At 37.5% G+C, this 72089-nt stretch overlaps 3 protein-coding genes and 1 pseudogene across 5 annotated transcripts; all 4 read right to left on the bottom strand.

Moving 5' to 3' along the window:
- Or8g54-ps1 (olfactory receptor family 8 subfamily G member 54, pseudogene 1) lies at positions 6223 to 6609 on the bottom strand (annotated as a pseudogene).
- Or8g37c (olfactory receptor family 8 subfamily G member 37C) lies at positions 34481 to 40017 on the bottom strand. Of its 2 annotated transcripts, XM_063265082.1 has the most exons (3): positions 39817 to 40017; positions 37602 to 37691; positions 34481 to 35890 (listed from the first exon to the last, which is right to left on the bottom strand). In XM_063265082.1, exon 3 carries the CDS (start codon positions 35873 to 35875, stop codon positions 34940 to 34942), a length of 936 nt encoding a protein of 311 aa, XP_063121152.1. In that variant the 5' UTR covers positions 35876 to 35890; positions 37602 to 37691; positions 39817 to 40017; the 3' UTR covers positions 34481 to 34939. The 2 variants fall into 2 exon arrangements, with proteins under 2 accessions (XP_063121152.1, NP_001000472.1); NM_001000472.1 differs by lacking the exons at positions 37602 to 37691; positions 39817 to 40017 and having other exon boundaries at positions 34940 to 35875.
- Positions 40018 to 49436: 9419 nt separating this feature from the next.
- On the bottom strand, positions 49437 to 50806 carry Or8g37 (olfactory receptor family 8 subfamily G member 37). Its single transcript, XM_006243144.4, has one exon. It carries the CDS (start codon positions 50801 to 50803, stop codon positions 49868 to 49870), a length of 936 nt encoding a protein of 311 aa, XP_006243206.2. The 5' UTR covers positions 50804 to 50806; the 3' UTR covers positions 49437 to 49867.
- Positions 50807 to 65779: 14973 nt separating this feature from the next.
- On the bottom strand, positions 65780 to 66872 carry Or8g4 (olfactory receptor family 8 subfamily G member 4). Of its 2 annotated transcripts, XM_017595804.1 has the most exons (2): positions 66840 to 66872; positions 65780 to 66715 (listed from the first exon to the last, which is right to left on the bottom strand). In XM_017595804.1, exon 2 carries the CDS (start codon positions 66710 to 66712, stop codon positions 65780 to 65782), a length of 933 nt encoding a protein of 310 aa, XP_017451293.1. In that variant the 5' UTR covers positions 66713 to 66715; positions 66840 to 66872. The 2 variants fall into 2 exon arrangements, with proteins under 2 accessions (XP_017451293.1, NP_001000792.1); NM_001000792.1 differs by lacking the exon at positions 66840 to 66872 and having other exon boundaries at positions 65780 to 66712.
- Positions 66873 to 72089: the final 5217 nt, after the last annotated feature.

Here is a 72089-nt window from a genome sequence, read left to right as displayed (position 1 = left end):
TGGTGCAGGTTGTGGAACAAACTTTTGGAGTTAGATCCTTGCATGAAGAAGAAAGCATACGAACATTAGTTGGCTTTTAGAGCTTACAGCCTGGCCACACTTTCCGTTTCCATTCTCTGGGCTCCATTCACTCTTTCATCAAGCTTCTGCCTGCTTCCATGCTTTCTTCCATGATGGACTCTTTATCATTATTAATTATTTATTGGATATTTTTATTTACATTTCAGATGTTATTCCCTTTCCTGGTTTCCGGGACATAAGCCCTCTATCCCATCCCCCTCCTCTTCATGTATAAGGGTGTTTCCCTCTCCAACCACTCTCCCTCCCCATCCCCAACCCCCAACATTCCCCTACAGTGGGTGGTCCAGCCTTGGCAAGACCAAGGGCTTCTCCTCCCATTGGTGCCCAACAAGGCCATCCTTTGCTACATAAGCAGCTGGAGCCATGGGATTGTTGATGTGTACTCTTTGGGAAGTGGTTCGGTCCCTGGCAGCTCTGGTTGGTTGGCATTGTTGTTCTTATGGGCTCTTATTCCTCTGGAACCCCAAGCTAACACAAACACTTTCAGAAATTGCTTTTTGTATCAGTGTTTTTTAATCACCACAACAGAAGTGTAGTCTATACAGAGTCTATTTCCTTTTTCATAATTCTTAGTTTGGGTTAACCCTCCCTATCAACATTTTCACTCCACCACCCGCCTTCCTATATTCTTGCTCAAAATGTTAACTGCCAAATTTCTCTGTTTTCATATCACCTATGTTGTTTGTCCCTCCTTGTTTTAATCAATGTCCCTCTTCTTGTTTATTTATTTGGGTACTCTGGCTTATGATTTGAAGCCAGGATCTGCATATGAAAAAGAACCTTATAGTGCTTATTCTTTTGAGTCTTGGTGACCTTGCTCAGAATAAATTCCCTCCTTTTCCCAGGGAGAGTTTTAATGAGAGAAGAAGAGTAGAAAAGGGGAGAAACAAAGGAGGCAGGCCATGAACATGTGGAGGGAGGGAGATGGGGAGAGAAGCGACAGGGACAGAGGGGAAGAGAGCAGAGAAGAATAAAGAGCATTTTTTAAAATTTTTAACTAAATTTCTAAAGTTTAACTTATTTATCCAAAAATTTTATTTGTCTGCAGATACTAATATAATTACCATTGCACATAGGTACCATATTTTCACTTTCAGTTAAGGCAATAAGCATTTGGATTGATTCCACATTCTATCTATTGAGGATAACATCAGTGAGCATGAGTTAAGAAGTATATGTCGTAGGACACAGAGTTCTTTGGGTATACATCCTGGTGATCTTAGGAACGATAATCTATGAATTCAGTGCAACCCCAATAACAGGTTTGAGGTGATTCTTGACAGACATAGAAAAATATGTCTTTTAATTTATGTAGAATCACAAGAGGTAAAGAGTTGAATAAATAATTCTTATGAAATGACTACTGTGGTATTTATTATCATACCAATTTCAAGTTATATATAGCTATAGCAATATCAATTAAGAGAGTGTAGTACTTGTACAAAACAGACACATAGGTTAATTATAAGATCCATATATAAGTCTACAGTTCTTCTTGTGTTTTGACAAAGATGTCAATGATATAAACTGTAGAGAAAACAGCATTTTCAACTAATGGTGCTGGAAATAGTAGATATTATCATAAGGAAGAATGAAAGTAAACTCATATTCCTCTCTCTCTCCCTACATAAAACTTTACTTTAAATAAGTTAAAACTATATACTATGAAACTGCTAAAGGAACATGTAGGAAAGTACATGTCAAAATATTGGCACCAGAAAAGCTTTCTGACTTTGTAGTAAAAATGTCAGACCAACATCACTTCCCTCCACTAATCCCCCTACCTTCAGCGTCCTCTGAGGCACACCCAGCTGCCCTGAGTGGCCTACTACCCCCACTGCTCCATTGTTAGGCCACCTCTTAGCCACCTTCAATAGCCCTGGTAAAACAGAAACATAGATAGGTTAGATCCCTCACTTCTTGCCAATGTCTACTATGTCAGGAATATCCAGGGAGAACCAGATGGCTAAAGACCAGCATAAGAGTCATTCAGGAAATCTGAAATAGTATGAACAAACCTAAGATAAATAGGAATAGAAGCATATGAAGAGTCCCAGTTTGAAGGCCCAGAAAATATTTTTAACAAAAGTATAGAAGGAAACTTTTCCAATCTAAGGAAAGAGATTGCTGTGAACATATAAGAAGACTACAGAATGTAGGGTTGGGGGTTCAGTGTTTGCTCTGCCACAGGGCACAGCTGCTTGGGGAGGCAGAACGTGGGGAGTTTGATTGTACTTACCCCACACAGATGGGGTAGGTGTGGGCTGCAGGGGAGCAACCAAGGCACGCTTTAGGGGTGAGAGTGCAATCTGAGACTGGAGCTAGTTCAGGGGCGGCGGACCTGCGATGAGGAATGAGGCAGGGGCTGTGGGATTCTCAGGCTCTTGGACATCCAGGAGCTGAGAACAGAGTAGGGGTCTGAGGGCTGCATTTAGCCTGAGGGGTGGAGGGAAAGGGGAGCTATGGCTTGATGATTGTCCTTGGCTTGAAGGTGGAGGAAGACTTGGTGTTGGTTGTGTCTGGGAGTACAGGAGATTAGACAGCGTCTCTGTAGGCAAATGCCTTCCCCATGGTGGATCTTGATAAAAAAAGACAGTCTGTGGTTCCAAACTATTTGTCATGGTGGACAGTTGAAGCGTAAAACCATATGATGCTTAAAACCGTACCTTACTTTTAGGGGTGGGCCTGAGATTAAATACTCTTTGCCATAAAGAAAGTCCAGGAAGGGAATTTTATTGGCAATGCCCTCCAAACAAACTTCTCTGTACCTCATTAGCATGGAAATCTCTGTTTTGAGCCTACCTGACCTGTTGTTACATAGCTTTTTCTATTGTCTTGTTCTCAGATTTTAGGGATGCCTCATCTATGTGTGGAAGGGCTTGGGGTGTTGCCCTTACATGATTGATGGCTGCAAATCTACTGGGGCAGGAACGTGGCTATGTGACAGGGGCCTGGTACTGGGAGCAGATGAAGCTCCTACCATCCCTTCAGGGTCTCTGAGGCTTCAAACCATTAGCTCGACCAAGAATTAGGCTCATGGTCCATGGCCCCACAACAGAACAGCAATTAGATTGGACCAGAAAAGAAAATTCTCCCCACACATAATAATCAAAACACAAAATCTACAGAAGAAAGAATTTAAAAGTAACAAGGGAAAATGGGTGTGTAACACACAAAGGCAGACTTATCAGAGTTACACCTGACTTGTCAATGGAGATTCTAAATGCTTGAAGGGCCTGGACAGAGAGATGTCTTACAGTCTCTGAAAGACCAAAGATGCCAATCTAGACTACTCTACCCTGCAAAACCTTCAATTACCCTAGATGGAGAAAACAAGTTATTGCAAGACAAAGCAAAATTTAAACATCTTTACACAAATCCAGCCCTACAGAAAATAGAAAGACAACTCATGCTCAAGAAGGTTAACTAAATGAAAGAAAACACAAAAACTAAGTAAAACTATTCCGTCCAAAACAAAATAAAGGACAGGACTCTCATTCTCTCTCTCTCTCTCTCTCTCTCTCTCTCTCTCTCTCTCTCTCTCTCTCTCTCTCTCTCACACACACACACACACACACACACCCCAGAAGCAGCAGCACACAACTAAAATGAATTAATAATCATTGGTCATTAATATCTCTAAACATCAGTGGACGCAATTTTCCAACAAAAGATAGGATAAATAGGATACATCATTCTGTTGCATGCAAGAAACATACCTTGACATTATCTCAGAGTAAAGGATTGGAAAAATATGTTCCAAGCAAACAGTAGCCATTCTACTATCTAATAAAATAGACTCTCATCCAAGGAAATATCCAACCCATGACTGTCCCTACTTGAGACCCATTCCATCAGAGAGAGCAAGCCCCTGACACAATTATTGATATTCTGCTATGCTTGCAGACAGGGATCTAGAATAACTGTCTCCTGGGAGGTTACATCCAGCAGCAGAAGGAAGCAGGTGCAGAGATCCATAGCCAAATATCTGTCAGAGCTCAGACAGTCTTGTGGGAGAATGGAAGAGAGAAAGACCTAGCCAGAGGAGTCAAAGACATCACAGGAAGACTAACAGAGACAACTAATATAGGACCATGAGTATTCACACAAAATGAACCACCAACCAAACAGCATACAAGGGAGGAACTTAGCACCCATACACATGTAGAGCAATTGTGCAGCTTGGCCTTCATGTGGGATCCCCTAACAAGTAGAGAGGGGGCTGTCTTGGACTTTGTTGCCTGACACTGTATCCCCTTGACCTATGTGGACTGATAAATTAGGGATCAGCAGGTGAGGATGTATCTAGTCCTACTGGAACTAGATGTCCAAGGGTGGTACCCAAGGGAGGCTCCCCCTTCTCTGAGGAGAATGTGAGGGGTAATGGAGGGAGGGATTTGTCAGCATTTATCATTAATACCTTTCAAAGCTTTGAAGATTAAGGAATCAGAAGCAACACAATCATCACCTATGACCTGGAAGCAGCTCTGATAAGGAAGCAGCTTCTCTGGAGATGCTTTATGAGGAGACAAAATGATTCCACAGATCCTGCTACATCCAGGAGGGAATCATATTTTGAGGCTACTTAGAGCAACTGAGATGACCTGGGATGCACGATTACCTTCCAGAAACATAAACTCAGTTTAATAATTGCAGTTTCAAAGAAAATAAATGTAATTTAATTAGAAAAGGGAAATAATGGGGATTATATTTTTTAGCAAATCTCCTTCTCTATTCCTAATACAATCTTTTCTTTTGAGGATAGCCTTTTTTAAAATATGAGAATATTTAACAACTCTGACTAAGATGGCAATAATCAGAAAATAACTCTTATGACTTTTGTTTTCTAGTTAGGAATAAATAGTAAAATAATGCACTTCTGAATTTGCTGTGGTCAATTATGTGCTGGCCACAAACCTACAAATATTAGAAACACAGACTCATAGAAGAATTTTTGTTCTTACTTCCACTCTGTTTTAGAGAATTGTGCATATGCGTGCACTCTTGGGTAGAGATGTGATGTGTGTCTCATCCACTGTAGTTCTTTCTTTGGGTGTGTGTGTGGGGTAAGAGCTATGTTACCACTCATATCACTCCACGCCTTTTAACACAGTTTCCCACACTAAACAAAAGTTAGGCATTATATTTTGCATATTTTATTTTAATAAAATTAATATTTTTGGAGATTACAACATCAGAAATCTTTAGAAATATATATCATTACAAATGTTGATTATATAGAATATTGTGATTATCAAGAATTTGGGCCATATGTATTTACTCTCTGCTATAAGATAAATATGTCTCACATAAAAGGAGCATTTTTTTCTACTTACATAAAATGGAATCACTGACAAGAAGGCTTTTGGGCATTTGACAAATTGACTACTGTGATGCATGTTATGATAAGCAGATGGTTCCCAGACAGATGCTGTTCTTCATAAGTCCCATTGACTAAAACTGTCCTGCCCTTGGAGACTTTCAAAATAAACTGTGATGGTAGTAATTTCGTATCATGTGACTACACTTAGCCATTTCAATTGTTTGCTAGCCCTCTAAACATGAATGTTAGTAAAGAAATATCAGTTGTATTCACAAGAAAAACTTTCTTTCAAGGAACTTATTTAGAGCAACTTTGACATCCTTATTTCTCAGGCTGTAGATCAAGGGGTTCAGCATGGGCACAACAATGGTATAAAATACAGAAGACACTTTCCCTTGGTCCATGGAGCTGACTGATGATGGCTGCAGGTACATAAATGCCAGGGAACCAAAGAAGATAGCAACAGCTGATATGTGTGAGCTGCAGGTGCTGAAAGCTTTGGACCTGCCTTCAGTGGATTTAATCCGGAGGATGCTGGCAATTATGAAGACGTAAGAGCTTAGGATCGTCAGAGTTGGAATAAAGATATTGAAAACACTGAAACATAAAACTACTACTTCATTAATAAAAGTATCAGAACAAGGGAGTTCCAGGAGTGGAAAAAGGTCACAGAAGTAATGATTTATTACATTGGCCTTGCAGAAATGCACTTTTAGCATGCAGACTGTGTGAGTTGTGGCGCCGATGAAAGCCATACAGTATACTCCAAATATCATCCAGGAACAGACTTGATAGGACATCACAACATTGTAAAGCAAGGGGTTACAGATGGCAACATAGCGGTCATATGCCATCACAGCCAACATGTGACACTCTGCAATAGCAAAAATAATGAAAAAGTAGAGCTGAGTCATGCATTCAGGGTAGGAGATGGTGTTCTTCACTGCCAAAAAGTTTACCAGCATTTTGGGGATAATGACAGTCGATTGGCAGAGGTCAATGAAGGACAGACTACTGAGGAAATAATACATGGGTGTGTGTAGTTGAGAACTGAATAGTATCAGGGTGATCATGCCCAGGTTCCCCACCACTGTGAGCACATAGATTCCTAGGAAGAGGAGGAAGAGGGGCAGCTGCAGCTCTGGTTTGTCTGTTAACCCAGCGAGGATGAACTCAGTCACGTCAGAAACATTTCCTTTAAACATTTTCTTCTGCTAGTTCTACATAGAAAGAGACAAAATGAAATAACTATCTAGTAATTTACCATCTTCTGAGGCGTGTAACAGAATTCAAGCTTTCACTTTGCTAGGTAGCTTTAGTTTTCTGACAGATGATCATAAATTTTAGAATCTAAGGCCTTAGACTGCTTAGCACATGACAGTTAGAGTTAAAGGTAAGTCATTTCTGTCTCTGAGTATAGTTTTTGCTATGAGAATAATAGGACTTAATGCATGGACAATGAAAGTGTGATCAGATACACTCAGTGGAGTCTGCTAAGGAGTGTTCATGACTTACTTGTCCTTCTCCCAATCACTCTACAGGGATATACATTTTTCTATGTTATAAGAGCAGCATTCACACAAAGGCAGGAGACAACCACAGACATCCACAACTCTTAATGGTGGCAACCGAAAACCTCTCCCCATAAGGTCATTAATAGTGTAGGCTATAATTTAATCAACACCATAACAGAATCTTAAGTTAGGACAATCAAAACTTAAAGTTAAAAGGGATCTGAATTTGAAAGTAAATAATAATAGTACCTGTATATGTATATGGATTAATTTTTATACATATAATTCCAAGATATCCTTAAGAAAATAACGTAGTAATTTCTTTAAAAGACCATCCCATACTGAGAACAAAGATCATTAAGAAAACTCAGAAATCATAAGTATTCACTTGAAATATCATGAAAAATGTTAAAATATTTAGGAATAAATTAAATAAATATAAAACATTATACTTGAAATTATCGACTCTTTTGAACAAATAAATCATTGCATACACGGAAAATCAACCCATCTTCATGAACTACCAGATTTAACTTTGTGAAATGGCAATACTTCCCAAACCGATCTAAAAGCTCAGTGTAATCCTAGTGAAAATTCAACATACTTTCATTAGCAATAACAATGTTTGGTCATATAATATCTATAGAAATAATAATAATGATAGGGCTGGGAAGGATCAAAACTAACCTGAAGGAGAAGTATATCATTGGAAGTTTCAAGTTTTTCCCATTTGAAAATTTACTGAATCTTATAATATCCTCATAATACAGGTATACCATGAAATATAAGTAAATTGTCAATCTGCAAAAATAATCCCTACATCTATATGTTGTTGAAGTTATACATTTCTTAAAAATTCAATGGAGGAAATCTATTTTTCCAACCAATGGGCAAATGGATGAAGGTACATAATCAAGTAAATTTTTACTCTTTATATTATGAGACAGGGATTCTATCACTAAATATAATAGCTAAATATAACACCATTTGAAAAATACAACAGCAGATCTTTCTGCCCATAAAATTTGTGGTAGTTTTTTGGATAATTTGGCCCAATCAGAGGTTATGACCAAAAAAACAAGAATTAATTGGGCATAATTAAAGTTAAAAATAATTTGTGCCTTAAAGGACATCATAGATATATGAAAACACACTCAATGGGAAACACATCTCATAATTAAAGAACTTTTATAGCTTAATGTTTAAGAAAAGAAATAATCCAGTTAAAAATAACCAGATAATTTGAATAATGACCCTCCTATTTGAGATAGATATATCACCAACAATACCTGAAAATATATGTACAATCAGTAATTATTAGAAACATTTAAATAAAATCCAACGTTAAACAAAATGTCACATTGATTGGAGGGTTTATGACAGAATGATAACTGCTGGGAAAGATGTGATGAATTGACAATATCATATTACTTTTGGGGTTTTAAAATATGCAAAATTTGGGGCTGGAGAGTTGGCTCAGCGGTTAAGAGCACTGACTGCTCTTCCAAAGGTCCTGAGTTCAATTCCCAGCAACCACATGGTGGCTCACAACCATCTATAATGAGATCTGGGGTCATCTTCTGGCCTGCAGGCACACATGCAGACAGAAAGCTGTATGGATGTACATAATAAATAAATAAATAAATATTTAAAAAAAATATGCAAAATTTTCAGAAAATTGATGAAGATCTCCTGAAAATGTAAAGCATACAGTTATCACAAGTCCAAGGAATTCGATACTTGAGACACACCTGCAAGAATAGAAAATTCACCGACACAAAAAAACCATATAAAAGAATCTGGAATAGCACTGCTTACAGCATGCAATGCTGGATGGAAGGGTGTTACTGCATTGTAGTTTTTTTCTTCTAACTCTCCAACTAGCTATCTCCTGTACCAGAAAAAGCATTTTCATTCTGGACAAATTAGGTACTTTTGTAGAAAAGCTTAAAAATGCCTAGGGAACAGTATTGTTAAAGTCAAAGTCAGAGGTGGTAGTATATCAGTCTCTTTAAAATATGTTTCATTTATTTTAGCAAATCTCCTAATTTTGTCTCTATTAAAGGTAAGGACAGGTGCTTGACCATGAATTGAATAAGGAAAACAAAATTGGTCATGATATCCTGGACAGAGGAAAGCTTTAAGCTTCACCTCTACACAAAGAACCATGACAGGAAACAAAGAAATGCTGAGAATGGGAGAAATAGTTTTCCCTAGAGAACAGCACACAAAAAGATATAATGGTATAAGTATAAATTTTATAGTATAAAATGGTATTATTATGAGACATAAATATATTATACTTTTAAAATTATAAAAATATAAATGGATTATTTTATAATCTTGGTAGATAAAAGAATTCTTTTAAAGGTAATGAGCTTCATGTTCATATAGTTCTGTGTCTCTTAAAACACATGTTTGAAATGTGTTCCTCAGAGAAGAGTACACTCAACATCAAATGGTCAGCCCTGAAAATATAGTTACAAGTAACATCACACAGAGTATCTAGATTGTGTTTAGGAATATACATTTATATAGATAGACATAATACAGCAATCAATGGCAAAAGAAGCCATGGATTTGAGAGATAGTAATGAAAAGTTTGTTGGAGGACTTGGAGGGAGGAAAGGAAGGGGGAAAAGATAATTATATTATAATGTCAGGAAATAAAGAAGCAAGAAAAATTAATGAGCATTCAAAAATTCCTTGTCTTCCAGAATTCATATATTGAAAAATGTATTCATCAAAAAAAAGTTGTTGAGATGTTGGTTCTTTAAAGGACAATAGGAATAGGCCCATCAATTATATAGTTATGTAAGTGAGTTCACTATTTGTTCTCATTTGCTTTTCTGTTTCAGTGATAAAATACTATTTCAGCTTATGTTTTTTTAGGTCATAGCCATGACTGAGGAAAGTTAGGGCAGCAACTGAAGAGGAACTGAAGGAGAACAGTGGAAGGATACTGTTTATTGGCTTGTGCACTGATGAATATTTCACCAGCTTTCTATAGAACCCAGAGCTACTGTCCAGAGAAGGTCTTCTCCAAGGCGAGCTAGGCCTTCACATGCTTATCGTCTGGTGAACAAACCACTCACAGACCTCGCTACAGGTCAATTTTTCCAAGGTCAATTTTCTCACACAACTGAATTTTATTCTTCCCAGATGACTCTAGAATATGTTAAATTGGTAATAGGAATCATCTAGACTCTTCATCCTGTATAAACTGAACACATAGATATACCACTATTGAAGCACAACCTTTCCATTCTTTGTCCTCCAAGTCAGGTTAATAGCATAATTCCAAATATCACATAAATTTTAAATTATCCCAGTCTTTAACAAATTAACACATTAAAATCCAAGGTCTCTTTAAATGTTCAAATTTTCCTAACTAGGCTCCTGAAAACTTAAAATTAATAAGTGATTTCTTATTTTAAAGGTGAAAAACTGTGGCATACAAAAATTATGCTTAAAGAAACCCACACTCCATGAGTATGAAACTTCTGGCTCAGTGTTCAACATGTGCAACCGACTCATGCTTTTCAGGGCAACAGAAGCTTCAGTCATCTGAGCTCTCCAGCAGTGCATCAGCATAATACACAGCCTTAAGGAAAATCAATCCAGGAACTCAAGAAGGAACCTAAAGGAGACCTCTAAATCAGTCGTTACAGAATCCCCCTTTAAAAACTCAGTCTATTTATTTTAAAATTATTTCATTTATTTTTTAAGATTATGTATAATATATATCAGGATAATAGCCACAATATATGTGTCTCATGGGATAATCGTGAAGGTCTTGTGACATTCTGATGTTAAGAAATTTCAGGAGAAATGAAAGTTAGGTCCTTACCTTTGCCCTACATAAAGACTTCCATCCCACTATGCATGAGTTCTAGTCAAGTACTTCTTAAATGAAATATATCTTCATGCTGTTGAAGTGAGTAATCCAAAAGAAAATCTTCTGACTCATTTTTATTTTGGGGAATCAGAACAGAAATTTTATGTTCTGATCAGTTTACATTACTATTATAAGTCCAAGATCATGACTCCCCTCAAATCGTCCAAAGAAACTTACAAGGCTAATATTATTTTCACAGAGACATTTGAAATATAAGAGGCATCATTTCATGTATACAAGGAAACTCTCCAAGGATATTTTTCACTGGGGATGAGAGGCTCACAGGAAAAAGCAATTAAGATTTCTGTTATTGTGCTTTGGTTGATTCTTTGTTTTGCTTCCCCTGAGCATAACTCCTTGTGTTTGGAAATAGTATCAATTACTGCATTTGGGGCCAGAAACTGAAGTCTGATGCATGATTGAAGGATGACTCCATAACTTCCCATCTGAAGATAATCGCTGTTTTCTATGGTGTCATTTTCACTGCTTGCCCTCTGCCCCTATTTAATTAATGCCTGGGAAATAAATAATAATTTGTAATCATTATAAAAAGTTGTCTCTTATATGTTCTTATGTCATTTCAAGCATAATATGTGTTTCATGGAAGGGACTCTAAATGAACATATTGACCTTAGTAAATTTTACAATAGGTATTGATTATAGAAGTATAAACAAAATAAATATAGCAGTTGCTTCATTTAATATATTTGTTGATGAAAAAATTTCCATAAAAGTATAGGGGGAGAATTCTGTTTCTACTATAACAAAGAGAAAATATAGACCAGTTAATATATAGGTAATGGATGATGGTGACACCTTACTTTTTCTTTCTTTCTTTCTTTCTTTTTAAAAAAATTCTCCATTTTTTATTAACTTGAGTATTTCTTATTTACATTTCGAGTGTTATTCCCTTTCCCGGTTTCTGGGCCAACATCCCCCTTGCCCCACTCCCTCCTCTTCTTCATGGGTGTTCCCCTCCCCATCCTCCCCCCATTGCCGCCCTCCCACCAACAATCATGATCACTGGGGGTTCAGTCTTAGCAGGACCCAGGGCTTCCCCTTCCACTGGTGATCTTACTAGGATATTCATTGCTACCTATGAGGTCAGAGTCCATGGCCAGTCCATGTATAGTCTTTAGGTAGTGGCTTAGTCCCTGGAAGCTCTGGTTGCTTGGCATTGTTGTACTTTTGGGGTCTCGAGCCCCTTCAAGCTCTTCCAGTTCTTTCTCTGATTCCTTCAATAGGGGACCTATTCTCGGTTCAGTGGTTTGCTGCTGGCATTCGCCTCTGTATTTGCTGTATTCTGGCTGTGTCTCTCAGGAGCGATCTACATCCGGCTCCTGTCGGCCTGCACTTCTTTGTTTGATCCATCTTGTCTATACGGGTGGCTGTATATGTATGGGCCACATGTGGGGCAGGCTCTGAATGGGTGTTCCTTCTGTCTCTGTTTTAATCTTTGCCTCCCTATTCCCTGCCAAGGGTATTCTTGTTCCCCTTTTAAAGAAGGAGTGAAGCATTCACATTTTGATCATCTGTCTTGAGTTTCATGTTCTTGTTTTTTTTTTTTTTTTTTTTAATGTGGACGTTATAGACCAGCAATGGAACATTATAAATTAACTCATTCAGTACTAATCAAGAATTATCTTTATCTTAGTTTTTAAAGATTTCAATGAACAAAATTAACATATGACTAATTGTTTAGTGTGCTCAGCGAATATACTCAAAGACACCAACGTAGTAATGAGTATCCAGCTTCCATGACTATACTGTTTTAAATACTGTTTTCAATAAAAATATCCAGAGCCAATAATTGAAACAGTTAATATTATTTCTGGGAGTAACTTTTATTTAAAACATTTTCAGTTCCAGGAAACAATGGAGTGTTAAATTTCTGGGAGTACATCTGATACTAAACAAAAAATGCCTTAGGTTACAGGGAAATATAAATGAAAGTAGAAATTAATGGCTGTGAGCCTACAAATGGAGTTGAGACACAAATTTGTAATACACAATTCTGAATTGAATTTTCCTTTCAGATAAACAAATTACAATCTCTCCTTCCTGAGAATGGGTTGCTTTCCATTGTTTGGATATGCTAATATGACAACTGTACCTTGCTTCTGCATGTTTCTGGGGCCTTCTCATAACAGACAGAAATCAAACATACATCCTCACTCAAAACACATGGCTAAATACAACTGCCTGCTCCACAGTGATATTCTACAAAATACCCAGTTACTATCCTTAACTGTCCACATCCTCAGAACTAGAAAGCCAGTTTTAGAATTGTGAGCTCCAGAGGTGACCAAGATGTCATTGAAACTATCACCAAGTTGAGACCTTAAAAGTATTCTTGAGAACAGACAGGAGACATCAGGTAAAATGCTAAGAACATCTAAGTAAACCATGGAGTATAGATATCAGTGAGGTAACAATCTTAGCTATTTCATTATAAATGAGTTATTGTGGTGATAACTGGAGAGAAGTCAGAGCATAAAGGATATAGGATATAGGCATCTCTGTAATAGTTTTGTAAAAACTTCTATGTGTGTAAAAGTATTCTGAAATTAAAGCCCAGTTTTAAAAATGTCTATTTTGATCTCAAAAGAGAAAGAAAGAAAGAGAGAATGAAAGAAAGAGAGAAAGAAAGAAAGGAAGAAAGAAAGAAAGAATCGACCATAACAATAGTGAAAAAAGACAGAAAGCAAGAAGGGGACAAGCTCACTGCCTTTGCACTTCATACTCTGTGTTTTATATGAACATTTTATTTCATGGCTCCCTTCTCCTATTTCTAACCGCATCAGAATAGCAGTTGCAAATCTCCAGCACCTCTCACTTATAAGACACAATTAAATGCTGATTAATCAATAATCCGAGCTCAGTAGATGAGGATGAGAGGAGTCTGTTATTCACAGAATGGCTATCAGGCATTTTAACAAATTTTATTTTATTAACATTGGTTAGAGCCTGGGCCAAAGCAGCCCTAATAAGCCAAGCTCAGGCAATTATACTTATCAAGCCAAATTGTCCTTAGCAAGCCAAATAAAATACCAGGAAACTGTGGATAAGTACAAATGAATATTCAGTCAATGTGACCATGTTGGGAAGAAGAATACAGAGATCAAGTGAGTCCATCTTTGGGGCACTAACATGGAGTTTAGGTCTCAATGTAAGGCAGGAAGTATGCCTAGCTCAGTTGATCTGACACACGTTGTGTAGTATCTTATTCCAAATGAAACATTCTGTTCTGGTGGGAGGGTTAGTGGGATTCAGGAAATATGCAATTCACAAGTCAGAGGAAGTTACACAAATTCATCATATTTCAAATACTCCTTTGTCCCCAAGGTTATGTAATATAGACAGTGAGAATTGTAAGGGGAAGGAGAGTCATTCCTTCCAAGCTAACTGCAAGTCCTCCAGGGAACTCCAGGAATGTGACGTTCATGAATGAATACCAGTGATAAGAGACTTTGTATGGATCCAGCTGCTTTTGAATCATTCATGAGCCTGTAAATAACATTTCCCCCATATTCCTGTAAGCAAACCCAAGAGTCTTGCTGGTTTATTAAACCGGATTTGGGTTGAATACACTCATCACTCTCTACTTGGAGAGTCTGGTCTCATAGCCCAAGGAAAAGTCACCCACATAACATATTAGGGTTCAAACAGGGACCAATGGAATCAAAGATGATTTGTTGCAGGGCCCTTGCAGAAACAGATGCTGAGATATGCAGTGAGGTTTATCTGTGTGAAACAGGAATGTCTGAGAGGGCAATTTTGATGATATGGCTACCTTTTCTTTTGTGAGGTAGGACTGTGTGCCTCCTCACTGTGTGAGCATTTATATGCCCCCTGCAATGAGTGATAACAGATGAAATCAAGAATTTGTTAATGGAGTATATTGAGGTAGAATCCTTGCATACCCATTTCTTTCAATTTGGTATTTGGTGGCATCTCTCTTTGATGAATGGTGAGATCTACTGTGAGTGGAGTATTGTCCCCCCAGTCAAGTGACAAAATAAGTAACATCCGCTAAAAAGTGACATTTGGTACGGGATCATAAGTAGGCTGTAGTATGAGTTGCATGGTTTTTTGGTAGGTGATTATGGTGTCCCATACTGGTAGAACTTGTCCTGACTAGGGGCAATAAAGAAATTTTCCTCACTTGATTCGTGCAATCTTACACAAGCTAGAATAATATGAGAGGAAGAAACCATGATTGATAAGATGCCTTCATAAAATCAGGTTGCATGCAAGGCTATATGTCATTTTCTTAATAAGTGATTTTACGGAAAAGCCCTGTCCATTGTGGATGGAGGTTTCCCTAGGCTGACCTTGCTGGGTTCTGTAAGAAAATACGTCAGAATGACTAAGATCAAAATCTCAAATGTCAGGACATCCTGGTGAGTATATGGAGAAATTTGAAATAGCCTTACAATAGAAACAACCTAGATGTCTCTCAATAGAACATGAATAAAGACAATGGAGTTCTATTACACGATATAATACTATTAAGCTATAAAAGCAAGGACAACATGACCTTTGGAGGCAAATGGATGGAACTAGAAAATATCATCCCAAGTGAAGTAACCCTACATCCCAAAGTACTCACATGTAAGTGCATATTAGCCACAAAGTACATGATACCCATGCAACACTCCACCGACCCAAAGAAGCTAAACGAAAAGGAAGACCATAGAGAAGATGCTCAAATCCCAACTAGAGTAATAAAATAGTCCTAGGAGGCAGTTGAGGGTAAGGAACTTCTTGGGAGGGGAACTCGGAAGGGAATGGGGCTGTTAGGATTAGGTGTTGAGGGAGACATGGGAGAGTTCCAGAGGACCAGGAGAATGAATGAATGGTAATCTGTAGGTAACAAGGGCTGTAGGTTGTGGGTGAGTGGGTTGGAATCTCTAGGAGTTGCCAGGGACCTTGGATGGGAGAGGTTCCTAGGAGTCAATGGTTGACCTTAACTGAGATCCATAGCATAGTGGGAACATGGAACCAGAAGTAGCCAACTCTGTAGCCCAGCAGCATTGCATTTTTTCTTGAGAATTCTTTGTTTAAGTTCAAGTCAACCCAAAAGGATAACTACACCCAAGAAAACACAGAAAATAAGTAATTCCATACCAGCAAAAACAAAAAGTGTGTGCGTGTGCTCACACACACACATACACACACACACACACACACACACACACACACACACACTCGCACCAATACCAACAACATCAAAATAACAGAAATTAATAATCATTGCTTGTTGTAGTAAAATTAAAAATGATTTCTTTTATCCTGCACTAGATCTGGCACCATAGTGCCATGTGACTTCTATTAGATATTTTCATCTCAGTCAGGAAAGCATCTCACCTGCTTAGCTCCAACACATATCACACGGCTGATGGCTATTCTCTGAGCCTAGCAACAATCTCTCTACCCATCCAGTTCTCAAGGTAGGCTGCCACCATGCCAGACATACACATCTCAATTCCGTGATGGCCCAGTGTGTTCAGCCACCACACTCTCTCTTGAACTCGTATAAATTGCCACATAAAAGAACACACAACATAATAACTTCTGATCTAATTGATAAGATATAATTTGCTCATCTAGACATGCAAAACCCTGTACACATCCAGCCTTTAAGAATATTCATAACAACCTGTAATGTGCAGAGGGGAACATTAACACCCCCTTCCATGTTCTCTCTGCTGCTCCTCCTCCTTCTCTATTGCTTTATTCTCCTCCTCCTTAGCACCAAAGATAGACATTACCTCAGAGTAAAGGGTTGGGAAAATTTTCCAAGGAAATGGATCCAAGTATCAAGCTGCAGTAGCCATTCTAATATCTAATATTCTAATAAAATAGACTTTTAACCAAAAGTTGATTATGAAATATACTTCCCCATCATTAGGACAAAATGGTAGCTTAGAGACTAGGAAATGATTTTCACCAACCCTACAACTCACCAAGGACATATATAAAGAACATATATAAAGAACTCAAGAAATTGTACATACAGAAACTGAGTAGGGCATTTGAAAAAATTTGGTACAGATCTAAACAGAGAATTCTCAACAGAGGAATTTTGAATGGCCAAGAAACACTTAGGGAAATCTTTGACTTTCTTAGTCATCAGGAAAATGCAAATCAAAATGACTTTGAGGATACATCCTACACTCATCAAAATGGCTAAGATTAAAAACTAAAGGGACAGGACATGTTGGTGAGGATGTTGATCTAGGGGGAACATTCCTCCATTGCTGGAGGGAGTACAAGCTTGTCCAACTACTGTGAAAATAGTTTTAGCAATTTCTCTGAAAATTGCTTAATTTTAATATTTTTAACCCACAAATTACCTATACCACTCTTGGTCATATGTCTGAAAGATGCTCCACTATACCACAGGGACACTGGCTCAAATATATTCATATCCGCTTTATCCATAATAGTTAGAAACTGGAAACAACCTAGATGTGCCTCAACTGAATAATGGATAAGATAATGTGGTATATTGACACAATGGAATACTATTTAGTTATTAAAAGTAAATACATCATGAAATATATAGGCAAATGGATGGAACTTGAGAATATCACCATTAATTAGTAAGGTAACCTAGACTTAGAAAGACACATGGGGTATACACTCTGTTAGGGATTTGATTTTGTGCTTACATGGGAATTCGCACATCTGCTGCAAGTCCCTGGCAACAGTTGGTTTATGGATTGGTCAATAAGGAGCCAGTGACCAGTGGGTAGTCAGAGGGATAGAGGTGGAACTTTTAGGATTCAAGGGCAAGAAACAAAAAGCCAAGAAGTGGGATTTTGCCATTCTGATGGTGTAGGAGGCAGATCATGAAGGAGGGAGAGCCTGCCATATGTAAGAATCTGGGAAAGTGGACCCAGATGCTGCTCCTCCATTTAGGTCTAGGGTAGCAGAGATGAAACATAGATTTAGCAAGTGTTAATTCTGGAACATCAGAGGAAGTATGTTAACTACAGGAAGGTTTAGAAGTTTTCACCATTGAACTAGTTAAGGTTATGAAATATAAGGTGTGTTTGTGCGTGTGAATCCAGAGCTCTTGAGGAGGCGCAGAGCTGCAATGGACCCACTGAAAGCACGGAGTAGACTTTTAAATATTCACCACTACAGATGGTGCCCAACGCACTATTACAAATTAATTAGGTTCTCGAATGGAATAGACACACACTGTGATGTAAGTTTAGGAGATGGAGAGAACTGGTTTCTTAGCAGAGTGGAGCCGAATCACGTGGTTTCGTCCCAAGTTGTGCAAGCCTCAGAACTAGAACAAAGGCATGCAGAGGAGATTTACCCTGTGCCCTTAGCAAAGACCTCTGGGTGCCACAAAGAGTTTGGGCTCAAAGGTGCTGGGCGTCCGTGTTATGGAAAGAGACAGGCTGCTCAAAAGTTAGAGACAAAGAATAGAATGTAACTGCCTCTAACAATCAGATAAATAAGGTATATTTGATTTAAATGTCTTTAAGGATAGAAGGGAGTGTAACGATAATTGTTTAAATGTTTTTAAGTATGCATGAAACAAAAAAATCCAGGCCTTTGATCTCAAATGTAGGAAACAGAGACAGAGATAGAAGGTCTAAAGAATGAGGAAAATGCTTTAAAGAAAATTTGAAAAGGTCTATACAAGAGCAAATATTCATATTCTTTGAACATGGCCTACATGGGAATTCTGGGACTGTTTAGCCTGGTGTGACAAATTAATAGGCTAAAATAAGGCTCATATAGTAAATAGAAGGGAATTTATTTGAAGTTATATACATATATGAATAAATAAATTGAGGCTTTTCATCTTAAATTGTAGATCAGGAGCAGAGGATAAGGAGAAAACTGTATCTCAGACAGATAGTAGAAACCTATGCTAATTCAAGATATATAAAGAGAAAGGAGGCATATGTATTCACAGAGATATTGATCTCCAAAAATGGGAGGATTTAAGTATACGATAGATGAATAAATAATTGAGATTTTGATCTTAAATTGTCAGTCAAAGAGCAGGGTATAAATTAAAAAAAACTTAGGCAGATAGTAGAAACTTAGGTTAATTCAAGTTGTATAAAGTGAAAGGGGACAAATGTACCCACGAACATATTAATCTTCATAGGAGGGAGGATTTAAGTATACAGATGAATGAATAACTCAGGCCTTGATCTCATGTAGGTGTGGCAGAACATGGTGGGGGAGTTCTATCTCAAGAAATAATAATATTCATTTAGATTGTTTTAATTGCTTTGAATTGTTTTAGTTATCAAAATTCACATGGTTATGAATTTGGTGGTTATATTAAAATTCCATGGGTTGAATCAATCCCCTCTGATTTCAGGTAACTGGATCGAGAACATGCTATTTTGAGAGAGACACTGTGTGTGTGTGTGAACAGGAAACAAGAAGAGGCTTTGACCCCTTCAAGAATGATATGGGTCAGATATGGCAGGGGAAGACCCTCTGAAGATTTGGCTACAGAAAAGAAAAAATTGAGACCATCAAACAGGACAGGTAACTTGTTTTGCTGATTTCTACCTAATGGAACAGCCATGTAACTGGTTTAAATATAAAAATATCAATATTTGCAGATGACATGATAGTATATTTAAGTTATCCCAAAAGTTCCACCAGAGAACTACTAAAGCTGATAAACAACTTCAGCAATGTGGCTGGGTATAAAATTAACTCAAATAAATCAGTTGCCTTCCTCTATACAAAAGAGAAACAAGCCGAGAAAGAAATTAGGGAAACGACACCCTTCATAATAGACCCAAATAATATAAAGTACCTCGGTGTGACTTTAACCAAGCAAGTAAAAGATCTGTACAATAAGAACTTCAAGACACTGAGGAAAGAAATTGAAGAAGACCTCAGAAGATGGAAAGATCTCCCATGCTCATGGATTGGCAGGATTAATATAGTAAAAATGGCCATTTTACCAAAAGCAATCTACAGATTCAATGCAATCCCCATCAAAATACCAATCCAATTCTTCAAAGAGTTAGACAGAACAATTTGCAAATTCATCTGGAATAACAAAAAACCCAGGATAGCTAAAGCTATCCTCAACAATAAAAGGACTTCAGGGGGAATCACTATCCCTGAACTCAAGCAGTATTACAGAGCAATAGTGATAAAAACTGCATGGTATTGGTACAGAGACAGACAGATAGACCAATGGAATAGAATTGAAGACCCAGAAATGAACCCACACACCTATGGTCACTTGATTTTTGACAAAGGAGCCAAAACCATCCAATGGAAAAAAGATAGCATTTTCAGCAAACGGTGCTGGTTCAACTGGAGGGCAACATGTAGAAGAATGCAGATCGATCCATGCTTATCACCCTGTACAAAGCTTAAGTCCAAGTGGATCAAGGACCTCCACATCAAACCGGACACACTCAAACTAATAGAAGAAAAACTAGGGAAGCATCTGGAACACATAGGCACTGGAAAAAATTTCCTGAACAAAACATCAATGGCTTATGCTCTAAGATCAAGAATCGACAAATGGGATCTCATAAAACTGCAAAGCTTCTGTAAGGCAAAGGACACTGTGGTTAGGACAAAACGGCAACCAACAGATTGGGAAAAGATCTTTACCAATCCTACAACAGATAGAGGCCTTATATCCAAAATATACAAAGAACTCAAGAAGTTAGACTGCAGGGAAACAAATAACCCTATTAAAAAATGGGGTTCAGAGCTAAACAAAGAATTCACAGCTGAGGAATGCCGAATGGCTGAGAAACACCTAAAGAAATGTTCAACATCTTTAGTCATAAGGGAAATGCAAATCAAAACAACCCTGAGATTTCACCTCACACCAGTGAGAATGGCTAAGATCAAAAACTCAGGTGACAGCAGATGCTGGCGAGGATGTGGAGAAAGAGGAACACTCCTCCATTGTTGGTGGGATTGCAGACTGGTAAAACCATTCTGGAAATCAGTCTGGAGTTTCCTCAGAAAATTGGACATTGAACTGCCTGAGGATCCAGCTATACCTCTCTTGGGCATATACCCAAAAGATGCCTCAACATATAAAAGAGACACGTGCTCCACTATGTTCATCGCAGCCTTATTTATAATAGCCAGAAGCTGGAAAGAACCCAGATGCCCTTCAACAGAGGAATGGATACAGAAAATGTGGTACATCTACACAATGGAATATTACTCAGCTATCAAAAACAACGAGTTTATGAAATTCGTAGGCAAATGGTTGGAACTGGAAAATATCATCCTGAGTGAGCTAACCCAATCACAGAAAGACATACATGGTATGTACTCATTGATAAGTGGCTATTAGCCCAAATGCTTGAATTACCCTAGATCCCTAGAACAAACGAAACTCAAGACGGATGATCAAAATGTGAATGCTTCACTCCTTCTTTAAACGAGGAAAAAGAATACCCTTGGCAGGGAAGGGAGAAGCAAAGATTAAAACAGAGACTGAAGGAACACCATTCAGAGCCTGCCCCACATGTGGCCCATACATATACAGCCACCCAATTAGACAAGATGGATGAAGCAAAGAAGTGCAGACCGACAGGAGCCGGATGTAGATGGCTCCTGAGAGACACAGCCAGAATACAGCAAATACAGAGGCGAATGCCAGCAGCAAACTACTGAACTGAGAATAGGTCCCCTGTTGAAGGAATCAGAGAAAGAACTGGAAGAGCTTGAAGGGGCTCGAGACCCCAAAAGTACAACAATGCCAAGCAACCAGAGCTTCCAGGGACTAAGCCACTACCTAAAGACTATACATGGACTGACCCTGGACTCTGACCCCATAGGTAGCAATGAATATCCTAGTAAGAGCACCAGTGGAAGGGGAATCCCTGGGTTCTGCTAAGACTGAACCCCCAGTGAACTAGTCTATGGGGGGAGGGCGGCAATGGGGGAGGGTTGGGAGGGGAACACCCATAAGGAAGGGGAGGGGGGAGGGGGATGTTTGCCCGGAAACCGGGAAAGGGAATAACACTCGAAATGTATATAAGAAATACTCAAGTTAATAAAAAAAATAAAAAAATGTCTCTTCTAAAACCTCATCTAAATTAGATAATAAATATTGTTGGTTATGGAATCCTTAAGATTCTTCATGACATCCTTCATATGGCATGAAATGAAGGTTTATCACAAGTGGTTATTGATCAAATTCACTCATAAAAAGAAGAGTTGTCTTTTACTTCCTCAAACAAGGAGCAAAAATCATCCTTAAACAATCTGTTTATCTTGCACAATCCACAGGAATATCTTTATAGCACTAAAATTTTGATCGCGAGATTCATATTTTAGAGAATATACAGCTCTGACAAGATTCATCCATTGGGATGGTGAAATGACTTGCTGTTTCAGTCCCCTTCCTCCTGAAGCTGTTTCCAGAGCATTTATTTCAAAATAGATTCAGAAATAGCTGGTAATTGCAGATGACTTGGCTTCATCCAACCTTTCAGATGGACCTAGTCAAAACTTGAGTCAAACTCTGAACCTTCTAAGCATGCAGTCTGGATGACAGATATCAAAGCTAGCTTTCTTAAGTCTAATCAATTTTTTCTAATTTTCTTACTCCTCCTCAGACCATAAAAATTCTTTCATTGCCCCTATTCAGCAGGAAGAAGTTGTGGAGAGTCGTCATCCTGAACCCTTGAATTTGGGTGTCTCGTTATGGTTATTTTATGAATTATAGATAAGTTGTCATTTTAAAGAATAATTTGGAAATGGTCATAACTTTGAACATGGAGGAAATTGATGGAATGGATTACTAAATTTATTCTTGAATGAAGCATTGTGTAACCATTCTCTTACATTGGTAGAAACCTTTATATTGATGCAAAACTGAATCTTAATTTTTTACATTAGTACAGGTTTTCATTGCTATAAACTTAGTATATTGATACAAAATTTGAAATTAATATTATTACTATTAGCATTTTACCTAGGCAACTCATTTAAGAATAAAACATCTTGACCCAGTCCTTCTATAGCTGATAATATAAACTGTTTAGGATAATTAAGGAACCCAATTTAAGGGCCAGATAGTAAACTCATGGTTGTATTAGATTCTGATTTAATTATAATAAATAGACTTCAATATTATTCAGATAGAAAGAGCTAAGTGTAGTTAAGATTTAACAGTTCAATTATACTTTACATAGTCTTCAAAAACATCAGATCCCCAGAATATGGCATTTAATATTAATTCATTATTAAAGATTATTTGACTAGTGATATGTCTCCTCCTGAGAGTACCCACTTCATGGTTCAAAAAAGATATTAGGCATAATAACCTACATATGGAGTTGCTCTAATTTGGCAAAGTAGACACTGTACCAAAAAATCCCCATCTACAGACAAAAATACACTATAGAGGAAAGGACATATGATGTGAAATAGTTGACAGCTTAGCTTTGCTAAGACAGAGTGATCTAGTCCTTCATAGTTTCTGCTTCATTTAAGGTCTGTCCAATGATCCTGGGAAAGAAGCCTGAAGACAGATGTTCCAATGTTTTGAAGAATAGGGGACTGTCGAGGTAGTCAACTGTTTCTACAATTAGATTAAGTTTTGTAAGCTATGATTTTGTGTTTCTTATATGTCTAGGTAATACTTAATTTTTCTCAGATTTCTTTTTTTTTTCCCTTGGGGAACCTGTGAGTTTATTGGTCTTACTTACAGAGCATGAACGAGGAGTTACTTTTAGGATCAAGGGAAACCCAAATGCATCGTTATCCCAGCCTGGGTAATTGTTTCTTCACATATGCTTAGATGGACTCCTCCTTCCAGGTAACTTTCCATAGTCTTTTTTTTTTCTTTTTTTTTTTTTTTATTAACTTGAGTGTTTCTTATTTACATTTCGAGTGTTATTCCCTTTCCCGGTTTCCAGGCAAACATCCCCCTAATCCCTTCCCCTCCCCTTCTTAATGGGTGTTCCCCTCCCCAAGCTCCCCCCATTACTGCCCTCCCCCCAACAATCACGTTCACTAGGGGTTCAGTCTTAGCAGGACCAAAGGCTTCCCCTTCCACTGGTGATCTTACTAGAATATTCATTGCTACCTATGAGGTCAGAGTCCAGGGTGAGTCCATGTATAGTCTTTAGGTAGTGGCTTAGTCCCTGGAAGCTCTGGTTGATTGGCATTGTTGTTCATAAGGGGTATCGAGCCCCTTCAAGCTCTTCGAGTTCTTTCTCTGATTCCTTCAACAGGGGTCCCGTTCTCAGTTCAGTGGTTTGCTGCTGGCATTCGCCCCTGTATTTGCTGTATTCTGGCTGTGTCTCTCAGGAGCGATATACATCCGGCTCCTGTCGGCCTGCACTTCTTTGCTGCATTCATCTTGTCTAATCGGATGGCTGTATATGTATGGGCCACATGTGGGGCAGGCTCTGAATGGTGTTCCTTCTGTGTCTGTTTTAATCTTTGCCTCTCTATTCCCTGCCAAGGGTATTCTTGTTCCCCTTTTAAAGAAGGAGTGAAGCATTCACATTTTGATCATCTGTCTTGAGTTTCATTTGTTCTAGGCATCTAGGGTAATTCAAGCATTTGGGCTAATAGCCACTTATCAGTGAGTGCATATCATGTATGTCTTTCTGCGTTTGGGTTAGCTCCCTCAGGATGATATTTTCCAGTTCCAACCATTTGCCTACGAATTTCATAAAGTCGTTGTTTTTGATAGCTGAGTAATATTCCATTGTGTAGATGTACCACATTTTCTGTATCCATTCCTCTGTTGAAGGGCATCTGGGTTCTTTCCAGCTTCTGGCTATTATAAATAAGGCTGCAATGAACATAGTGGAGCACGTGTCTTTTTTATATGTTGGGGCATCTTTTGGGTATATGCCCAAGAGAGGTATAGCTGGATCCTCAGGCAGTTCAATGTCTAATTTTCTGAGGATCCTCCAGACTGATTTCCAGAATGGTTGTACCAGTTTGCAATCCCACCAACAATGGAGGAGTGTTCCTCTTTCTCCACATCCTTGCCAGCATCTGTTGTCCCCTGAGTTTTTGATCTTAGCTATTCTCACTGGTGTGAGGTGAAATCTCAGGGTTGTTTTGATTTGCATTTCCCTTATGACTAAAGATGTTGAACATTTCTTTAGGTGTTTCTCCGCCATTCGGCATTCCTCAGCTGTGAATTCTTTGTTTAGCTCTGAGCCCCAATTTTTAATGGGGTTATTTGTTTCCCTGCGGTCTAACTTCTTGAGTTCTTTGTATATTTTGGATATAAGGCCTCTATCTGTTGTAGGATTGGTAAAGATCTTTTCCCAATCTGTTGGTTGCCGTTTTGTCCTAACCACAGTGTCCTTTGCCTTACAGAAGCTTTGCAGTTTTATGAGATCCCATTTGTCGATTCTTGATCTTAGAGAGTAAGCCATTGGTGTTTTGTTCAGGAAATTTTTTCCAGTGCCCATGTGTTCCAGATGCTTCCCTAGTTTTTCTTCTATTAGTTTGAGTGTGTCTGGTTTGATGTGGAGGTCCTTGATCCACTTGGACTTAAGCTTTGTACAGGGTGATAAGCATGGATCGATCTGCATTCTTCTACATGTTGCCCTCCAGTTGAACCAGCACCATTTGCTGAAAATGCTATCTTTTTTCCATTGGATGGTTTTGGCTCCTTTGTCAAAAATCAAGTGACCATAGGTGTGTGGGTTCATTTCTGGGTCTTCAATTCTATTCCATTGGTTTATCTGTCTGTCTCTGTACCAATACCATGCAGTTTTTATCACTATTGCTCTGTAATACTGCTTGAGTTCAGGGATAGTGATTCCCCCTGAAGTCCTTTTATTGTTGAGGATAGCTTTAGCTATCCTGGGTTTTTTGTTATTCCAGATGAATTTGCAAATTGTTCTGTCTAACTCTTTGAAGAATTGGATTGGTATTTTGATGGGGATTGCATTGAATCTGTAGATCGCTTTTGGTAAAATGGCCATTTTTACTATATTAATCCTGCCAATCCATGAGCATGGGAGATCTTTCCATCTTCTGAGGTCTTCTTCAATTTCCTTCTTCAGTGTCTTGAAGTTCTTATTGTACAGATCTTTTACTTGCTTTGTTAAAGTCACTCCGAGGTACTTTACATTATTTGGGTCTATTATGAAGGGTGTCGTTTCCCTAATTTCTTTCTCGGCTTGTTTCTCTTTTGTATAGAGGAAGGCAACTGATTTATTTGAGTTAATTTTATACCCAGCCACATTGCTGAAGTTGTTTATCAGCTTTAGTAGTTCTCTGGTGGAACTTTTGGGATCACTTAAATATACTATCATATCATCTGCAAATAGTGATATTTTGACTTCTTCTTTTCCGATTTGTATCCCCTTGACCTCCTTTTGTTGTCTGACTGCTCTGGCTAGAACTTCAAGAACTATATTGAATAAGTAGGGAGATAGTGGGCAGCCTTGTCTAGTCCCTGATTTTAGTGGGATTGCTTCAAGTTTCTCTCCATTTAGTTTAATGTTAGCAACTGGTTTGCTGTATATGGCTTTTACTATGTTTAGGTATGGGCCTTGAATTCCTATTCTTTCCAGGACTTTTATCATGAAGGGGTGTTGAATTTTGTCAAATGCTTTCTCAGTGTCTAATGAAATGATCATGTGGTTTTGTTCTTTCAGTTTGTTTATATAATGGATCACGTTGATGGTTTTCCGTATATTAAACCATCCCTGCATGCCTGGGATGAAGCCTACTTGGTCATGATGGATGATTGTTTTGATGTGCTCTTGGATTCGGTTTGCCAGAATTTTGTTGAGTATTTTTGCGTCGATATTCATAAGGGAAATTGGTCTGAAGTTCTCTTTCTTTGTTGTGTCTTTGTGTGGTTTAGGTATAAGAGTAATTGTGGCTTCGTAGAAGGTATTCGGTAGTGATCCATCTGTTTCAATTTTGTGGAATAGTTTGGATAATATTGGTATGAGGTCTTCTATGAAGGTTTGATAGAATTCTGCACTAAACCCGACTGGACCTGGGCTCTTTTTGGTTGGGAGACCTTTAATGACTGCTTCTATTTCCTTAGGAGTTATGGGGTTGTTTAACTGGTTTATCTGTTCCTGATTTAACCTCGATACCTGGTATCTGTCTAGGAAATTGTCCATTTCCTGAAGATTTTCAAATTTTGTTGAATATAGGTTTTTATAGTAAGATCTGATGATTTTTTGAATTTCCTCTGAATCTGTTGTTATGTCTCCCTTTTCATTTCTGATTTTGTTAATTTGGACGCACTCTCTGTGTCCTCTCGTTAGTCTGGCCAAGGGTTTATCTATCTTGTTGATTTTCTCAAAGAACCAACTTTTGGTTCTGTTGATTCTTTCTATGGTCCTTTTTGTTTCTACTTGGTTGATTTCAGCTCTGAGTTTGATTATTTCCTGCCTTCTACTCCTCCTGGGTGTATTTGCTTCTTTTTGTTCTAGAGCTTTTAGGTGTGCTGTCAGGCTGCTGACATATGCTCTTTCCTGTTTCTTTCTGCAGGCACTCAGTGCTATGAGTTTTCCTCTTAGCACAGCTTTCATTGTGTCCCATAAGTTTGGGTATGTTGTACCTTCATTTTCATTAAATTCTAAAAAGTTTTTAATTTCTTTCTTTATTTCTTCCTTGACCAGGTTATCATTGAGTAGAGCGTTGTTCAATTTCCAAGTATATGTGGACATTCTTCCTTGATTGTTATTGAAGACCAGATTTAGGCCGTGGTGGTCCGATAGCACGCATGGGATTATTTCTATCTTTCTGTACCTGTTGAGGCCCGTTTTTTGACCAATTATATGGTCAATTTTGGAGAAAGTACCAGGAGGAGCTGAGAAGAAGGTATATCCTTTTGTTTTAGCATAGAATGTTCTATAAATATCCGTTAGGTCCATTTGGCTCATGACTTCTCTTAGTCTGTCTACATCTCTGTTTAATTTCTGTTTCCATGATCTGTCCATTGAAGAGAGTGGGGTGTTGAAATCTCCCACTATTATTGTGTGAGGTGCAATGTGTGTTTTGAGCTTTAGTAAGGTTTCTTTTACATATGTAGGTGCCCTTGTATTTGGGGCATAGATATTTAGGATTGAGAGTTCATCTTGGTGGATTTTTCCTTTGATGAATATGAAGTATCCTTCCTTATCTTTTTTGATGACTTTTAGTTGAAAATTGATTTTATTTGATATTAGAATGGCTACTCCAGCTTGCTTCTTCTGACCATTTGCTTGGAAAGTTGTTTTCCAGCCTTTCACTCTGAGGTAGTGTCTGTCTTTGTCTCTGAGGTGTGTTTCCTGTAGGCAGCAGAATGCAGGGTCCTCGTTGCCTATCCAGTTTGTTAATCTATTTCTTTTTATTGGGGAGTTGAGCCCATTGATGTTGAGAGATATTAAGGAACAGTGATTATTGCTTCCCGTTTTATTCATATTTGGATGTGAGGTTATGTTTGTGTGCTTTCTTTCTCTTTGTTTTGTTGCCAAGACGATTAGTTTCTTGCTTCTTCTAGGGTATAGCTTGCCTCCTTATGTTGGGCTTTACCATTTATTATCCTTTGTAGTGCTGGATTTGTAGAAAGATATTGTGTAAATTTGGTTTTGTCATGGAATATCTTGGTTTCTCCATCTATGTTAATTGAGAGTTTTGCAGGATACAGTAACCTGGGCTGGCATTTGTGTTCTCTTAGGGTCTGTATGACATCAGTCCAGGATCTTCTGTCCTTCATAGTTTCTGGCGAGAAGTCTGGTGTGATTCTGATAGGTCTGCCTTTATATGTTACTTGACCTTTTTCCCTTACTGCTTTTAATATTCTTTCTTTATTTTGTGCATTTGGTGTTTTGACTATTATGTGACGGGAGGTGTTTCTTTTCTGGTCCAATCTATTTGGAGTTCTGTAGGCATCTTGTATACCTATGGGTATCCTTTTTTTTAGGTTAGGGAAGTTTTCTTCTATGATTTTATTGAAGATATTTACTGGTCCTTTGAGCTGGGAGTCTTCACTCTCTTCTATACCTATTATCCTTAGGTTTGATCTTCTCATTGAGTCCTGGATTTCCTGTATGTTTTGGACCAGTAGCTTTTTCCGCTTTACATTATCTTTGACAGTTGTGTCAATGATTTCTATGGAATCTTCTGCTCCTGAGATTCTCTCTTCCATCTCTTGAATTCTGTTGGTGAGGCTTGTATCTACAGCTCCTTGTCTCTTCTTTTGGTTTTCTATATCCAGGGTTGTTTCCATGTGTTCTTTCTTGATTGCTTCTATTTCCATTTTTAATTCCTTCAATTGTTTGATTGTGTTTTCCTGGAATTCTTTCAGGGATTTCTGAATTTCTTTCAGGGATTTTTGCGATTCCTCTCTGAAGGCTTCTACTTGTTTATTAATGTTTTCCTGTGTTTTCCTAAGGGAGTTCTTCATGTCTTTCTTGAAGTCCTCCAGCATCATGATAAAATATGATTTTGAAACTAGATCTTGCTTTTCTGGTGTGTTTGGATATTCCATGTCTGTTTTGGTGGGAGAATTGGTCTCCGATGATGCCATGTAGTCTTGGTTTCTGTTGCTTGGGTTCCTGCACTTGCCTCGCGCCATCAGATTATCTCTAGTGTTACTTTGTTCTGCTATTTCTAACAGTGGCTAGACTGTCCTATAAGCCTGTGTGTCAGGAGTGCTGTAGACCTGTTTTCCTCTCTTTCAGTCAGTTATGGGGACAGAGTGTTCTGCTTTCGGGCGTGTAGTTTTTCCTCTCTACAGGTCTTCAGCTGTTCCTGTGGGCCTGTGTCTTGAGTTCACCAGGCAGCTTTCTTGCAGCAGAAAAGTTGGTCTTACCTGTGGTCCCGAGGCTCAAGTTCGCTCGTGGGGTGCTGCCCACAGGCTCTCTGCAGCGGCAGCAACCAGGAAGACCTGTGCCGCCCCTTCCGGGAGCTTCAGTGCACCAGGGTTCCAGGTGGTCTTTGGCTTTTTCCTCTGGCGTCCGAGATGTGTGTGCAGAGAGCAGTCTCTTCTGGTTTCCCAGGCTTGTCTGCCTCTCTGAAGGTTTAGCTCTCCCTCCCACGGGATTTGGGTGCAGAGAACTGTTTATCTGGTCTGTTTCCTTCAGGTTCCGGTGGTGTCTCAGGCAGGGGTCCTGCCGCCTCTGGGCCCTCCCCCATGGGAGCCCAGAGGCCTTATACAGTTTCCTCTTGGGCCAGGGATGTGGGCAGGGATGGGCAGTGTTGGTGGTCTCTTCCGCTCTGCAGCCTCAGGAGTGCCCACCTGATCAGGCGGTGAGGTCTCTTTCCCACAGGGTCTTGGAGCAGAGAGCTGCTGCGGGCCGGGATCCGCGGGCGTGGGACCTCCAGCAAACACAGGACGTGCCCGGTCCTAGATGAACTCTGCCTCTGTGTGTCCCGATCTCACCAGGCAGCTCTCTCTTGCAGCAGACAAGTTGGTCTTACCTGTGGTCCCGAGGCTCAAGTTTGCTCACGGGGTGCTGCCCACGGGCTCTCTGCAGCGGCAGCAACCAGGAAGACCTGTGCCGCCCCTTCCTTTTCTCAGATTTCTGATGGGGTTGATATAGTCTCATAATCAAACTTACGTGGTTTAGCATTAAGGAAGATGATTTGGATCTGAAAGGAAGTTTTCAGATGGTAATACAAGCTAAAATCAGAACGTGATTCAGGCATAGAATTTTAAACTCTTTAATTCAGAATAGATTGTAGAGTACTTTATCTAAATTGACAAATACTATGGACTGGATATTAATTGTATACTATACTTTATAATTTACATAATTGTTATGGTTGTTCTCAATATATGTTTGAGAAAAAGGGGCCTTTTTGTTGGACAAAAAGTGTCAGATGTTAGGGATATGATTTGTGTTTACATAGAAGTTTGCACATCCTCTGCTGGTCCCTGCTAACAGTTGGTTTTTTTGACTTGTCTATAAAGAGCCAGTGAGTAATGGTGAGACAAAGGGATAGAGGCAGAATTTTTAGGATTTCCAGGCAAGAAACACAGAGATAAGAAAGGGATTCTGCCATTAGGAGTGAATAGGAGAAGTACCAGGCAGGGAAATGGTTGAGGGCTGCTCCCTTATTGGGTCTGAGATAGCAGAGATGAAATCTTAATTTAGCAAGTATCAACACAGGACTATTGGAGAGGAATGTGTTAGAGATTAAAAGTGTCTAACCATTGGCCTACTTAAGACAATTAAAAATAAAGATTGCATATACATGTTTTTCATTTGTAAATCAAGAGCTCTTGAGCAGATGCAGAGCTGTACATGCTCCTGCTGGTAGCATAGAGTGGACTTTGAAATATTCAGTGCCCCAATGCTCACTTATGATTGGAACTAGCCATAAAATGCAGGATAACTATTGTACAATCCACTGTCCAAAAGAAACTAAGTAATAAGGAGGGCACAAGGGGCGATGTGTGAATCTTACCCAGAAGGGAAAACAAAATAGTCACAAGAGGTCCATGGAGAAAGGGAACTGTGTGGGAGAGGGGATAAGTAGGGGAACTGTGATGAGGATGGATCAGGTGTAGGGCCGTGAGGACCAGTGAGAATGGTAATTGCTGGAGTGTATCTCCTAAACTAGCTGGAGGCCTGGAATGAAGGAAAATTCAGGGAGCCTATGGGAGTGATCCTAGAGGAGACTGCTATCAATTTGGGACTATAGAGACTGAAATGTCCGCCTCTGTTGGCAGACAGGATTTCCAGTGGATGGAGGATGACTTCAACCCACAAAAAGTCAACCCAAAAATTCTCCTGTCTATTAGATACCCAGGAATAAAGATGGAGCAGAGACCGAAGAGACTATCCCAACTTGAGATACTGCCATGGGAGAGAGTCAATATCTGACACTATTAAAGATATTCTGCTATGCTTGTCGAAAATAACCTAGCAACTGACCAGAACAGATACACAGACCCACAGTCAAATATCAGTCAGACTCAGGAGGTTTTGTGGAAGAATTGGGGAGAGAAATGAGCAAGCCAGATGGGTCAAGGACACCACATGAAGACTAACAGAATCATGACGCCTGGGACCATGGTGACTCACAAAGATTGAACCACTAAGTAAAGAGCATGCAGGGTTGCACCTAGTTCCTTGACATATTAGTAGCGAATATGCAGCTTCTTCTTTAGTTGGATTCCTATAGGGAGAGTGGCTTCCTTGGACACTGTTGCCTAACATTGTATCCCCTTCCTCTATCTACCTCCCTACAAGATTGGACCTCAGCAGGTGAGGTATCTTGTTCTGCTGGGACAAGATGTTCCAAGGTAGTGCCCAAGTCGGGGGCTTACCCCTTCTTTGAGGAAAATGTGAGGGGTAATAAGACCTGTAAGGGCTTGACTGGGAAGAGAGGAGGGAGATGGGGCTGCAACTGGAATCTAAAGTAAATAAAATTAAATTATTATACAAAGCACAGTATTTTGAGGTAAAATGAAGAGAAATAAAATTGCAAAATGAGAACCAAACAAGAAAAATGATTGAATGATAATATCCCGTGGAAGTAGAAATCTTTACAGCAAAAAAACTACAGTTGCAGTAAGCAGTGGCTGAAAAAAATGGGAAAAATCTTCTCAAGATGTCTTCTCTGAAAGACAATTATGATCTAGATTACATAAAGAACTAAAGTAAAAATCATCCTAAAAAAAACACCCAAATTAAAAGTAGTCTATAGAACTGAACCAAGAGATCTCAAAAGAGAAAATGAAAGCAGGGAAGAAATAGTTAACAAATGGTTCAGTATCCAAAAGCATCAGGAACATGCCAAACAAATATTTGAGATTTCATTTTACTCCAGTCATAATCACAACGTTTAGGAGAATAATTGAGAGCAAAAGCTGACAAGGAAGAACAAGAGAGAATTTTTTTCATACCTGTGATGGTAGTGAAAATTATTTCAACCACTATGCAAATCATAGTGGAAGACCCTTAAGAGGCATGGAATTGCCCCAATATGTGACCCAGCTATACCATTACTAGGCATATGTCCAATCTGTGTCCTAGGAGAGATAGAACTAATTTGTCTTTGAGGTATTGTCTCTGGTAGATGTATCATGGCATTGTGTAGAGCTCTACACGATTCTATATATAGACAGCAAAACTGTAACTCAATGGGCCATGGGAAGATTTTCCAAGGAGGCATAAAATTTGGGATAGATGATGGGGGTAGGGGGAGATACTGGAGTATTTCAGAGGAGTGGGTGTTGAGTATGATCAAAATATATTGTATGCATCTACAAAATTTTCAAAGAATTGATAAAAAATTTTCATTAAAATTAAATGACAACAAATACTGTTTAGGATATAGAGAAAGAGACTTATTCACTGCTGGCTGGAATGTGAAGTGGTTCAGCAAACATTGAAACCGATGTGACATTCGTACAATGGTAGAAGTAGACACGGCATTTGATCCACCTAATCCTGGGTAGGAATTCTTGGCATATATATTGTATTTTATGCTGTATATTGTACAATATGAAGTTAATATATTTTATTAAATGTATCTTTAGTGATTTCATCAATGAATGTGATGCACCTTGATTACTCTTATCCCCACTTCTTTTCTCCTCACGTTTTTCCTTCAAACAGCAGCTACCCCATCATCCTGCACTTCCTACAAGACCTCTTTCCATGAACATGTCTTTTTGTTGTATTTTGTAACCAAGAGATTCTAAACATAGTCATCTAGAGCATCCTAGGTGAGAATTATATTTATTAAAAGTTTTCAAAGCTTTGAAGCTTTAAGGAATCAGAAACAGCAGAATTGTCATCTATGACCTGCAAATAGCTCTAGAGAATAAGGAAGCATCATTTTTGGAGACACTTTAAGAGGAGACAAGAATGACTCTATGGATGCTGCTATATCCAGGATCGCACCATAAGGACCTGATGTATATTTGGAGGCTTCTTAGAGCTACGGAATAGCCTGATATGCACAGGTACCTCCCAGAAGCATAAAATCGTCCTTATGATTGCAGTTTCAAAAGAAGCAATGGGATTTAATTACGTAGGGGAAATAATAGGGACTATTTTTTTCCTCAAGTCTGTGTATCTCTCTCTAATTCGGTGTTTTTCTTTTGAGGATAGTCTTTACAAAAATATGAGAATTTTTCATAATTCTGACAATATGGAATTAATCAGAAAACAATTTTTATGAGTTCTGCTTTCTAGGTATGAATAAATATTACATGCATATGCGATACTAAAAGAATGTACTTCTGAATCTGCTGTGGTCAGCTCCATGTTGAACACAGACCTACGAATACTAGAAAACACAGAGCCACATAAGAAATTTTGTTCTTACTTCCACTCTGCTTTAGAAAATTGTGCATATGTGTGCATTCCTGTTTTGTGATGTGATGTGTGTCTCATCTACACACATCAAGGTTTGTCATTTCGTTTGTTTTTTTGTTGTGAGAATCTGTATTACCCCTCATCATATCATTCAATGTCCTTACTACAATTCCACAAAATTAACAAAAATTCAGTATTTTCTTTTATCTGGACTGACTTGTTAGGCCTCAGTGGGAAAGAAAGTACCTAGAACCATAGAGAATTGATGTGTCAGGGCAGGAGGATACCCAGAGGTGGCCTCCACCATCTTAGAAGGGGAAGCGGATGGGACTGCTAGAGGAAAGAGTGTGGGAGGTGATGGCCTGGAGAGGGCAGCCACCAGGATATAAAGTGAGTAAAAATAAAAAGAAAGAAACATATTTGTATATTTTACTTTTTAACAAAATTATTATTTCTGGATATTACAATGTCTGAAATCTTTACAAATGTATCTAATTAGAGAGGCTAATTACATAGAATATTGAGATGACCAAGAATTCAGGGCACATGTATTTACTCTTCACTGTAGGATAAATATGTCTTGCATAAAAGGAACATAGTTCACATACATAAATCAGTCATTCACAAGAAGGCTCTTGAGTGTTTGACAAACTGAATAGTGTGACACATGTTATGATAAGCAGATGGCTTTTCTGAATCCCAGGCAGATGCTGTCCTTCATATGTCCCACTGGGTAAAACTTGTCCTGCCTTTGGTAACTTCAAAAATAAATGGTGATAGCACTAATCTCACACTATGTGACCATACTTAGACATATGAACTGTTTGCTATATTCATATAAACATGAATGTTAGTAAAGAAATTTCCGTTTTGTTCACAAGAAAAACTTTCTTTCAAGGAACTTATTTAGAGCAACTTGGACATCTTTGTTTCTCAGGCTGTAGATAAAGGGGTTCAGCATGGGCACAACAATGGTATAAAATACAGAGGACACTTTCCCTTGGTCCATGGAGCTGACCGATGATGGCTGCAGATACATAAATGCAAGGGAACCAAAGAAGATTGTAACAGCAGATATGTGTGAACTGCAGGTACTGAAGGCTTTGGACCTGCCTTCAGTGGATTTAATCCGGAGGATGCTGGCAATGATGAAGATATAAGAGCTTAGGATCGTCAGAGTTGGAACAAAGATATTAAAAACACCAAAACATAAAACTACTACTTCAGTAATAAAAGTGTCAGAACAAGAGAGTTCTAGGAGTGGATAAAGATCACAGAAGTAATGATTTATTGTATCAGCCTCACAGAAATGCATTTTTAGTATGCAGACTGTGTGAATTGTGGTACCAATCAAAGCCAGACTATATACTCCAAATACCATCCAAGACCACACTTGATAGGACATTACAGTATTGTAAAGCAAGGGGTTACAGATGGCAACATAGCGGTCATACGCCATTACAGCTAGCGTGTGACACTCTGCAATAGCAAAAATAATGAAAAAGTAGAGCTGAGTCATGCATTCAGGGTAGGAGATGATGTTCTTCACTGCCAAAAAGTTCACCAGCATTTTGGGAATAATGACAGTCGATTGGCAGAGGTCAATGAAGGACAGACTGCTGAGGAAATAATACATGGGTGTGTGTAGTTGAGAACTGAATAGTATCAGGGTGATCATGCCCAGGTTCCCCACCACTGTGAGCACATAGATTCCTAGGAAGAGGAGGAAGAGGGGCAGCTGCAGCTCTGGTTTGTCTGTCAACCCAGCGAGGATGAACTCAGTCACATCAGAAACATTTCCTTTAAACATTTTCTTCTGCTAGTTCTACATAGAAAGAGACAAAATGAAATAACTATCTAGTAATGTACTATCTACTTAGGCATGTAACAGAATTCAAGCTTTCATTTTAGTAGGCAGGTTTTCTGACAGATGACCTTAAATTTTATAATCTAAGGCCTTAGAGTGTTTAGTGCAGGGCAGTTAGAGTTAAATGTAAGTTATTTCTGTCTGTGATTATAGTTTTTGCTATGAGCATATCAGGACTTAATGCATGGGCAATGAAAGCGTTATCAGATACACTCAGTGGAATCTGGTAAGGAGCATTCGTGACTTACTTGTCCGTCTCCCAGTCACTCTACAGGGAAATACATTTTTTCTATGTTATAAGAGCAGCATCCACAGAAAGGCAAGAGACTACCACAGACATCCACAACTCTTAATGGTGGTAACCTGAAACATTTCCCCATAAGGCAATGAACAGTGTAAGCTATAATTTAATTAACATTATAACAGAATCTTAAGTTAGGACAATCATATCTTGAAGCAAAAAGGGATCTGAATTTGAAAGTAAATCATAATAGTGCCTTCACATGTATATGGATTAATTTTTTATACATACAATTCCAAGAAATCTTTAAGAAAATAGCATAATAATTTCTTTAAAAGAGTATTCCATACTGAGAACAAAGATCATTATGAAAACTCAGAAATCATAAATGTTTACTTGAAATATCATGAAAAATGTTAAAATATTTAGAAATAAATTAAAGAAATATAAAACATTACACTTAATATCATCAACACTTTTGAACAAATAAATCATTGCATACATGGAAAATCATCCCATCTTCATTAACTACCAGATTTAACTTTGTGAAATTGCAATACTTCCCAAAGTGATCTAAAAGTTCAGTATAATCCTAGTGAAAATTCAAGATACTTTCATTACCAATAACAATGTTTGATCATATAATCTTTATAGAAATAATAATAACGATAGGGCTGGGAAGGATCAAAACAAACCTGAAGGAGAAGAATATCATTGGAAGTTTCAAGTTTTCCCCATTTGAAAACTTACTAAATCTTACAATATTCTCATAATACAACTATACCATTAAATATAAGTAAATTGCCAAACTGCAAAAATAATTCCTACATCTAGATGTTGTTGAAATTATACATTTCACAAAAATTCAATGGAGGAAGACTATTTTTCCAACCAATGGGCAAATGGATGAAGTTACATATTCAAGTAAATGTTTATTCTTTATATTATGAATCAGGGATGATTTCACTAAATATAATAGCTAAATATAACAACATCTGAAAAAAATTCAAGAGCAGATCTTTCTGCCCATAAAATTTGTGGTAGTTTTTTGGATAATTTGGCCCAATCAGAGGTTATGACCAAAAAAAAAAAGAATTAATTGGGCATAATTAAAGTTAAAAATAATTTGTGCCTTAAAGGACATCATAAATATATGAAAACACACTCAATGATAATCGCATCTCAGTATTGTGTCTTAGGGAGAACTATTAATAGAATTAAAGAGCATTGATAGCTTAATGCTTAAGAAAAGAAATAATCCATTTAAAAATAGCCAGATAATTTGAATAATGACCCTCCTATTTGAGATAGATATATCACCAACAATACCTGAAAATATATGTACAATCAATAATTATTAGAAACATTTAAATAAAATCCAACAGTAAACAAAATGTCACGTTAATTAGAGGGGTTATGATAGAATACCTGCTGGCAAAGTTGCGATTAATTGACAATCTCATATTACTGGTGGGCTTTCAAAATAGTCAACATTTTCAGAAAATAGTTGGAGATATCCTGACAATATAAAGCATACAGTTATCACAAGTCCAAGGAATTCAATACTTGAGACATACCTGCAAGAATAGAGAATTCACTGACACAAAAAGTCATACAAAAGAGTCTAGAGTACTACTGCTTTCAACATGCAATGCTGGATGGAAGGGTCTTACTGTACCATACCAGTACCAAAAAAAGCATTTTCATTCTGGTCAAATTACATACTTTTGTAGAAAAGCTTAAGAGTTCCTAGAGATCAGTAAAACTGAGTTAAAGTCAAAGTCAGAGGTGGTACTATGTCAGTCTCTTTAAAATATGTTTCATTTATTTTAGCAAATCTCCTAATTTTGTCTCTATTAAAGGTAAGGACAGGTACTTGACCATGAATTGAATAAGGAAAACAAAATTGGTCATGATATCCTGGACAGAGGAAAGCTTTAAGCTTCACCTCTACACAAAGAACCATGACAGGAAACAAAGAAATGCTGAGAATGGGAGAAATAGTTTTCCCTAGAGAACAGCACACAAAAAGATATAATGGTATAAGTATAAATTTTATAGTATAAAATGGTATTATTATGAGACATAAATATATTATACTTTTAAAATTATAAAAATATAAATGGATTATTTTATAATCTTGGTAGATAAAAGAATTCTTTTAAAGGTAATGAGCTTCATGTTCATATAGTTCTGTGTCTCTTAAAACACATGTTTGAAATGTGTTCCTCAGAGAAGAGTACACTCAACATCAAATGGTCAGCCCTGAAAATATAGTTACAAGTAACATCACACAGAGTATCTAGATTGTGTTTAGGAATATACATTTATATAGATAGACATAATATAGCAATCAATGGCAAAAGAAGCCATGGATTTGAGAGACAGTAATGAGAAATTTATTGGAGGACTTGGAGGGAGGAAAGGAAGGGGCAAAAGATATAATTATATTATAATGTCAGAAAATAAAGAAGCAAAAAATGAGCATTCATATATTCTTTGTCTTCTAGAATTCATATATTGAAAAAGTGTTCATCAAAAAAAATTGTTGAGATGTTGGTTCTTTAAAGGACAATAATAATAGGCCCATCAATTATATAGTTATGTAAGTGAGTTCAGTATTTGTTCTTGTTTGCTTTTCTGTTGCAGTGATAAAATACTATTTCAGCTTATGTTTTTTTAGGTCATAGCCATGACTGAGGAAAGTTAGGGCAGCAACTGAAGCAGGAACTGAAGGAGAACAGTGGAAGGATACTGTTTATTGGCTTGTGCACTGATGAATATTTCACCAGCTTTCTATAGAACCCAGAGCTACTGTCCAGAGAAGGTCTTCTCCAAGGCGAGCTAGGCCTTCACACGCTTATCGTTTGGTGAACAACCACTTACAGACCTCGCTACAGGTCGATTTTTCCATGGTCAATTTTCTCACTCAACTGAATTTTATTCTTCCCAGATGACTCTAGGATGTGTTAAATTGGTAATAGGAATCATCTAGACTCTCCATCCTGTATAAACTGAACACATAGATATACCACTATTGAAGCACAACCTTTCCATTCTTTGTCCTCAAAGTCAGGTTAATAGCATAATTCCAAATGTCACATAAATTTTAAATTCTCCCAGTTTTTAAAAAATTAACACATTAAAATCCAAGGTCTCTTTAAACGTTCAAATTTTCCGAACTAGGCTCCTGAAAAATTAAAAATGAATGAGTGATTTCTTATTTTAAAGGTAAAAAACTGTGGCATGCAAAAATCATTCTTAAACAAACCCACACTCCATGAATATAAAACTTCTGGCTCAGTGTTCAACATGTGCAACCCACTCATGCTTTTTGGGGCAGCAAAAGCTTCAGTCATCTGAGCTCTCCAGCAGTGCATCAGCATAATACACAGCCTTAAGGAAAATCAATCCAGGAACTCAAGAACGAACCTAAAGCAGACCCCTAAATCAGTCGTTACAGAATCCCCCTCTAAAAACTCAGTCTATTTATTTTAAAATTATTTCATTTACTTTTTAAGATTATGTATAATATATATCAGGATAATATCTCATATTATGTGTATGACATGAGATTTTCATGAAGGTCGTGTGACATTCTGATGTTAAGAAATTTCAGGAGAAATGAAAGTTAGGTCCTTACCTTTGCCCTACATAGAGACTTCCATCCCTTTATGCGTGAGTTCTACTTAAGTACTCCTTAAATGAAATATATCTTTATGCTGTTGAAGTGAGTAGTCTAAAACAAAATCTTCTGACTCATTTTTATTTTGGGGGATCAGAACAGAAATTTTATGTTCTGATCAGTTTACATTACTATTATAAGTCCAAGATCATGACTCCCCTCAAATCTTCCAAAGGAACTTGCAAAGCTAATATCATTTTCACAAAGACTTTTGAAATATAAGAGCCATGATAAACATGTAGACAAGGAAACTCTCCAAGGATATTTTTCACTGGGGATGAGAGGCTCACAGGAAAAAGCAATTAAGATTTCTGTTATTGTGCTTTGGTTCTTTGTTTTGCTTCCCCTGAGCATAACTCCTTGTGTTTGGAAATAGTATCAATTACTGCATTTGGGGCCAGAAACTGAAGTAATCAATACTTATTGTCAAATTTACTAAGGTCAATATGTTCATTTCCAGTCCTTTCCCTGAAACCCATATTATCCTTGAAATAACATAGGAACATATAAGAGAAAACTATTTATAGTGATTACAAATTATTATTTATTTCCCAAGCATTAATTAAATAGGGGCAGAGGGCAAGCAGTAAAAAATGACCCCATAGAAATCAGCGATTTTATTTAGATGGGAAGTTGTCATGAAGTCATCCTTCAATCGTGCCATAAAACTTGTTTCTTCCCATAAACAATATTAACCATTTCAATTATTGGCTCTGGATATCTTTATTGAATAACAGTATTTAAAACAGTATATTCATGGAAGATGGATACTCATCGTTACTTTGGTGTCATTGAGTCTATTTACAGAAAACACTAAACAATTATTCATGAGTTAATTTTGTTCATTGAAATCTTTAAAAAATAAGATAAAGATAATGCTTTCTAAACTGGATTAGTACCGGATGGGTTAATTTATAATGTTTCATTGCTGATCTTCAACTTCCACATGTATACATAAAAAGAAGTTTTATGGCACGATTGAAGGATGACTTCATGACAACTTCCCATCTGAATAAAATCGCTGATTTCTATGGGGTCATTTTTCACTGCTTGCCCTCTGCCCCTATTTAATTAATGCCTGGGAAATAAATAATAATTTGTAATCACTATAAATAGTTTTCTCTTATATGTTCCTATGTTATTTCATGGATAATATGGGTTTCAGGGAAAGGACTGGAAATGAACATATTGACCTTAGTAAATTTGACAATAAGTATTGATTACAGAAGTATAAACAAAATAAATTAATATATTTGTTGATGAAAAATTTTCCATAAAAGCATAGGGGGAAAATTCTGGTTCTATTATATCATAGAGACAAAATAGACCAGTTAATACATAGGTAATGGATGATGGTGACACCTTACTGTTTCTTTCTTTTTAAAAAAAATACTGCTGTTTGTAACTGCATCAGAATAGCAGTTGCAAATCTCCAGCACTTCTCAGGTATAAGACATAATTAAATGCTGATTAATCAGTAATCCAAGCTCAGTAGATGAGAATGAGAGGAGTTATTCACAGAATGGCTATCAGGCATTTTAACAAACCTTATTTTATTAAAATTGGTTAGAGCCTGGGCCAAAGCAGCCTAATAAGCCAAGTTCAGGCAATTATATTTATCAAGCCTAATTATCCTTAGCAAGCCAGGAAAATGTGAATAAGTACAAATGAACATCCAGTCAATGTGAACATGTTGGGAAGAAGAATAAAGATATCAAGTGAGTCCATCTTTGGGGTACTAACATGGAGTTTAGGTCTCAATGTAAGGCAGGAAGTATACCTAACTCAGTTGATCTGACACATGCTGTGTACTATTTTATTCCAAATAAAACATTCGATTCTGGAGGAAGGGTCAGTGGGATTCAGGAAATATGCAATTCACAAGTCAGAGGAAGTTACACAAATTTATAATATTTCAAATGTCCCTTTGTCCCCAAGGTTATGTAATATAGACAGTGAGAACTGTCAGGGGAAGGAGATTCATTCCTAATAAGCTAACAAGTCCTCCAGGGAACTCAAGGAATGTGACTTTTATGAATGATGACCAATGATAGTAGGCTTTGTAGTGATCCAGCTGCCTTTGAATCATTCATGAGCCTGTAAATAACATTTCACCCATATTCCTGTAAGCAAACCCGAGTCTTGCTGGTTTATTAAACTGGATGTGGGTTGAATGCACTCATTACTCTCTACTTGGCGAGTCTGGTCTCATAGCCCAAGGAAAAGTCACCCACATAACATATTAGGGTCCAAACAGGGACCAATGGAATCAAAGATGATTTGTTGCAGGGCCCCTGTAGATATGCAGTGAGGCTTATCTGTGTGAAACAGGATTGTCTGAGTGGAAAATCATGTTACTGCTACCTTTTCCTCTCTGAGGTAGGACTGTGTGCCTCCTCTCTGTGTGAGCATTTACATGTCCCCTGCAATGAGTGATAACAGATGAAACCAAGGTCAAGAATTTGTGAATGGAGTATATTGAGGTAGAATTCTTGCATACCCATTCTTTTTCAGTTTGGTATTTGATGGCATCCCTCTTTGATGAATGGTGTGATCTACTGTGAGTGGAGTATTGTCCCCCAATTGAGTGACAAAATAAATAACTTATTGCCATGAAAAGTGACGTTTGGGATGGGATCATAAGTAGACTGTTGTGTCTGTTGCTTGCTTTTTGTGGTAGGTTACTATGGTGTCCCATACTGGTGGAACTTTTTCTGACTAGGGGCAATAAAGAAATTTTCCTCACTTGATTTGTGTCAATCTTATATACGTTAAAATAATATGAGAGGAAGAAACCATGACTGAGAAAATGCCTTCATAATATCAGGCTGCATGAAAGCTTATATGTCATTTTCTTAATAAGTGACGTTGTGGGAAAGTCCAGTCCATTGTGGATGATGGTTTCCCTAGGCTGATGTTACTGTGTTCTGTAAGAAAACACATCAGAATCGCTAAGACCAAAATCTCAAGTGAAAGGACATGTTGCTGAGTATGTGGAGAAATTTCTAATAGCCAGAATATAGAAACAACCTAGATGTCTCTCCACAGAAAAATGAATACAGAAAATGTAGTTATATTACACAATATAATACTATTAAGCTATTAAAAACAAGGACATCATGACTTTTGGAGGCAAAGGGATGGAACTAGAAAATATCATCCCAAGTGAAGTAACCTAGATCCCAAAGTACATGCATGATATATACATGATATATACTTTGTGGATATTAGCCACAAAGTACAGGATACCCATGCTACACTCCACAGGCTCAAAGAAGCTAAACAAGGAGGAAGACCCTAGAGAGGACGCTCGAATCCCAATTCGAGGAATAAAATAGTACTAAGAGACAGTTGAGGGAAAGGAACTTCTTGGTAGGGGAACTCGGAAGGGAATGGGGCTGTCAGGATTAGGTATGGGGAGAGTCATGGGAGAGTTCCAGAGGACCAGGAGAATGAATGGAAATCTGTAGGTAACAAGGGTTATAGGTTATGAGTCTGTGGGTTGGGATCTCTAGGAGTTGCCAGGGACCTTGGATGGGGGAGGTCCCTAGGAGTCAATAATTGACCTTAGCTGAGATGCATAGCATAGTGGGAATATGGAACCAGAAGTAGACAACTCCTATAGCCAGTTTTATTTCTTCTTGAGAATTCTCTGTTTAATTTCAAGTCAACCCAAAAAATGATAACTATACCCAAGAAAACACAGAAAATTAGTAATTCCATACCAGCAAGAACAAAAGAAACACACACACACACACACATACACAGAAACACACACACACACGCCCAAGCCCATTCACAAACACACACACACACACACACACACACACAGAAACACACACACACATGCCCAAGCCCATGCACAAACACACACACACACACACACAGAAACACACACACACATGCCCAAGCCCATGCACAAACACACACACACACACACACACACACACACACACACACACGCACTCGCACTAATACCATTAACATCAAAATAACAGAAATTAATAATCATGGCTTTTTGCAGTAAAATTAAAAATGATTTCTTTTATCCTGCACTAGATCTGGCACCATAGTGTCACATGACTTCTATTAGATATTTTCATTTCAGTCAGCAAAGCACCTCATCTGCTTAGCTCCAACCCATATCACACTGCTGATGGCTATTCTCTGAGCCTGGCAACAATCTCTCTACCAGTCTAGTTCTCAAGACAGGCTGCCACCATGCCAAACATACAGGTCCCAATTCCGTGGTGGCCCAGTGTGTTCAGCCACCACACTCTCTCTTGAACTCAATTAAATTACCCTATAAAAGAACACACAATACAATACCTCTGACCTAATTCATAAGATATAATTTGCTCATCTAGACATACAAAACCCCATAAACATCCAGCCATTAAGAATATTCATAACAACCTGTAAATGTGCGGAGAGGAATCCTAACATACACTTCCATGCTCTCTCAGCTGCTCCTCCTCCTTTTCCCTCGCTCCAGTCTCCTAGTCTCCTCCTTTTCTCTAAATCTTTTCTCCTGCCCTTCCTTTCTTCTTGTCCAGTGACAGACCTTATTCTATCCTGTGCCTGCCTTCACCTGCATAATGACATCATCCTACAATGGGTCCTTATCTCTCAACTATAGACTCAATTCTCTAATAACAAGATGCAGACTAACAGAATGAAAGCAAAAACAGAATTCTTCATTCTGCTACATACAAGAAACACACATTAGCAACAAAGACAGATATTACCTCAGAGTAAAGGGTTACAAAAATTTTCCAAGCAAATGGATCCAAGAAGCAAGCTGCAGTAGCCATTCTAATATCTAATATTCTAATAAAATAGACTTTCAACCAGAAGTTGATTATGAAATGTACTTCCATATCATTAGGACAAAATGGCAGCTTAGAGGATAGGAAATGATTTTTACCAACCCTACAACTCATCAAGGACTAATATCCAACATATATAAAGAACTCAAGAAATTGTACATCCAGAAACCAAGTAGCCCAATTGAAAAAAATTTGGTACAGATCTAAACAGAGAATTCTCAACAGAGGAATCTTGAATGGCCAAGAAACATTTAGGTAAATCTATGACATCCTTAGTCATCAGGGAAATGCAAATCAAAATGACTTTGAGGATACATCCTACACTCATCAGAATGGCTAAGATTAAAAACTAAAGGGACAGGACATGTTGGTGAGGATGTTGGTCTAGGGGGAACATTCCTCCTTTGCTGGAGGGAGTACAAGCTTGTCCAACTACTGTGGAAATAGCTTTGGCAATTTCTCCAAAAACTTGGAATATTTCTACCCCAGAAATCACCTATACCATTCTTGGCCTTATATCTAAAAGATGCCCCATTATAACACAGGGACACTTGCTCAAATACATTCATAGCAGCTTTATTTGTAATATCTAGAAACTGGAAACAACCTAGATGTGCCTCAACTGAATAATGGATAAGATAATGTGACATATTGACACAGTGGATTACTATTTAGTTATTAAAAGTAAATACATCATGAAATATACAGGCAAATGGATGGAACTTGAGAATATCCTCATTAATTAGTAAGGTAACCTAGGCTTAGAAAGACACATAGGGTATACACTCTGTTTGGAGATTTGATTTGGTGCTTTCATGGGAATTCACACATCTGTTGCAAGTCCCTGCCAACAGTTGTTTTTTGGACTGGTTAGTAAGCAGCCAGTGGCCAGTGGCTAGTCAGGGGAATAGATAAAGATGTGGGACTTCTAGGATTCCAGGGCAAGAAACAAAAGGCCAAGAAGAGGGATTCTGCCTTTAGGACGGTGAAGGAGATGGAACTTGAAGGAGGGAGAGACCACCACATGTAAGAATCTGGGAAAGTGGTGCCAGAGGTTGCTTCCCCAGTTGGGTCTAAGGTAGCAGATATGAAACAGATTTACTAAGTGTTAACTCCGTAATATCAGAAGTATGTTAACTGCAGAAAGGTTTAGAAGTTTCCAACCTTTTAGCTAGTTAAGGCTATTAAATATAAAGGCTGTGTGTGTGTGTGTGTGTGTGTGTGTGTGTGTGTGTGTGTGTGAATTCAGGGCCCTTGAGCTGGTGCAGAGCTGCACATGGACCCACTTGGAGCATGGAGTAGACTTTTAAATATTCACCACTACAGATGGTGCCCAACGCACTATTACAAATTAATTAGGTTCTCGAATGGAATAGACACACACTGTGATATAAGTTTAGGAGATGGAGAGGACTGGTTTCTCATCAGAGCAGAGCTGAATCATGTGGTTTTGTCCCAAGTCCTGCAAGCCGCAGAACTAGAACAAAGGCATGCAGAGGAGATTTACCCTGTGCCCTTAGCAAAGCCCTGTGGCTGCCTCAAAGAGTTTGGGCTCAAAGGTGCTGGGCATCCATGTTATGGAAAGAGACAGGCTGCTCAAAAGTTAGAGACAAACAGTAGAAGGTAACTGCCTCTAACAACCAGATAAATAAAGAATAGGGACAAATGAAATTTGATTTAAATGTCTTTAAGGGTAGAATGGAGTATAATGATAATTGTTTAAATGTTTTTAAGTATGCATGAAATAAAGAAATCCAGGCATTTGATCTCAATTCTACAGAGACAGAGATAGAAAGTAGAAAGAATGAGAAAAATGCTTTAAAGAAAAGTTGAAAAGGTCTATACAAGGGCAAATACTCATTCTATGAACATGGTCTACATGGGATTTCTAGATTGTTTAGCCTGACATGACAAATTAATATCCTAAGATAAGGCTCATACAGTAAATAGAAGAGAATTTATTTGAAGTTACATACATATGTGAATAAATAAATTGAGGCTTTTGATCTTAAATTGTAGATCAGGAGCAGAGGATTAGGAAAAAACCTTATCTCAGACAGTAGAAACTTATACTGATTTAAGATATATAAAGAGAAAGGGGACATATGTACTACAGTGATATTGATCTCCATAGATGGGAGGATTTAAGTGTACATAGATGAGTAAAGAATTGAGGCTTCTGATCTTAAATTTTCCATTAAAGAACAGGGTATAAATTGCCCCCATTTAGCAGGAAGAAGTTGTGGAGAGTTACCATACTGAACCCTTGAATTTGGGTGTCTGGTTATGGTTAGTTTATAAATTGCCATTTTAAGGAATAATTTGGAAATGGTCATGATTTTCAACATGGAGGAAATCGATGGGGTGGATTGCTAATTTTATTCTTGAATGAAGCATTGTGTAGCCATTCTCTTACATTGGTAGAAACCTTTATATTGATGAAAATTGAAGTGTTAATGTCTTATATTGGTACAGGTTTAAGGTTTTCATTCCTATATATCTTCATATATTGATACAAAATCTGAAATTAATATTACTACTCTTAGGCATTGTACCTTGGCAACTCATTTAAGAATACAAGGTCTTCTATAGCTGCTATTACAAAACTGTTTAGGATGATTTAGTAACCCAATTTAAGGGCCAGATAGTAAACTCATTGTTTTATTAGATTCTGATTTAATTACAATTAATGGACTTCAATATTATTTAAATAGAAATGGCTAAGTGTAGTTACGTTTTAACAGATCAAATGTACTTTACATAGTCTTCAAAAGCATCAGAAATCCAAAAAATATGGCATTAAATATTAATTCATTATTAAAGTATATTTCACTAGTGACATGTATTTTCCTGACGTTAAACCTTCATGGTTCAGAAAAGATACTGGATAGAATAACTTACAGGATTTTTTCACACCTGTGATGGTTGTGTAAATTATTTCAACCACTATGCACATCATAGTGGAGGGTCCTTAAGGCTCATGGAATTGCCCAACATGTAACCCAGCTACACCATTACTAGGCATATGTCCAATCAGTATCCTAGGAGAGATAGAACTAATTTGTCTTTGAGGTATTGTCTGTGGTAGGTGTATCATGATCCTGTGTATAGCTTTACTTCAATCTTTATATAGAGAGCAAAACTTTAACTCAATGGGCCATGAGAAGATTTTCCAAGGAGGCATAAAGTTTGGGATAGAAAATGGGCATAGGGCGAAGATACTGGAGTATTTCAGAGGAGTGGGTGTTGAGTATGATCAAAATACATTGTATGCATCTACAAAATTTTCAAAGAATTGATAAAAATTTTCATTAAAATTAAATGACAACAAGTACTGTTTAGGATATAGAGGAAGAGACTTATTCACTGCTGGCTGGAATGTGAAGTGGCTCAGCAGCCACTGAAACCGATGTGACATTCGTACAATGGTAGAAGTAGACACGGCATTTGACCCACCTAATCCTGGGTAGGAATTCTTGGCATATATATTGTATTTTCAGTTTCATATTGTACAATATGAAGTTAAGATATTTTATTAAATGTATTCCTTAGTGATTTCATCGATGAATTTAATGCATCTTGATTACTCTTATCCCCACTTCTTTTCTCCTCACATTTTTCCTTCAAACAGCAGCTACCCCATCATCCTGCACTTTCTACAAGACCTCTTTCCGTGAACATGCCATTTTGTTGTATTTTGTAACCAAGAGATTCTAAACATGGTTATCTAGAGCATCCTAGGTGAGAATTATATTTATTAAAAGTTTTCAAAGCTTTGAAGCTTTAAGGAATCAGAAACACCAGAATTGTCATCTATGACCTGCAAATAGCTCTAGAGAATAAGGAAGCATCATTTTTGGAGACACTTTAAGAGGAGACAAGAATGACTCTATGGATGCTGCTATATCCAGGATCGCACCATAAGGACCTGATGTATTTTTGGAGGCTACTTAGAGCTACGGAATAGCCTGATATGCACAGTTACCTCCCAGAAGCATAAAATCGTCTTTATGATTGCAGTTTCAAAAGGAGCAGTGGGATTTAATTAGGTAAGGGGAAATAATAGGGACTAATTTTTTCCCACAAATCTGTGTATCTGTCTCTAATTCAGTCTTTTCTCTTGAAGATAGTCTTTATAAAATTATGAGAATGTTTAATAATTCTGAAAATATGAAATTAATCAGAGAACAATTTTATGAGTTCTGCTTTCTAGGTATGAATAAATATTACATGCATATGTGATACTAAAAGAATATACTTCTGAATCTGCTGTGGTCAGCTCCATGCTGAACACATACCTACAAATAGTAGAAAACACAGAGCCACATAAGAAATTTTGTTCTTAATTCCACTCTGCTTTAGAGCATTGTGCATATGTTGCATTCTTGTTTCATGATGTGATGTGTGTCTCATCTTCACAATATCTTGGTTTGTTTGTTTGTTTTGTGTTTTTGTTTTGGTAGAAGCTATATAACCCCTGTATATGTCATTCACTATCCTTGCTACAGTTCCACAAAATTAACAAAAATTATTTTCTTTTATCTGGACTCACTTGTTTGGCCCTGTGTGAGAGAAAGTGCCTAGAGCCACAGAGAATTGATGTGTCAGGGCAGGAGGATACCCAGGGGTGGCCTCCACCATCTTAGAAGGGGAAGGGGATGGGATTGTTAGGGGAAAGATTGTGGGAGCAGATGACCTGGAGAGGGCAGCCAACAGGATGTAAAGTGAATAAAAAAGAAAGGAAAATATTTTTTATATTTTATTTTTTAACAAAATTATTATTTCTGGATATTACAATGTCTGAAATCTTTTCAAATATATTTAATTACAGAGGCTAATTACATAGAATATTGAGATGACCAAGAATTTTGGCCATATTTATTTACTTTCACTGTAGGATAAATTTGTCTTGCATTAAAGGAGCAGAATTCAGAAGAAGGCTTTTGAGAGTTTGAAGAACTGAATAGTGTGATGCATGCTACGATAAGCAGATGGCTTTTCTGAATCCCAGGCAGATGCTGTCCTTCATATGTCCCACTGGGTAAAACTTGTTCTGCTTTGGGTTTCTTGAAAAATAAATGGTGATAGCACTAATCTCACACTATGTGACCATACTTAGACATCTGAACTGTTTGCTAGCCCTCTACACATGAATGTTAGTAAAGAAATATTGCTTTTGTTCACAAGAAAAACTTTCTTTCAAGGAACTTATTTAGAGCAAATTTGACATCCTTATTTCTCAGGCTGTAGATCAAAGGGTTCAGCATGGGCACCACAATGGTATAAAATACAGAGGACACTTTCCCTTGGTCCATGGAGCTGACTGATGATGGCTGCAGGTACATAAATGCAAGGGAACCAAAGAAGATAGCAACAGCTGATATGTGTGAGCTGCAGGTGCTGAAAGCTTTGGACCTGCCCTCAGTGGATTTAATCCGGAGGATGCTGGCAATGATGAAGACGTAAGAGCTTAGGATCGTCAGAGTTGGAACAAAGATATTAAAAACACTGAAACATAAAACTACTACTTCATTTATAAATGTATCAGAACAAGAAAGTTCTAGGAGTGGATAAAGATCACAGAAGTAATGATTTATTGTATCAGCCTCACAGAAATGCACTCTTAACATGCAGACTGTGTGAGTTGTGGTACCAATCAAAGCCAGACTAAATACTCCCAAAACCATCCAGGAACAGACTTGATAAGACATTGTAGCATTGTAAAGCAAGGGGTTACAGATGGCAACATAGCGGTCATACGCCATTACAGCCAACATGTGACACTCTGCAATAGCAAAAACAAGGAAAGCGTAAAGCTGAGTCATGCATTCAGGGTAGGAGATGGTGTTCTTCACTGCCAAAAAGTTCACCAGCATTTTGGGAGTAATGACCGTGGAATGGCAGAGGTCAATGAAGGACAAACTGCTGAGAAAAAAGTACATGGGTGTGTGTAGTTGAGAACTGAATAGTATCAGGGTGATCATGCCCAGGTTCCCCACCACAGTGACCACATAGATTCCTAGGAAGAGGAGGAAGAGGGGCAGCTGCAGCTCTGGTTTGTCTGTTAACCCAGCGAGGATGAACTCAGTCACTTCAGAAAGATTTCCTTTTAACATTTTCTTCTGGGAGTACTGTGTAGGAGGAGACAAAATGAAATAACTATCTAGTATTTTACCATCTACTGAAGTGTGAGACAGAATTCAAGCTTTCATTTTGCCAGGGATCTTCAATTTTCTGACAGATAATCTTATATCTTATATTTTAGACGTCTAATACATTAGACTGCTTAACACATGGCAGTCATTTTTAAAGATAAGTTATATCTGTCCCTGAGTTTGATTTTTGTTACGAGTATGTTAGTACTCAATCCATGGGCAATCAATGAGAGTGCAGATATGTTCAGTGAGGTCTACTAAGGACTTTTCATGACTTATTTGTCTACCCAATCAGCCTACAGAGAAAAGCAATTTTTGTATGTTAAAAGAGCTACATCCACACTAAGACCAAGCACTTCCTTACACATATGCAACCCTTGCTATACTTAATGATGGTAAATAAATTCTTTCTTCATAAGGCAATGGACAGTGTAAGCTACACTTTTATCATTTTAATATTGTAACAGAACTTTAAGTTAGGGCAATCAGGTGAGTACATGAAATCAAAAGGGATCTGAATTTGAAAGTAAACAATTATAGTACCTTTACATGTTTATCATTTCATTTGTATACATAAAACTCCAAGAAATCTTCGAGCATTGTAATTTATTTAAAAGGCCATTATAGGAAAAAGAACCAAGATCATTAAGAAAACTCACCAATCATAAAAGTCCACCTGAAATATCATGAAAAATGTTAAAATACTTAGGGATAAATTAAGGAAACAAATGACATTACCTTTGAAACTACCAATATTGTTGAAAAATAAATCATTGCTTACATGGAAAGACATCCCATCTTTCATGAACCACAAGATTTAACATTTGGGAAGCAATACTTCCCAAACTGGTCCAGAAGTTCAGTCTAATCCTAATGAAAGCTCATGATATTTTCATTACCAATAATCTCATGTTGGTCATAAAATATCCATACAAATGTAATGGGACTATGAATGATCAGAACAAACCTGAAGAAGAATAAAATTGGAAGTTTCAAGCTTTTCCACTTGAAAACTTATAACAACATTACAATATTCTCATAATACAGGTGTGCCCTAAAATGTAAGGAAATTGCCAATCTGTAAAAAGATTGCATATATAAATTATTGAAGGGGTTGGGGATTTAGCTCAGTGGTAGAGCGCTTGCCTAGGAAGCGCAAGGCCCTGGGTTCGGTCCCCAGCTCCGAAAAAAAAGAACCAAAAAAAAATAAATTATTGAAGTTATATGTTTCATAACAACTCAGTGCAGGAAGAATGTTTTTCTATTAAATGGAAAATTAGATGTAATTACATCTTAAATAATTAATATCCAACTTCTCGTATTATGGAAAAGTTAATGAAAATGTGTGCTATCACTAACTATAATAGGTAAAACTAACAACATTTGAAAAGATACAACAGTAGATTTTTGTGCCAATGAAATAGATATAATGTCTTGGATAACATATCACAATCAGAGGTAATGGCAAGAGAGAGAATTGAACATAATTAAAATTAAAAAAATAATTTGCACCTCTAAGGATAGATAAATGAAATAACATCTCAAGCAATATATTTTATGAAGATCCATTAATAGAATTAAAGAAGTTTTATATCCCTATGGCTAAGAAGACAAATAATTCAGTTACAAATAGCCAGGTCATTGGATAATGATCTGTTGGACACCATGCAGGAAGAGCTCCCTAGAGACTTCCCACTGTGCTGCTCAACTGTGATGGGTGAGCTCTGGTATAGCACTACTCCAGAGACTTCCTTTCAGTATTGTCTCCTACAATGATATATTTTCTTATGCCTACCCTTGTCACACTCATTTATTTGGCTTAGTGTGAGTGGACACCGAGAGACCCTCACTCCCTATCACTTGGTGTAATTACTTCCTGGGTGATGGGCCATTCTTTTCGACAAGTTTCATGCAGACGAAAGTTCTTGAGATAATGCAATCTAGATTGATTTCTGACTTAATTAGTTTTAGGATGTTTTCCTGATTTAAATAATTTTGGGAAGTTATAGAAAGTTTTCAGTTAGGAAATTAGGTCAGTTGATAGAAGGTTTAAAGTGAGAACAATAGATGTGCCCCTTCCTTATAGAATGACAAAAACTGTTTGAGTGACAGAAAGGACTACAATGGGTATTCATACACTACAAGCATACCTGAAAATATGTGTACCATCACTATTCATTAGAGATATTTAAATAAAAATCACAGCGAAAGAGAATTTCACATTGATTGGCAGGGTTATGATAAAATGGTAATTACTTGTAAGGATGCAAGGAATTTACAATCTCATATTATTGGTGAGGTTTTAAAATAGCACAAAATTTTCAGAAAACAGCTGGAGAACACTACAAAATGTAAAACATAGAGTTATTGCAGTTCCAGGGATGTTCAATACTTGAGACACATCCTCAAGAATAGAAAACACAGTGACACAAAGTGTCGTACAAAAGAGTCTGTAGTAGCACTGCTTATGACATGCACTGATGGATGGCACTGCTCACACATGCTCCTTCTAATTCTGCAGCTGGTTATCTCCTATACAGAAAAAACATTCCCATTCTGGACCAATTCTCTACTTTTCTAGAAAAACTTAAGAATGGCTAGAGATTGGTATTGTTGATTTAAAGCCAACCTCACAAGTGGTAGTACTAATTTTTATGAAATGTTTTATTTATTTTAGCAAATTTCCTAGTTTTGTCTCTATTAAAGATAACGATGGCTGCCTAAACACGAGCTGAGTAAGGAAAACAATAGACATGTTAACGTGGACAGAGGAAGACCCATGAGGCTTCAACTCTACACAAAGAACCGTGACAGGCAACTAAGAAATGCTGAGAGTGGGAGGAAGAGTTTTCCCCAGGGAAGAATAGCAATTGACATAATGATATTATTTATTATAAAAATTATATAATTATAAGATATATAATATAAAATTATGTAAATATAATATATAAAATATTACAAGTATAAAATGTAAGTTTTAAAGTTATAAACTTACAAATTGATATATTGTATTATAATCACTAAAAATAAGATAAATAAAAAGTAGTGAGTTTCATCTTCATTTAGTTATTCTGTGTCTCCTGAAATTCATGTGTTGAAAATTTATTCTCCACTATAGAACACACCCAACACCATGTAGTCAGCCCTGAAAACATGTAAGTCACATTATACAGCCTGGTCAGGTTATTTAGGATATATCTTTACATAGATAAACATAATATAGCAATCAGTGAAAAAAGAAGCCTTGAATATGAAATAAAGCAAGACTGTGTATTGGAGGACTTTGGAGAAAGAAGAGAAGGAGAAAAACAGTATAATGTCAGAAAACAAAAGAAGCAAGAGAAAACATAATGAATGTCTGTGTTTACATAGTTGTTATTTGTGTCAGAGAATTCATATATGTTGGAAATTTAAATATCACTGAAAACTGTGGAAATGTGGAAACTTTCACAGACAATAGTAATAGGTCCAACGATTAGTAGAGCCATGTAGGGGGTTCACTATCTGTTCTAGTTTGCTTTCTGTTGCTGTGATAAAATATTCTGATTGATAGCACCTTTGGGAGGAAAGAGTCTCTTTCAGCCTATGGTTTTGTTTGTTTGTTTGTTTGTTTGTTTTAGGTCATAGTCCCCCATTGAGGGAAGTTAGAACAGCAACAGAAGAAAAAAAGGCTATAGAAGGATATTGTTTATTACTTGAGTACTGGTAAATGTTTCACTAGCTTTCTATAGAACCCAGTGCTACTGCCCAGAGAAAGTCCTCTCCAAGGTGGGCTGGGCCTTCCCACATTTATCATTTAGCAAAGAATCTCTCATAGACCTGATCACAGGTGAATTCTCCCAAGGTCAATTTTCCAACTCAACTGAGTTTCTTCTTCCCAGGTGATTCTAGATAATTTCAAGTTAATAATAAAAAGGAACTCGACCCTCCACCCTATGTAAACTTAACACACAAATACATCACTGTTAAACCATAATCTTTTTTTTGTCCTTAAAAATCTCAGGTAATATCATAATACCATATAAATTTTAAATTCTCTAAGTCTTTAAACAGTGTAACACCTTAAAAGTCCAACGTCACTTTAAAACTCGAAAGTTTCCTAACTACAGGGTCCTGAAAAACTCAAGACTAATGAATGCAGTTTTACACTAAAGGTGAAGAATTAGGGCATAGGAACAAGTACACTTAAGCAAACTCACACCACAGTGAATACAAATCAGCTGGCTCAGTGTTCACCATCTTGCTTTTCAGTGTTCATCACACTTTTCAGGGCAACAAAAGCTGTAGTCATCCCATCTCTCCAGCTCCGCATCCCCAGAACACACAGCTTGGAAGGAAATCAGTCCACAAACTCAAGAATCGTTTCAGAATCCCTCTTTTTGATCTCTTGTTTAAGTATTTCATAATTATTTCATTTTGGGGGGTTATTACAATGTAATTACATTATTTTCTCTTCCCCATTCCTCCCTTCAAGTCATTCAGTATAGCCCTTCTTGCTCTCTTTCAAAATCAAGGCTTCTTTTTACATTAATTTTGTCACATATACATATGCATACATATTCATATATATGCTAGCCTACATTATGTGAAACAAGCCAGTCATTTAATTTCTTATTAAACTTATAAATGAATGTGTTATAACTAAAATACCAAAATTGAAGCAAATTTTTCCTAAAGCTTTGAGTACACAATACCATGTGTTAAAGTTATAGACTATACTGCATATAGCATTTTATAACTTAATTCTTCTTCTGTTACCAAGATTTTTATAGCCATTGAACAGGTTCACCTTTTCTTTTTCAGCTTCTAATTTCTGGAAATAATTATCATATTCTGTGTATACATGGGTTTGATAATTATATTAACTTTATACAAATAAAACTATTTAATAATGTCTTTTTTTTTTTGGTTCTTTTTTTTCGGAGCTGGGGACCGAACCCAGGGCCTTGCGCTTCCTAGGTAAGCGCTCTACCACTGAGCTAAATCCCCAGCCCCAATAATGTCTTTTTTGACTGGCTTGTTTCACATAATGTAGTATCTTTCAGGGCTACCCAAAGTTTTAAAACTGAAAAGATGGTAGATTAAGTATAATCCTTGTGAACCTGGTAAAGTGCATCTAGAATTTTGGTTTCCTCATTATGACTTGGTTGATTATAAATTAATTTTGATGTTAGCATAAAAAATGCATGTAAAATATGTCCTTCTTCTTTTGTTCTTATTTGTACTCCTTTCATGTTGAGTGGTCCCTAAGCTATCCTTAAAGTGTTTGCTAAACTTGTATGATTTGTAAATAAAAAAGAGAAAACAATAATCTATAGTTACACAAACTTAAGGAATATGTAAAACAATTCAGCTATTCGGTAATCTTGATTAATTTTTTCCCAAGATTTTATATCTTAATTGTTATAAAATATATATTACAGATATACATAATTATGATATAATTTTGCAATAATAATTTTGCAATCTTAATAAATGCCTCTCTGGTTATAATTATTCAAGCAATATTGTTTGGCTTTGAACGTGGCCTGATGAAAATTTAATAACAACAAGCATATTCTATAGGCACAAAGTATAGAGAGATTCATGATAGAACGTCCATGCTCATTAAAATGCTATAATCTATAAGGAGAGAGAAAGGTGTCTATGAGATGCATATTGTGACTGAGTGTGTGACAATAAGAGCACAGATGTTCTTGTGTTTAGTCTAGAATGGGGTTAATATAAAGTTTTCAAGAAAAATATGAGTACAGAAGGTTGAAAAGTAAGCCACGTTTGCACAACATTAATAATTTTGGATTTGCTAAATACCAAAACATACTAAATATTTTAAAGCTGTCTGTTAAAAAAATAATAAGCAGTGAGAAAAGTGATAGATACCTCCATGTTTTCATATTATAGTTTATAAGTATGATAGCTTATAACAGGGTTAACACACTGAAGTTATTTGTAAAAATTGATGAATTATTTGAACATAACTTACAACTAGTATAACTGAATTATAACAAAAGTTACTTGGGATTTTTTTTGTGTGTTTCACCTTAGAGGAACCAGCTATAACCACTGAAATGTATTGGGTAAGAACAACATTTCATTCAAATGTGAAAAATGCCTGGGAGAAAATTTGATTCTTAAACACTCAGCTATCACTAAAAATTTCTATAATATCTGAAAAGTAGAGGTCATGAAAGTCATCTGAAATTCCGAGGCTGAGAGATTTCAGGACAAATGGAAGTTAGGTCCTCACCTTTGCTCTATGTGGAGACTTCCATTCTGGTAACAAGAGTTCTAAATCCAGTGCTCCTTAAATGAAATCCCTTCTTCATGTCATTGGTGCAAGTAACCCAAAATGAAATCTTCTGGCTCATTTTTATTTGTGGGATCCGAACAGAAATCTTATGTTCTGAGTAGCTTACATTCCTATCCTAAGTGCAATGTCATGACTCCCCTTACATCTTCAAATAGCACTTATAAGACTAATACTATTTTCACAAAGACTTTTGAAATATAAGAGGCATCCTAAATGTGTATAGAAGGAAACCCCCTGAAGATTTCTTTCCTCTGGGAATGAGATACTCACAGGAAAAAGCAATTAAGATTTCTTATATCGTACTTTAGTTGATACTTTCATTTTGCTTCCTGGGGGTATACTTGCTTGTGTTTGGAAATAGTATCAATTATTACATTTGGGCCAGAAACTGAATTCTCATGGCATAATTGTGGGATGACTCCATGATGACTTCCCATCTGAAAATAACCTCTGAAATATAGAAGGTCATGTTCACTGCCCTCCACCATCATTTAATTAATGTTTGGGGAAATAAGGTTTTGTAATCGTTATCAAAAGTTGTCTCTTATATGTTTCCTTATTATTTCCCACATAATACTAGTTTCATGGAAAGGGCTGGAGATGAACATGTTTACCTTATTAAATTTGACAATGATTAGAGATTGCAGAAATATGCACAAAGTAAACATTGCGATTTCTTTATTTAATATATTTGTTGATCCAACAATTTTCCATAAGAGTGCAGGGGAAATTCTGGGACCACTATAGCAAAGAGAAGAAATGGACGAGCGAATGTAGAAGGAATGGATGCTGCTGACTCCTTCCCTTTTTTTTTTCCTTTTTAATGTGGAAGTTATATATCAGCAATGAAAACTTCTAAATTAACCCATCTGGTACTAATTCAGAGTAGAAAGCATTATATTAATGTTTTCCTTTTTTAAGCTTCCAATGAACACAAATTTGTAAATTAAAGTTAAGCACTTATATATGTATCTCTGTATGGAATTATTATATACACATGATTATTTGTTTAGTGTGTTCAGTGAGCATAATCAAAGATAGCAAAGTACCAACGAGCAAACCCAGCTTACATGAGTATAACATGTTTTTATTTTTGGTGGCCCTCACCTTTATTTACTTATTTCTTTATTAACTTGAGTATTTCTTATTTACATTTCGATTGTTATTCCCCTTCCTGGTTTCTGGGCCAACATCCCCCAAACCTCTCTCCCTCCCCTTCTATATGAGCTTCCCCTCCCCATCCTCCCCCCATTACCACCCTCCCCCCAACAATCACGTTCACTAGATGTTCAGTCTTGGCAGGACCCAGGGCTTCCCCTTCCACTGGTGCTCTTACTAGGCTATTCATTGCTACCTATGAGGTTGGAGCCCAGGGTCAGTCCCTGTATAGTCTTTGGGTAGTGGCTTAGTCCCTGGAAACTCTGGTTGGTTGGCATTGTTGTTCATAAGGGGTCTCGAGCCCCTTCAGCTCTTTCAGTCCTTTCTCTGATTCCTTCAACGGGGGTCCCGTTCTCAGTTCAGTGGTTTGCTGCTGGCATTCGCCTATGTATTTGTTGTATTCTGGTTGTGTCTCTCAGGAGAGATCTACATCTGGTTCCTGTCGGCCTGCACTTCTTTGCTTCATCCATCTTATCTAATTTGGTGGCTGTATATGTATGGGCCACATATGGGGCAGGCTCTGAATGGGTGTATAACATGTTTTTAATGCTGTTATTCAATAAGTGTATCCAGAACTGATAGGAGAAATGGGTGATATTACTTCTGGGAGGGAAATTTGAAGATATTTAGAACGTTTTTCAGTGCCAGAAAACAATGGATTGCTAAATTTCTGTGAATACATGAAAGGGACACAGGCATGACTTAAGAGGATTTCCAATCTACACATCTGAAACTAATTAAACAGAAACTAAATGCAGCAGTTTATGATAAAATATTATATAAAAATAACAATTAATATATGTGAGTCAATAGTGATTTAACTATTTGATTAAATGAATAAATGTAGTTAAGATACAAATTTATAATACACAATTCTGAACTGAGTTCTCCTTTCAGGTAAATGGAATACAATCTCTCCTTTAAGAGTAGGTTGCATTCTATGCCCTCTGATATGCTATTATGACAACTGTACCTTGCTTTTACATGCTTCGGTGGCCTTCCTCTAGCAGACAGAAATCAAATATACATCCTCACTTAAGTAAAACTACCTGCTTTACAGTGATATTCCACCAAATACCTTGTTTGTGTCCTTAACTGTCCACATCCTCACAGCTAGAAAGGCAGTTCTAGAATTGTGAACTTGAGAGGTGTCGGAGATGTCATTAATACTATTACCAAGTTGAGACCTTAAAAGGAATTCTTGAGAAAAGAAAGGCGACATCAGGTAAATGCTAACAACATCCAAATAAAGCATGGAATATAGATAACAGTAATGTAACAATCTCAGCTATTTCATTATAAGTGAGTTACTGTGGTGATAACTGGAGAGGAGTCAGAACAAAAGGACATAGGCGGCATCTCTGTAACAGCCTTTGGGCTTAGAAAGATTTCTCTGTGTGTACAGTATTCTGAAATTAAAACTCAGACTTCTTTACCTGGGGATCCAGTCCATACACATACAGCCACCATATCTAGACAATATTGCTGATGCCAAGAAGTACATGCATGCTGACAGGAGCCTGATATAGCTGTCTTCTGAGAGGCTCTGCCAGAGCAGATACAGAGGTGGACTCTTGCAACCAATGATTGAACTGAGAACCGGGGTCCCCAGTGAAGGAGTTAGAGAAAGAATTGAAGAAGCTGAAGGGGCTTACAACCCCATAAGAACAACCAACCAACCAACCAACCAGAGCTCCCAGGAACTAAACCACCATCCAAAGAGTACACATGGACAGACTCATGGCTGCAGCTGCATATGTAGCAGAGGATGGCCTTGTTGGCCATCAGTGGGAGAAGAAGCCCTTGGTCCTCCCAAGGCTTGACACCCACCCAGTGTAAGGGAATATCAGGGTGGGGAGGGGGGAGGGGTGGTTGGATGGGTTGGGGAAGGAACACCCTCATAGAAGAAGAATGAGGGGGAATGGGATAGGGGGTTTATGGATGGGAAACCAGAAAGAGGATAACATTTGAAATGTAAACAAAAAAATCCAATAAAAATAAAATACTAAATAGACCAAATTTTTTCAAGAGATACATCTTTTTTAAGAAATATTGAAGATCAAATCATGAAAACAGGTCTTCCCTGGTCACAGGATTCATATGTATGTATGTATTCAAGGAGTCATAGAACAAAAATATTTTAGAAAACCCTCATTTGTACTGATCATGTACATATTTTTGCCATTATTTCCTGAACAATATAGTCTAGTATCTACTTACTTAAAATAACAAAATAATATAAAAAACCCGACTGTCAAAAATTTCTACTTTGATCTCAACAAACAAACAAACAAACAAACAAGGAAACAAAGAAACAAACCACAACAGCAGTGAAAAATAAATAAATAAAAGAAAGCAAGAGGGGGACAAGCACATTTGTAGGGGGAGGTGCTGATTCCCTAATTGCTTCTTTATTATGTCAATAAAGAAGTAGGGAGTCAGTAGTAGGGTGAAGGGTAAAGGTGAGATTTCCCAGTACCAGGAGAAAAAGATAAGGGAGGAAAGAAGAGGGGTTTTGAGCCAGGCTTTGGAATAGGAAGGAAGCAGCAGTCACGTAAGATCTTGAGGGGGCCAGGATCTGTGGCCTGCTGATGTAGAGTAGCTGATAAAGTTAGGGCAGGAGAGTCTGTGCCCAGCAGCTGTGCTATCTGACAGGTTCTAAATTAATAAAGCTGTCTAAGTGTTTTCTTCCACGGAGCAAAGTTTGGCAGAGATAGATAGAAACCCGGCTGGTGATGGCAGCTTCTTGAAGCTAGCGGTTAAGGAACAAAAGAAAAACTGAAAGGGAGCCAGTGGAGCGTGGACAGCAGCAGTTCCTGGCTTGCTTTGCCCGGTTAGGGGTGTTTGCAATGGATCCTGAGCTAAGCCAGGAGGGGCTGGGAGTGAGATCAAAGCTCCCAGGACCAGAAGCAGCCAATCTCAGAACTAAGCTGGGAGCAAGCAAGAGCCATGGTCTCTGAAAAGGTGGTAGCATGTTCATAAAATTACATGCAAAATGCCTTTGTGTTTCAGAATCATCGGAATAGCACTTGAAAATCTCCAGCGCTTCTCAGGTATCACATATAATTTAATGCCGATAATCAATAATTAATCAATTATTCAAATCCATGGATGAGGGTGAGAGGAGTTTGTTGTTCACAGGGTGGCTATCAGGTATTTTAGCAAACCTTGTTTCATTAAAACTGGTTAGAACCTGGACCATGACAGCCCGAAGAAGCAAGTTCAGACATTTATCATTAATAAGCCAATTAAAAAACAAAACAAAACAGGAAACTGTGAATAAATAGAAAAGAACACCTAGGCAGTGTGAGCATGTTATAAAGAGGAATAAAGAGATCCAGAGGGTCCGTCTTTGGGGTCCTAACACGAAGATAAGGTAGGAGGTATTCCTAACTCAGCAGTCCTACCAACACTGCTGTGTTGCATTTTACTCCAAATTGAAAAATTCAGTTCTGGAGGGAGGGTCAGTGGGATTCAGGAAATATGCAATTCACAAGTCAGAGGAAGTTACACAAATTTATAATATTTCAAATGTCTCTTTGTCCCCAAGGTTATGTAATATAGACAGTGAGAACTGTCAGGGGAAGGAGATTCATTCCTATCAAGCTAAGTGCCAGTCCTCCAGGGAACTCAAGGAATGTGACTTTCATGAATGAATACCAATGAGAGTAGGCTTTGTAGTGATCCAGTGCCTTTGAATCATTCATGATCCTGTAAGTAACAGTTCAGCCATATTCCTGTAAGCAAACCCAAGAGACTTGCTGGTTTATTAAACCGGATGTGGGTTGAATGCATTCATTACTCTCTACTTGGGGAGCTTGGTCTCACAGGCCAAGGAAAAGTTACCTATACGACATATTAGGGTCCAAACAGGGACCAATGGAATCAAAGATGTTATGTTGCAGGGCCCCTGTAGAAAAAGTTGCTGAGATATGGAGTGAGGCTTATCTGTGTGTAACAGGAATGTCTGAGTGGAAAACCATGTACTACTACCTTTTCCTCTGTGAGGTAGGACTGTGTGCCTCCTCTCTGTGTGAGCATTTACATGCCCTCTGTAATGGGTAATAGCAGATGAAACCAAGGCCAATAATTTGTGAATGGAATGTATTGGGGTAGAAGTCTTGGATAGCCAATATCTTTTTCTACTTGTCATTGCTTGGCATCCTTCCTCGGTGAATGGGATTTGCTGTGTAGTTGAGTTTTGTTTCTACCTCCTGGATAACAAATTAAAGAACATATTGTTGTCCATGAAAGTAAGATGTTTTGGATGAGATCATAAGTAGGCTATTCTGTCTGGGGGATTTTTTTTTTTTGTGGTAGGTGACGGTGGCGTCCTATGCTGCTGGAACTTGTCATGACAAGGGGCAATAAAGAAATTGTCCTAGCTAGTTTAATGTCAATCGGACACACAAACTTGTGTAATCTGAGAGGGAGGAGCCTTAATTGTGAAGTGCGTCCATAAAATCAGGCTTCAGGCAACCCTGCAACATCATTCTCTTAGTAAGCGACTTTGTGGGAATGGCCAGACCATTGTGGGTGGTGCCATCTCTATGCTGATGTTCCGGGGTTCTACAAGAAAGTAAACTGTGAAAGCCATACATCAAGTCAGTAAGCCGTATTCATTTCTCAAGGCCCTGAATCTGCTCCTGCCTGCAGTTCCTTCCCTGTTTGAGTTCCTGCCTTGGCTGCTTCAGTGATGAACTGTGATGTGGATATGTGAGTGAGATAAACCCTTTTCTTCCCAACTTAATTTTGATCACGTGTTTCATCACAGCAGTGGAAACCCTAATCTAAGAGAGGAATGACAAAATGACAGACAAACAAAAACACACATTAAAAAAGCTAAGTGAGGGGGGGTCCCCAGCACTTTGATGGAGTGGCATCAAATATAGAACAACTCAGAGACCCCATGTAATTACTAGATACGATTCTGAGGGAGGCATATTCTAGTCTCCATAGAAGGTCTCCATAGGCAGAGGACTCCTTAGGATCAGTTGTTCTATTTATTATGACCACCTGTGGTTTTCTCTAACAGTGTCTGTTACAAAGAGAATCATCTTTGGTGAGAACTGGGGGTCTATACTTGTCTGTGGCTGTAAGAATACAGTTTAGAATTCAGTTAGGAATCCTGTTTTGCAGTGGATGAAACTGCATTGTACTTTTAAATCCACATTGGACACCTTGGAAATTAAATTCAGTAACTCATTCTGTTCTGCTCTCACACAGTGATTCCAGATACATCTGATTTCTATGGCTATTAGCCAGAAATAAGTCAAAACAGACATAGTCCCTGAGTTGAGAAACATTGCCTGGTAATGATAGACAATATCTCTGCCTATATTCTTTAGGCATTCTTCTTCTTCCTCTGCAGTAGCTCTCCTTCATGAGTTTTAGAACCTTTTGTTTGTGGTAGAGTTCTTTTTTTATATTTGAACCTATCTTATAACTATGCTAATATTTAATTATTGCATTGCTTATCAGTTCTCAAAATTATCAAGGGTAGTTCAAGCATGTATTTTCTTATAATATTTATATATTCGATGAATAAAAAAATACTTGGTAATAAAATGCACCGTTTTTCCTTATGTAGTACTGTTGTGCCAAAAACGTCTGTGAACCCCAAAAAGACCACCAAGGAGCTGAATCTGATGCAATTGCATTAGGGTCTCTTTATTGAAGCTTGAACTTGGGCCACACCACCGTCTCTGATGTAGGAGAATAGGAGGGGCCTTAAGCCCAGTTTCAGGCAAGCATTTAAGAAGGCAAGAAGCAGGTATCTAGCCTGGTACATGTCTGATGCTGGGGTGATTTATGGACTTTAACATAATTGGCTGGTGCTGTGTGCAAGCCAAATCATAAACTTAACTTCTGTTTTCCTCCTGATTGGCAGTTATTAGGAAGTGAAGTGTCAGGGCCAGTTTTGTAACTTGGAGGTGCAGAATAACCTAGAAACTGGTGCTGGATGCAAGTCTTGTTAGGGCTTGTAGCCTGGAGACTGGTACTAGGTACTGGCCTGTTAGTTAACTTGAGTTCAACCTTAGGTCATGTTCTCTAAGGCAGAGTTTGAACCCAAAAGATTTGTTCTCTCTGTACCCATGAATATAAAAAAATTGTTGAATGGTATTTTGTTCCTATAACAAAGAAATACAAATTCCATTTGCATAAACTTTACAAAGCAAATTCAAACAATAAAGATCAACATCATATTTACACATGTTTTACATTAGGATACATATATGTATAACATGATATATGCATATGAGGGAGGATAAACATATATGCAACTTTGTATTATAAGAAATTCAGTTGTGAAGATAAGACATTATTCACACAGGAAAAATCTCTTGACTTCCAAATATTTAACTTCTCAGGATGAGCTAAGCTGACATTGCATTGACACTACTAAGGTCTGGGTTTTAAACTAATAATGAAGTCTGCAATGTTTTACACCTCTGATCAGGCAGATGATATTTCAGATGCAGGTTAATCAAATAATCATGATGGGAAAATCCATCCCTGTGTCTCAGTGCACAGTATAACATATGGGGCAGGTGAAACATTCTATTAGGTAGAGATGTCTATGCCTGTTTATTTCTATTTTTAATTTTAATTAATTATTTGAGATTTTCATACAATGTATTCTGATCACTTTCATCTTCTTATCCCCTTTTCTCCCAGATCTTTCTTCCCCATTTCATACTCACCCAAGTTTGTGTTCTCATCAAAACAAAACACGGAATTTCATTTGTACCATCTATATAGTTTTAGGTGTGTGGACATTTAATGAAGGGTTTTAGAGATACCAGAAATCACAGCCTTAAATAAAGCTAACTCTCCCACTCCCAACGCCTATCAATTATCCATAACTCCTCAGAGAGTGTCAGGATATTTGAACATCCTTCCTCCTCAGGCTGTGATTTTGCCTGGCTTTAGCTTGTACAGGTCTTGTGCATGATGTTCCAAGTGCTATGAGTTTATGTCTAATGGCCCTATTGTTTCTGGCAAACGATATAGTCACCCACCAATGCTGGCACTTACAGTTTTCCTTCCTGCTATTCTGCAAAGATTCCTGGAAAAGGCAGGGGTGATAGGAATAAGAACCATTTAAGGTAGTGAAGAACTTGGTGACATAAAGGAAAAAAAGTAGAATAACTTAATAGGACAGGATGAATGGATTGGGAGATAGGAGGGGATGGTAAATGAGGGAATATGGGGAGAAGGCAATTGATATCAAAGACTTTCTGAAAAACTAATGATACATAATTTTCTAAAATATAAACATATGCACATTGTTTTCTTAACACAGCTGTATTCCAAACTTTAAAGCCTAGAGAGAACAGAAATTATAATAACCTATCATTTGAAGTTTGACAGCAAATAAAAGGGAAATAAACTGACCTATGATAATCTGGAAGCTAAACTAGAAGGAAATAAAAACACGGATGGAATTTGGGGACAGAAAAATATCTTTATGAGAATCCTTTTTCATACAATTTCATTAGAGCAACCTTGACACCCTTATTTCTCAGGCTGTAGATCAATTGGTTCAGCATGGGCACAACAATAGTATAAAATACAGAAGACACTTTTCCTTGGTCCATGGAGCTGACTGATGATGGCTGCAGGTACATGAATGCAGCAGACTCAAAGAAGACAGCAACGGCTGATATGTGTGAACTGCAAGTGCTGAAAGCTTTGGACCTGCCCTCAGTGGATTTAATTCGGAGGATGCTGGCGATGATGAAGATATAAGAGCTTAGGATACTCAGTGTTGGGAAAAGAATATTGAAGGCACTAAAACATAGAACAACTACTTCATTGATAAAAGTAGGGGAGCAAGAAAGCTCCAGTAATGGGAAAAGATCACAAAAGTAATGATTTATTACGTCAACCTTACAGAAATGGACTCTTAGCATGCACATTGTGTGAGCTGTGGCACCAATGAAACCCATAATATACACCCCAAATATCATCCAGGAACAGACTTGGTAGGACATCATAGCATTATAGAGCAAAGGGTTACAGATGGCAACATAGCGGTCATATGCCATTGCTGCCAGCATGTGACACTCTGATATAACAAAAACCAGAAAGAAATAGAGCTGAGTCATACATTCAGAGTAGGAGATGGTGTTCCTCACTGCCACAAAGTTCACCAGCATCTTGGGGGTAATGACTGTGGAATGGCAGAGGTCAATGAAGGACAGACTGCTGAGGAAAAAGTACATGGGGGTGTGCAGGTGGGAGCTGAGCAGGATCAGAGTAATCATGCCCAGGTTCCCCACCATTGTTACTGCATAGATTATGAGGAAGAGGAAGAAGAGAGGTAGCTGCAGTTCTGGTGTGCTTGTTAATCCAGCAAGGCTAAACTCAGTCACCATGGAATGGTTTCCTGCTAGCATTTCCTCTAGTAATTCCCTGTAGGAAAGGAAGAAAAGGTTAAGACAGGTATCTTTTGTCCTATCACATACTGAAGTGTGAAATAAAGTTCAAGCAGTTTCAGTCATGTATATTTAATTTGATGGTTACTCTCTTATCAGTTAAGATAGTAGAGGTACAAAAAATAATATTTGTAAGTAGATAAATATAAGATATATCTATTCGTATTCATGATCTACACTATGGGAATACATTAGTATTCATTTCATGAACAATAAAAGAGAGACCTGATGGTTGTAATGAAAATTTCTAAGAAAGTTTCGAGCCTAAACTGTAATTATCTCAGACTATGTACAGAGAAACTGCTTTTGTATTTCACAATCATAGTAACATACACATACACACAAATGCACACATAAAACAAACACAGAACCAATTATAGACATAATGTCAATGGGTGAAAGACTTTTCACAAGCAGTAACAACATGAGGTATATATTGTGTACACTTACTTTACATCATAGTAAAAACAAAAGTCATATTAATTGGACAGTAAGGAATAAAACCATCTTTACATATAAATGAGTTGATCTTTTAGATGCAAATTTTTAAGAAATCTCTAAGAAAGAATTATCAGAATTCATTCAAGATTATCAAAATTGGAACCTAAACTTAATAGGAAAACTAACCAACCTTAAAATCCATCTGCAACATCATGAAAATAATTATAAAAACAGGAATAAATTAAATGAAAGAAATAAAAATTATTTCACTTGCAAACATAGGCATGTTTTAACAAATAAAGCTTTGCATAAATGGAAGCTTATGCAAAGACACCCCATGTTTATGAATCAAGAGATTCAATATTGGGGGAAAAGGCACTTTTACTAAACTGATGTACAATTTAAGCTTCATTCTTATAAAAATCTCAGTTCTTTCCCTGGCATGTAATGATCATAAAACCGACAAACATGGAAGAAACATGAAGAAATCAGAATAAATAGGAACAAGATGAAGGATTTTTATTTTATTTTATTTATTCATTTTTTTGGAGTAGCATCTAGTTATGTAAATCTTGCTGGTCTGTAACTCACTATGTAGATCAGGCTGGCTTTCCAATTTAAGAGATCCACCTGGCTCTGCCTTTTGGATTAAGGGACATGTCACTACAGCTGGTCAAAGTGGAGGTTGTGAGCTTTTTTGTTTGAAAACTTTCTGTTTCAAAACTGTCATAATATAGATACACAGATAAATTGAAGGAAATTAGCAATCTGGAAAATTACACGTATTAATAATTATACAATTTTAAGTCTTTCAAAATAATTCAATATAGAAGGATTTTATTTTTGTATTTCCTCCTATGAATATAAATTTGGAGCAGAGACTAAAGGAAAGGCCATCCAGAGACTGCCCCACCTGAGGATCCAGCCAATATACATACAGTCACCATCCTAGACATTATTGCTGATTCCAAGAAGTGCATGCTGACAGGAGTCTGATATAGCTGTCTCCTAAGAGGCTCTGCCAGAGCCTGACAAATAAAGAAGCAGAAGCTCCCAGTTAAACATTGAACTGAGAACTGGATCCCAATGGAGGAGTTAGAGAAAGGATTGAAGGAGCTGAAGGGGTTTGCAATCCCATAAGAACAACGATACTAACCAACCACAGCTCCCAGGGACTAAACCACCATTCAAAGACTATACATGGACAGACCCATGGCTGCAGCTGCATATGTAGCAGAGGATGGCCTTGTTGGGCACCAATGGGAGAAGAAGCCCTTGGTCCTGCCAAGGCTGGACCCCCCCCAGTGTAGGGGAATGTCGGGGTAGGGAGGCGGGAAGGGGTGGGTGGCTGCGGGAACACCCTCATAGAAGCAGGGAAAGGTCGGATGGGACAGGGGGTTTATGGATGGGAAAACGGGACAAGAGGATAACATTTGAAATGTAAATAAAAATATCCAATAAAAAAAGGAATTTTCAACAAGTGGACAATTAGGTTTAAGTACACAAAAACATTAATATACAATTATTTCTTTCTCACACCATATTCAAAACTTAGCAAAACAAATGGGCGCTACCACCAATAACACTGGATAAAAATAAAAGACTAGATATTTTATACCATGAAATTGGTGATTGTGTCTTGATAAAGATGCCAGAACCCAAAACTATGATAGAAAAAGTAAATTAGACAAGGAGAAAGTTGAAAAAAATTATGTTTTAAGAGCTACCATCTATAATTTGAGAAGACAAAACTCAGATTGGAAAATATATTTTAAAGTACTGTCTCTTTAAAGATTGTTAGTAGGCACAACTAAGTCTTACATTTTAATAATAAATAATCCAACCAGAATTAGCCAGAGAATTGAGTAGTGATTCTTTTATTGGAGAGAAACAAATTACCAATATGTACCTGAAATATATCAATTATTGTTAATTATTAACAAACAACTCAATTAAAAACTAGGGTATAGAGCTAAACTGAGAATTCTCAAAAAGAAGTACAAAAGGCTGAGAAATTTTATTTATTTTCAATTCTCCTTCACTATCAGGTAAATATACATTAAAACTACTTTGAGACACCATTTTACCCTAGTGACAATGGCTAATACAAAAACACACAAATCAAAACAAAAATGTCAAACAAATTCTGCCTCATATGTAAAGGGGAAACACTCATTTCTTGATTCTTGGAATGCAGCCACTATGAAAATCATGGTAGAAAATTTTTGAAAAGCTATACAGTGGCCTGGTGGTGGTGATGGTGGTGGCCACCTCCTTTAATCCTAGCACTTACGAGGCAGGTGCAGGTGGATCTCTGTTTCTGAGGCCAGCCTAGTCTACAGAGTTCCAGGATAGCCAGGGCTATACAAAGCAACCTTATCCATCCATCCATCCATCCATCCATCCATCCATCCATCCATCCATCCATCCATCAATAGCTAAACAATGACCCCGATTTGTATATATAAAGCCTAACTTACTTACTATTTCTATCATGGATCTTTTGTTTTGGGTGGTAGATAAATGCCTATATTGAATTTGAAGCTTCTCAGTTTCCACTTTGAATGCCAGTTTTAACTGTATATAAATTTACTGAGTTGTACAGCCTCTGAATCTGGTTAATTTGGGTGTTCGATATTTTTATTCCCAAGGAAAAATATTTTGACATATTATATCAATACTATATGTTGATATAATAAAATAAGAAAAAACTAAAGTTTGAATGCTCATATAATCCAAGTATATGTAATTTTGAGGTATATTCCTAAATGACTTTATATTGTACCACAGAAATATTTGCTCATCTCTCTTCATTGCGGTTCTATTCTCAATTCCCAATAAAAGTTACAGGTGGGGGGTTGGGGATTTAACTCAGTGGTAGAGCGCTTGCCAAGGAAGCGCAAGGCCCTGGGTTCGGTCCCCAGCTCCGAAAAAAAAAGAACCCCCCCAAAAAAAACCAAAAAAACTACAGGTGGTATAATGAGGAAATAGAGAATAATGGAGCAAGAAGGATTATGCAGGGTGGGAATAGGAGGGCCGGACAGAGGTGGGAATATGAGGAGGAATGACTAACTTTGTAGTAAAAACTTTGAAAAAGTTGTAGGGAAATCTACTACTGTAGAAGCCTCCTAAAACCTGTACACATGCATATGTAAGAGTAATTTATGGGAGTTACCCCATAATGGATGGGAAAAAGTACCTCTAGACACCATAGACTATCAAATAAAAAAAGTAGTGTTAGGAATGGGTTAAATTTTAGAGTTGTTGATCACCTGGGTTCTCTAGACCCCTAAAGTTTACAGGATATTGCTGTTCATCTCTTAATCCTTATTAAGTAGATGGTGATTTACATTAAGTGTATTACAGAAAATGAGAGACTGTAGCATGCCTACATCTAAATGGGACATCTACATTATATCCTTCCTTCAAAGGATCAAGGATCTTTGTGGAAACAGAAGAAAAGGACTCTATTTGTCAGAGGTACTAGATGAGAGCAGTGAAACTGTTTTCTATATACAACAGGTTAGTGCACATGTGAACTCACAGTGGTTGTGTCAGGATGTTATACACAATCAGGCTAGACCAAACCCAAGCATGAAGGAGGGAGGCAGTCAGGAACCCCTAGGCCTAGAGGCACTAACCATATGTGCACAGAGTGTCCTACATCCAGAAACATACTTGCAACACTATGTGAGATTGAAAATATTTTAAAAAGAACACATTGTCATCCATGAAAACATACATATGAGCAACATCATTCTGACTGAGGAGGTTATGTTTAGGAATATATATATATATATATATATATAAATCTTTCATAAATATATATATGTGTGTGTGTGTATATGTGTGTGTATGTATATATGTATATATATATACATATATAAAACAACAACTAGAAATAGAAGCTATACATTTTAAAGATAGTAGGAAGGATGTCTGGGAGGTTTAGGAGGAAGGAAAGAGAAGGGAGAAATGTTATTATTTCATTATAATTTAAAAAACGAAAAGTAATAAAACCAAGACAAGACCAGGGATGCATCTCCGTGGTAGAGTACTTGCATACCATGTACAAGGCTATATGCTTAATTACAACACTACAAATAAGTAAAATAAAATAAAAAGATTACATGACATAAAAACAAAGAGTTGAAGAAACAGAGTGTATTGACCTGAACACAGGACACAGTTTCCATAGTTTCCATATTCTCTGCTCCTTCCTTTCTCTTTTCACTTCCCACTCTCATCACTAACAAGTCACTTTTTCCTATGTTTCTTGCTCTCTACTGCAAATGTGAGATATTGTATCCAAAATGGGCAAACTCATGCACCATCCATTGAGATTTGGCCGAATAATCCTATGGGTAGGCATGAAAGCCAATGTTTTTGGTTCTGAGTATTGGGTGGTGTAATACTCAGATGATCCTGGGAAGCCAGACCACTTTAGAAATTTAACCCTATGTCTGCAACACTAACCTTTTCCAGGTATAACAGGAAATAGTTTCATTTCTTAAGTCTTGCTTTCTCAGTTGGAAACTGTTTATTTAATAAGTCAAAATATGAGTCACCTGAAAAAAAGAACAAAGTGGAATCACCATACATCACTGGTGGGATTATAAAATAGTAAAGTTTTCAGAAAACAATTGGGTAAGTCTCTTTAGTTAGCCATCTCCTACTGAGGACAATGCTCCTGTTTTGTGCCAGTTCTATATGTTACTAAAGAAGGTTAAGAACATCTAATAGCTGTTATGGCTGACTCAGAATAAAACCAGACTTTCTGACCCCCAAATTAGTGATTATGTTTGGATTATTTTAGTTCATCTCATCATTTTACCTCAATCAGAGACTCTGAACTTCCTGTTGATGTGAATGTTATGAGTCCTGCACAGCTCATGTG

This window comes from Rattus norvegicus, chromosome 8 (genome assembly GCF_036323735.1).
Source record: "Rattus norvegicus strain BN/NHsdMcwi chromosome 8, GRCr8, whole genome shotgun sequence".
Classification (NCBI taxonomy): domain Eukaryota; kingdom Metazoa; phylum Chordata; class Mammalia; order Rodentia; family Muridae; genus Rattus; species Rattus norvegicus.
The sequence above is the reverse complement of the archived record's forward strand: the minus strand, read 5'-3'. Positions and strand labels throughout refer to the sequence as shown.

What these genes read in the sequence shown, in the direction of transcription:
- Or8g37 (XM_006243144.4), bottom strand. Translation starts at nt 50,803, where the DNA reads ATGTTAAAAGGAAATCTTTCTGAAGTGACTGAGTTCATCCTCGCTGGG.
- Or8g4 (XM_017595804.1), bottom strand. Translation starts at nt 66,712, where the DNA reads ATGCTAGCAGGAAACCATTCCATGGTGACTGAGTTTAGCCTTGCTGGA.
- Or8g37c (XM_063265082.1), bottom strand. Translation starts at nt 35,875, where the DNA reads ATGTTTAAAGGAAATGTTTCTGATGTGACTGAGTTCATCCTCGCTGGG.